General features: G+C 42.7%; 4 protein-coding genes across 4 annotated transcripts in view; 3 read left to right on the top strand and 1 right to left on the bottom strand.

The window, feature by feature from the left end:
- Positions 1-1,391: 1,391 nt before the first annotated feature.
- On the top strand, positions 1,392-3,147 carry sap18 (Sin3A-associated protein). The gene is made up of 4 exons (XM_084574577.1): positions 1,392-1,548; positions 2,433-2,542; positions 2,640-2,762; positions 2,840-3,147. Exons 1-4 carry the CDS (start codon positions 1,477-1,479, stop codon positions 2,994-2,996), a joined length of 462 nt encoding a protein of 153 aa, XP_084430703.1. The 5' UTR covers positions 1,392-1,476; the 3' UTR covers positions 2,997-3,147.
- A 71-nt stretch (positions 3,148-3,218) lies between these two features.
- On the top strand, positions 3,219-6,210 carry rtraf (RNA transcription, translation and transport factor). Its single transcript, XM_084574576.1, has 8 exons — positions 3,219-3,548; positions 4,021-4,145; positions 4,236-4,335; positions 4,671-4,751; positions 4,847-4,935; positions 5,197-5,265; positions 5,379-5,427; positions 5,644-6,210. The coding sequence occupies exons 1-8, from the start codon at positions 3,488-3,490 to the stop codon at positions 5,796-5,798; spliced, it is 729 nt and encodes a 242-aa protein (XP_084430702.1). The 5' UTR covers positions 3,219-3,487; the 3' UTR covers positions 5,799-6,210.
- A 127-nt stretch (positions 6,211-6,337) lies between these two features.
- nid2a (nidogen 2a (osteonidogen)) lies at positions 6,338-47,572 on the bottom strand. Its single transcript, XM_084574574.1, has 62 exons — positions 47,334-47,572; positions 45,800-45,985; positions 45,477-45,593; positions 38,028-38,129; positions 37,793-37,932; positions 37,576-37,708; positions 37,182-37,490; positions 36,620-36,731; positions 34,907-34,946; positions 34,693-34,802; positions 34,477-34,610; positions 34,255-34,366; positions 33,682-33,882; positions 33,359-33,589; positions 25,495-25,638; positions 24,581-24,709; positions 23,502-23,627; positions 23,089-23,225; positions 22,894-22,999; positions 22,671-22,804; positions 22,487-22,592; positions 22,111-22,244; positions 21,897-22,002; positions 21,355-21,488; positions 21,162-21,267; positions 20,910-21,034; positions 20,717-20,822; positions 20,453-20,577; positions 20,258-20,363; positions 19,947-20,071; positions 19,755-19,860; positions 19,488-19,612; positions 19,296-19,401; positions 18,846-18,970; positions 18,649-18,754; positions 18,382-18,515; positions 18,194-18,299; positions 17,570-17,703; positions 17,378-17,483; positions 17,094-17,218; positions 16,897-17,002; positions 16,630-16,754; positions 16,437-16,542; positions 16,161-16,285; positions 15,866-15,971; positions 15,599-15,723; positions 15,407-15,512; positions 15,131-15,255; positions 14,936-15,041; positions 14,715-14,845; positions 14,507-14,612; positions 14,254-14,387; positions 14,064-14,169; positions 12,676-12,805; positions 12,500-12,600; positions 12,251-12,423; positions 11,971-12,100; positions 11,714-11,885; positions 9,905-10,062; positions 9,274-9,397; positions 9,036-9,148; positions 6,338-7,645 (listed from the first exon to the last, which is right to left on the bottom strand). Exons 1-62 carry the CDS (start codon positions 47,538-47,540, stop codon positions 7,638-7,640), a joined length of 7,872 nt encoding a protein of 2,623 aa, XP_084430700.1. The 5' UTR covers positions 47,541-47,572; the 3' UTR covers positions 6,338-7,637.
- Positions 47,573-52,121: 4,549 nt separating this feature from the next.
- ptger2a (prostaglandin E receptor 2a (subtype EP2)) overlaps positions 52,122-60,125 on the top strand; it is a 12,700-nt gene continuing 4,696 nt past the window's right edge. Inside the window, exons 1-3 of the mRNA XM_084574575.1 lie at positions 52,122-52,287; positions 52,831-52,882; positions 53,471-54,398. Of these exons, the coding sequence (XP_084430701.1) occupies positions 53,577-54,398 (822 nt within the window). The 5' untranslated portion in view covers positions 52,122-52,287; positions 52,831-52,882; positions 53,471-53,576. The remainder of the gene's footprint in view (positions 52,288-52,830; positions 52,883-53,470; positions 54,399-60,125) is intronic.

Genomic DNA, 60,125 nt, shown 5'->3' with positions numbered 1-60,125 from the left:
TTGAAGCTACACTGTATAGTCAACGGGTTTGAATAAGTCTGAGCTCTGTGACTGTAACTGGACACAGGTAGACAGTCGGATCCAAACCATCTCTTGGCAGCAGCCGGCCTCCGGGACAGGGCAGCTCTGTGTGCTCCTAACGACTGTGACCGATGAGATTTTCCCACTGTTTGTTGATGTGTGGGAGAAAAAGAAACAACTTCCTCATGTTACACTGAGGACGCTCACGAAACTGACTTCTAAAGCAGCTTTAACGTGTTCTGATTCTGCACCTGTGTTTGGACAGGAAGTAAAGATTTGCATCCAGCACCTTTCAGTGAAACATAATAAAAACCTACAGTTTAGGTTTTATGAATAATGGAGTTGCTTAGTTGCAGACATCATGGTTAGATTCTCCTCTGCACACAACATGATCCTGCAAAATGAGCGGCAGTGGTCTGAGACAGAGGGCGTCAGTGATTCTAATGGAGTCATTAGGAGAATAGCAGCGACACTTATTGCTGATGCATATCAATGAATGGGTATCAGTGTCAGGGCCCCGACTCAAAGAGCCACTGTTTGATCTTTCAGGGCTAAAACCGAGAGGAGAAGGCCCGCAGATTGTGTGTCCACTCTGATGAGAGGTGGCGGCAGGGAGGGGGGTGCGCACACAAAATGAATGAGTGGGGAGAAGAGAGAGAGAGAGAGAGAGGTAAAATAGAGCTGATTGTTACAGTAGCTCCTGGTTCCCGATCGGCCAGCCCTGCCAGCGGGAGAACAGAGGAGGGCACTGTCAGGGCGCACACATCCACACAAACACGTACTGTACAAACACACACACACTGTACGACGCTCACATATATGTTGGCAAGAAAACTGCACACACACACACTCGCCCACACACAGTGTAATGAGTGGGGTGGGGCAGCATGTGACTGGATAGCAGGTTTCAGTTCAGTGGGTGGACTTGGCCGACTGATCCAAGATCAGCCACTCTGGGGAAAGCCAGTGCAGCTCCATAACTATAACTACATGTACTATAACATGATCTGTTGCCACGGTTGCAATATTATTAAAGGGTAGGGCTCAAATATCTTTTAAAAGTGGGTGAATCTCTTCACTCTTAATTAGAGCTGAGAAATTAGTTTGGATCCGCACACAGAAACACAATTTAGATGCCACGTTAGTGAATATATATGAGCAACAGGATAAAATAAAAAATCTAGAATAAAAAGAATAAAGAAAAAATAATAGAAAACACACTAAGTATAGTTGAAAGTGCAGGTTAGTTTGAAAAAACCCCACTTTCCTGAGGGAGATAGTAAAGCTACCGTCAAGTACGCCTACTGTCGTAAAGCCGCAAAAGAAAGAACACCGGAAACGGAAACAGTTGCGCTTTCCGTCTCTTCAGTTGCCGCAGCTACGGTAAAATAACCACCAAGCGAGGAGGCAGAAGCCATCACCTAGCTGTATTTGTATTTTACTGAAAAAATAACAATGGCCCTTGAGTCGCGGGTCACACAGGAGGAAATAAAGAAGGAGCCAGAGAAGCCCATCGATCGGGAAAAGGTAAAAATCGGGATTTTTTTTTAACTCGGAGCGCCCTTTAGCTTGTTTACTTACCAGCTAATCTGGTTCGGCTAGCTCGAAATGCTAATCAGTTTGGAGGAAAAAAAATGCGCACTGACCCGACTTATATTATACTATAACAAAGTGATTTATAACAACATTGGTGCTCTATTTGAAACTTTTGATGCGCGGTTGATTTAGTAATCAACTCTATATAATAGTAGCAAAGTAAAGAGCAGCACATGAAGCGTGCTAGTGCTAGCATGCTAGCTAATAATCACGTCTTGCACGGCATTTTGTAGCTTGTCGTCATTTATAAGACATTATACACTTGAATATAGACTTTAAATTAAAAACTATTTTTTTTATATCCGTTGTAGACCCTAAAATAACTTTCAGATCTAATGTTCTGAACAGCTAGTACGTATGGAAACAAATTCAATCAAGCTATTTGTGTTATTGCCAACTTGCTTACCCGAGGCAGCTTAGTTTTCCTGATAAGCCAGAAGCTGTGTGTGCAAGTTTGTCTTTTGCATCCAACATTTTGGAGAACCTTCACAGACAAGCAGACACTTCAGTGGTGTTTGGTTTGAGATCACTGGTTAATTTCCACAGGTGTCTCTAAAACAATCTTGATTATGCAGAAAGTGAACATAACATTAACAAAGCAAGCTCATTATGTTTACTACTGTGCCGGTATCACACTTATGCATATATATAATTACTATTAATCATCTTAAACACCTTAGAATTTGCAGTAAAGCCCAAGAATTAATGTGTAACTGTAGTTAAACACAAATACGTGGTCTACTTTGTTGTTTGGACTGTCTGTTGTGTTTCGTGTAGACGTTTGACATACTTTTACATTTTAATCTTTGCTGCAGACTTGTCCCCTCCTGCTGCGAGTATTTACCACCAACAGTGGCCGACATCACAGAATAGACGAATTTGCTCGGGGGAACGTTCCCTCCAGCGAACTGCAAATATACACGTGGTAAGATTACAAGCATGTTTTCTGTGCGTCTCCCCACGTACATATTGTTAGAGGTACTGTTTGATACGAAGGTGGTGTTTAATTTCGTGTGTCGCAGGATGGATGCAACCCTGAAGGAGCTAACCAGCTTGGTGAAGGAAGTGTATCCGGAGGCCAGGAAAAAGGGGACACACTTCAGCTTTGCTATAGTCTACCCTGATCCCAGAGGAAAGATGTACAAGTAGGTATCATGCTAAACTACCTGGTGATTCTAGCATACTGCAGCTTAAATGACACTCACCCTCACGTCGTCTCCAGGTTGAAGGACATCGGCAGCACTGTATCCGGCAGGAAGGGCGCGGACGACTCCATGACGTTGCAGTCTCAGCGCTTCCAGATCGGGGACTACCTGGACATAGCCATCACACCACCCAACAGAGCCCCACCCCTTGGCACACGCATGAGGCCTTTCTGAATATGCTCACACACACACACACACACACACACCGACGTGCATCCATGAGCCTCCACGTCTCTCTGTTAAAGTGTTTTCTTTTACATCATTTTGGATGGTTTTGCCTCGTTTTGTAAAACATGATGTGTAATAAAGTTTTTGTTTTTCTCAACCTCAGTCTGTGAAATGATTATTGAATGTTGAATTTGTGGTATACTTCCCAAAAATCTAACTTTTGCAGCCAATACTATTTAAAAGCAAACAATAAATTCAGGTTCGCTTGTAAATGAGCATATTTATCATTTTAAGTATCGTGATCGTCGATTTCAAACACTAAAACATAGTAACCGGAAGTAGAATGCGTTGGCTTTTATTTTGACGGTTATAAGAGGAAGTTGTAGGTTCTCCGGCGGCGCATGCGCACTACCGCACACTGCGCGCTAACAAGAGAAACCAGGCGAGTTACAGCTAACTGTTAGCAAAAGAAAGGTTTCCACAGTAAACACGGCGAAATGTTTCGGAGAAAACTCACCGCTCTTGACTATCACAACCCCAACGAATTTAACTGCACAGGTAAGAAAAATCTAACCCAATGGTTATTTAACTATTTAGTTTGACGTGGAAAAGGCTAACGTGTCAGAAGTCCAGTCACTGTATGGGGACAACGCGCTGCCAGCCTCCATTGATCAAATAGAAGTTTTATGGTTCGTGTTGGCGAAGATAAAATAAAAGTTTGTTGAAACACCGCATTACATCGTTTATAACCTCTTAATATGCTGCTCTTTTATTCGGCATAGCTTTAATTTGTATACACAATTGAGCAATTTAGTAGACTGTGTATGAATTGTGTCGCATTTCGCACAATCACAGCTGTGGTTGAAAATGCCAGCTGCCCCTAATGCAGCTAAATCACCAGTGTCCTGTAATTTTCTTGCTCTTTAAATTGGAGCATTCAGACTTTGTATATCCACTATCATATATATATATATATATATATATATATATATATATATATATATACACACTGAACTGTTTTCCTTCTCAGATGAGACACAGTTCAGAAACTGCATCGTGTGGCTGGAGGACCAGAAGATCCGACATTATAAGATCGAGGACAGGGGCAACCTGAGGAACATCCCCAGCTCGGACTGGCCCAAAGCCTACCAGAAGGTGAGACTGCTGCAGCAGAGACTTCCAGCTGACGACATATTATTAACAGGAGCCTTGTATTGTGAATGAGCTTCCTTTACCTGTGTGCAGTACCTGCAGGATCTGAACTGTCCGTTTGGAGTTCAGGAGAGGCAGGAGGCTGTGGACTGGTTACTGGGCCTGGCTGTACGATATGAATATGGAGACAACGGTAAGGTGGCAGCACATGTACATGTAGTAACTGCAGATAAAAGCATTATTTTGTCTCTATATTATGAAACCACACAGTAAGTTACATACAGACATTTAATTTAGTGGTGTCACAAGATAAAAATGTTGGGAACCACTTCTCAACTATTTTGAGACACCAGCTGTAATACCGTAGATGGCCAACAGATGGAGGCATTGTGAAAGAATAATTATTCCAGTACGTTTTTGTGGCAGAATGATTTGTCGATGCTGATAAATCTCCATAAAATTCATGCAGGCGAGTGTATTTATAGGTTTGCACATGTCTTATGTTGGGTGTATTTTATGTGTCCTCAGTGGAGAAGTATAAGAACTGTCAACCGCTGGCCGCCTCCAGTAACAGCGACAAAGCAGTGGACCCTCTCGTCAACCTTGACAGTAAGTAGGACCTCACCTCCTGGCATTTTGTCTTCTTTCATCTCCTGTTTTTTTCACAAAAAGTTGTGACGTGACTGTTTTGTTTTTTTCCCCAGGTAGTTCTCCAGATTTCAAAGCAGGAGTTACAGCTCTGGCCAACATCCTCAAGATACAGCGGCATGACGACTACATGGTTATGCTCAAGGTGAGAGCGCTGGATGTCGAGATAAATCCTCTCTGCGTCCACATTTGTCATCGGTACACTAGCTCAAAGTAATATTTTGTGTTCCCTGTTTCTGCTTCACAATAAAAAAACCTGACGTCTCAGTATTCAAGTGTTTTAAACATAAACTTGCTGCAGATAAAAATGTTATAAAGATAAAACTGCTGCTAAACTTCATCTCAGGAACTGCTGTCAGTAGAAACGTGCCATGCTAATCTGAGTGTTTTCTTGTGGATCCCCCAGGCCATTCGTATTCTGATCCAGGAGAGACTTTCTCCAGAAGCCATCACTAAAGCCAACCAGAACAGAGAGGTATGCATCAAGAAATATATACTTCTGGATTCGGTTGTTCTCTCCAGCAGGGATGATAACGTCTCTCGGTTGGGCTTCAAACTCACTCGTGTATATTTTTCTTGTCTCTTCAGGGTATTCCAGTAGCTTTAGACAAGCACATCTTGGGTTTCGACACTGGAGGTGAGTACGACTTTTTGAGACATTGTACTTGCTGTACAAAGACAGCACAGGAAGGGCAAACTGATGTGTGTTTGGGTTTTTTGACATGAGAGGGTTCATCCGTGCTCTGCGGTCAGAAATTTCCTCGAGTTCTTGTGGGGCGGCGCGATGTTGACACATGTAACCAATCAAACTTCCATCGTCTGCGGGGGGAAAGTAAAATAAATGTCTCCACAGACGCCACTCTGAACGAGGCGGCTCAGATCCTGCGCCTGCTGCACATCGAGGAGCTGAGGGAGCTGCAGACCAAGATCAACGAGGCCATCGTAGCCGTTCAGGCCATCATCGCCGACCCCAAGACGGACCACAGGCTGGGCAAGGTCGGCAGATGAGAGGAAGAAGAAGAGGAGAGACGCTGGAGGAAATGAAGGACTGAACCACAGGAGTTTAAAATTCTTCAGCTTTTTTTGTTGTTTGAGTGGACTTCCAACATGTTTTCCTTTTTTTCCGTTGTTGCATGAGATTGGATAGATCCACACTTCCAATACTGACGTTCAGTTTTTGTACAGAAGCGTGGATAAGTTGATGAAACTCCATTAGTATGTTGAATCATTACGTTTTCAGAGACTGAGGTTGAACCTTCTGACAATGTTCCAACATCACTCCTCCTGAAATATTCAAACTGAAGATTATTTGTTTGTGTTGTCTCAAGAGAGGATGTTTTCTTTTGGCAAATTAGTTATTTTGAAGTGGTTTACATTGAGGCTGTGTGGGGAAAATATATAAATACAGCTGAGCAGTCCTCATGTGGTGTTTGGTGACAGTTTTTCCTCTTTTTTTTAAAACCTAAAAGAAGACAGTCAAGTACCAAATCACATTTTTATTGTTATAAATATCACATCTTATAAAAAAGATAACGATTTGAAATGTAGTAGCAGTAAAAAATATTTGGCAAACAAGGCAACGGCACTTCATTGTGTGAAATACAGAGTAGCAGTGCAGAGAAAGTTGCTGTGATCTGATTGTCACCCGCGATACCGGTTTACGAGAGTGTAATCCAACATATTATGCTGATTTACCTAATTTCTAGTTAGGTACTGAATTAACCTGATGAGCCATAAAAAAAAAACTTAGAAGTGGACAGGCACTTACTTATACTTGGCAGGTGATCGCTACCAAACAGGCAGAGTAGCTAGCTATGTTGTTAGCATTCCGGCGGAAGGAGGTGGGTGAGAGGACGCTGATTGGTTCACACCTCTGTCGCGTGAATTCCCAAATATCGCGAGAATGCAGCTACTAACGGTTAATGAATAACCTTAAACTGAAAATAAATGTCGCAAAACCTTAACTCTCAACCGTCATATTACTAATACAAGTTTCTCTTAAGTTGTTTTTGTTATACATAGACTTTTTGGGATTTTTCTTATTTTTAATTAAAGATAAGAAGCTTGATACCTCTGCGTGCTAAGTATGCTAACAATTAGCTCATTAGCTCGACTGAAAGCAGGCGGAAACGGCTAGCCTAGCCTAGCTACCTGCTCATAGATAGTGGCAACTCCCCAATAAAACCACACACTCTTTCCACATTTTTTGTTTGGATTAGAGAAAAGAGAAATAGCATGTTATGCCACAATTTAAGAGGTGCTGGACATTACGGAGCTGGTTGAGTTTGCCTCTGCTTACAGCCTTTATGCTACTAAGCTAACTGAAGGATAGGAGAGTGGTAGCCATCTTGTCATCTAACTCAAGAAAGGCAATTTCAGTGAAAGCTACATACTGAAGTACTGAATTATTTTAAAGCCTTGATTTTAAATCAAAGTGAAACCTGATGCATAGTTTTACAACAGAACGATTAAAAGCTTGACTGGCTTCAAAGAACAAGAAAAAGAACCTACACTCACATACTTTTTAAAAATCTTATTTCATTGTTCGGTAGTTTTTTAATTGATAGAAAAACAACTCACAAAATACAAAAATACAATAGAAAACAAAAAAATGAGGTATAAAACAAATTTACAAAACTTTACTTTGGGTTATATCTTTGAGGTGAGATAATGGGGTTGGGGTGGGTGGAGGGGTTGTAAATTTGCTCTGATGATCTTGGCTTCAGGAAGCCGTCTTGCTTCCTTCTGAGCGCCCTTGCTTCTGCAGGTGAGGGTTTGTCCATCCCTCTGCTCAGGAGTCGCCCCAGAACTTTAGCACCAAAGGACCCCGTGGCTGCCGGTCCGTCGTTAGTGGCCTGCGACACAAGACAAAATGATAATACACCTAAATAAATATACCAGTGGAAGTGTTTCCTTTCCTCTCCAGGTTTGAAGAAACAGGTGGAAATAAGAAGGTCTGATTTTCTCTTCCTGTGTGAACAGGATGAAAGCTTTAGCGCTGCGGCGGTCTAATGACAGAACAAACAGACCCTCCATCCAAAGCCCTACACTTAGAAAGAACGACTAAGAATTATCACAGTAAAGAACATGTGTGTGTTCATGTCCAATAACAGCCTTTAAGCCTCTTCCAACAAGCTCCCAAACTCCTAACAAGTGTGTATCAGAGCTGTCATCATGGTCCGAATTACACCGCGCGTCGTCATCTTTGAAGCAAGCGGCTGTTATCTAGTTTAAGTCGTTACAGGACGAGGCTTTTACAGCAGCACACACTAGTGACAGTCATCCCTCCTTCGAACAATCACAAGAATCGGATGCTTGTGTCGTCTATCACGACCTGATTTTGCAGATGTGTGCAGCGTTGACAATGACATCTACCAAGGTGCTTCTTTTAGGATTATCCTGTGTTTAGAGGTCTACTTTGTACTTTCAAGACAGGACTTGAAGCCATCTGCAGACGTCAACACATCAAACATGACGCACGTGAAAGACAGGCAAGAGGGTCGCACACAGGTGTTTAATCATTGTCCTCTGGTCTCAGGTACGCACACATCGGTTACAAGTAGAGGGTCCCAGACAGCTGTGTAATCATTGTTCTCGTCTGTTCCATGGGTGCATGTGAAGTCACCACACACGTATAGCTATAGGTGTGGAGTAGTGGGCCTAAGCCAGCTGTGTGATGACTGTTTTCTGGATGCGAGGTGATGAAACACTCAAGACAACAAAGGTTGAATTTACATCGTCTGTACAAATCGGTTCGGGACGTTGTGTAAAACGTATGAATAAAAACGGAATTCGATACAAGCAACAACTTCCAAACAAGCTGTAGTAGTTTGTAGTTCAAACTTGCACATAAATACAAATCGGTGCCTGTGGATTTTCTCTGTTTTTGCACACTACTACAGTGATTGCGCGTTGTGTCCTGTCCCCGTACGCAACATTACAATTGCAAACCCGCAGTAGAGATTTGACATTCTCTGTTTTTCCAGAAGTCTTGAATGCAGCCTTCTCCTGTGTGCGTTTAACTGTGACTTCTATCTCGGTGTATATGCAGCCTTCGGGGTTAAGGTGACATCTGGTGAGAGTTGATGTGATGACATAACCGCACACAAACCAATGAGCTCACTGTCTGTGACACCTTGAAGTCAGTGTGTGGTTGTTATTATACAGAGCCAAGCTGACATGTCTGAACAGTGATCGTCACTGTGCTGGTGTGTGCGCGTTTTTTAACATAATGCACAAATTTACCTGCTAGACAGTGGGTGGTTGCTATGGCGATGCCATACAGGTGAGAGCGCTGGTCAGGCAGGTATTCATCGGTGAGCTGATTGCTGGCTTTGTTAACTGCGATCACACCGTCCCTGTGAGGCAAAAGACAAGAGAGAGAAACGAGCACTGAGTAATGACAGACTGGAGCGGCTTATTGACCAGATAAAGAAAACAGCGCCACCCAAAGATCCTGATTCCATTAGAAACAAACAGCTACCTCCTCCAGTCGGTGTAATAGAAGTGGTTCCTGTAGTAGACCATGCTGAATGGGTAGTTGAGGCCGGGGTGGATCACTCGCCGCCCCGTACCATCTGGAGATATACACTCTAAACGCTTCGTACCTAACACACACAGAGAGGGAAAAAAGATGGATTGTTGTTATCTGAAGATTATTTGTGGCATTTAAAGTTGAACACTTGACAATAAAAATGCATAACAAAGCTTTAGATGTATGCTAAATGAAAAACTAGAACTTGGGAAATTATATAAAATAGCAAGTTATCAGTTTTTTACGTATTTTCTTTTGTGTAGATTTGAAAAACAAGACAGTTTTAGTTTTGTCATTGCTGGTAAGTGAATTATATTTCATGTTTGGAAAGAGCCAGGTGCACCATTTAATTATTCTTCCAGGCTTTATGCTAAGCTAAGCTAACTGATGTTAAATTCTAGTGTCTTTATTAGGCAAATACAAATAAATAAAAGAGACAAAACCCAGGGCAACAGCTTCAATTTACACGTTTCTTCTAAATCCCGTTGCTAAATCAAACTAAAACTAAAGGCTTGAAAGGATCAGACCGAGAGTGGACAAAAACACATTGATTTTGGTTAACAGTAAAAGTCATGGTTACCTGCATCAGCCCAGCAGACTTGTCCGGCAGAAGAGTCATACGTCAGAGCGTTTGGCAACCCAATCCCATCAGACACCACCACCTTGCGGTTCCGACCGTCCACTGACGAACACTCAATCTTAGGAGCCTCTCGGTTCCAGTCTGTCCAATACAGAGTACTGCATGGAGACAAAGGGGAGAGAAATCACAAAACATTACACTTCTGATCCATTCTGGAAACGATAATCTCTTTCTAATGTCTTTGTTTTTGTAGGTTTTGTTAGCTGGTGCTGAGCGTTGGGATCTGGCTAATGTAACGAGACGAGGAAAACCACACACAGGCGGGTGACATGAGTGTATTAGAGCACAGGGCTCGCGGGGGCCAGCTGTCTCATGCTGATGAGGTCATGGTCAGGTTACCCAGAGCAACATGCAACCTTTGACCTCTGCTCCCCCTGTGCATTTCTGGTCGCGTTTCATCCGTGCGCATGAGAAAATGTGGACCACACTGCCTCGTACAAATAGACAGATTTCTCCTGGTGTTAGAGAAGAATCACATAATTTCAAAACTCCACAAATGTTCTGGATGCAGCTTTTTGACCGCGCGAGTGCTGCTTATGACGTCACGCTGCTTTTCATCTCTAGATGATGGTGTACATGTGAGCAGTCCGCTGGGAACCGCAGGTAATACACACCACATGAGCAATCAGCTTACACACACACACACACACACAGCGTGTTGAATGTGATGTAGGTACGGGGCAGCAGATGTTTGCGTACGAGGCGTTCATGCTTTTCTAAAGTGTGTGTGCGTAATTTTCGGCGTGTCTGCTTTCGCCGTGTGCGGTTATGCGTCTGAGCGAGGGGAACATGTGCAGGCTCCGAAATCACAGAGCACATGCTTAATCACAAGTGAACCCGTCTGAAGCAGTAATTACCTTTAGGACTTGGCTTTCTGTCAGAACGTACACACAAACATATCTGGCCTCGAGTCACATGAACAAACTTTAAACTGTCAAACCAATAACGTGAAGCAAACATTTGAGGTTTTATGATTTGGGTTGTTGCGGCTCGGCTTAATTATTTGCATCAACCGTATTAACACACACGCACACGGATACACACTGTTGATTATGTGATTAGTGGCAAAGATGAAAAGCAGATGTTATTCCTGGAGAGCTGACCGATGACGGCCTCTTGCTTTCACTGCGTGACTATCCAGGATTAATAGCAACACTAAATCCACCGCAATTTTCTGGCTCTGTTTCACAAAGCGCCCGCAGAGAAGGCACAAAAGAAATCATTTATATGACAAAATTATGAAACTTGTTTTGCTAAAGGGACCCTCCACCCTAAAAGCCAATTGCCCACCTTACATTTGCCAATCTCATAGGGATGAAGTCATGTTTAAGTCACAGTCTCAAGCCGAGAAACTAGACTCAACAAGTCTGTAGGCTGCCAAATGGCTTTAAAACATCATTTTGACTGTGCTAATGAGTTTGGTGCAGGCCTTGTTGACTCATAGCCCGTCTGAGAGCTTGTGTATAATTTCATGGTCGTGATAGGGGACTGAAAGCCATCTGTGCTCTCTTCTGACATAGAATCCCTCTGGATGCAGCGAGGGCTCATTCTGACACACCGGTGCACCTCCAGGATGTTACACTTGATCGCGAAGAGAGTGTGTGGGCGACTGTTTGTTTCTTGCTCGAGTAGGGGGGAGGTGGGGATTTGTACGTGTTTGCAAATCCAGACTAAACTGTCCCAAGCGATTTATAAGGGGCATGTTAAAAAAAAAAAACTTCCCTAAAACTTTAAATAAACCGGTTTTACCCTGTGGAAGAAACGGCGATGATGGCTCGGGGGTTGACCAGGTCTGTGTCAAACAGAGTCTTCCTTCCACTGCCGTCCAGGTTGGCGCTTTCGATCAGGTCGGGGGTCGAGTCGACCCAGAACATCAACCTGCGTTCGACGTCGATCGCCAAACCCTCTGGACTAACAAGATCTACGGGGAGAGCAAACAGAAAGTATTGAAGGCATTTAAAACTTTGTAGAACATTTATGATAGTGACAAAGGAGTTTATGCTTACTTGTGTTAATGATGATCTTAGGCTCCGCTCCAGGTGCCATCGATGCTCTGCTGATTGTTCTTGCAGACAAATCTGTCCAATAGATTTGGTTCTCCTTGCAGTCAAAGGCCATACCGACCACTATGGATCCCTGGACGAACATACGTGGATGTAAGCACACGTATAAAGATCAGTATTGATTCACACTTTTATTACTGGCTGTAAAAAAAAGTTGCTAGGCAGTTCTCAGAGTTGGGAACCCAAAATGAGAGTAATGTGTAATTGTTCATTCATCCCTTACATGCAGAGTCAGTAGTGTTTTGGATCGGCTTGCGTCAAATCTGGTCCCGTTCAGAGGCAGTGCTCCTATTTTCTGTCCCTGAGCGTACAGCAGAGTGACGTCGGCGGTCGGTGGAGGGGTCACGGTAGGGCGGGGCAAGGGTCGCACGGTGGGAGGGGTCACCGTGGAAATGCCTGAGGAAAAGATTGGTTAAAAGTTTAGTTTTAGCTCATACAACATGACACGACGCTAGTGGAGGGGGATACTCACAGGCAGGTTTGACAGCGTCGTGTGATCGGGTACCAGGAACCTCCCGTCCGTCCCGGTCCACACACCAACAATAAGTGGTCTCCCCGTAACACTGGACTGGTCTGAGAAGGCACAAGGGTGAGAATAAGTATAATAATGTAAAAATTCATCCTGGTTTCTGTGTGTGCGTTGCGTACCTGAATTCTCCGTCCTCCTCACACTGAGGCACGTACTGCCGTGGTTCTGGCTGGCCACCATAGTGCTCAATCAAACTGGCCCTCCATCGCTCACAAACACTCTCAAGGCGCTGATCCGGAGTCACTGGAACTGACACAAAACGCTTTGAAACCTAAGATGCCGCTCGGATGCTACTCAGCTAGCGTTCATCATTATCTGCTTTCTTGTATTCTCTCTGCATGTCGTCCAGCTTGCTGCGTTTATATCGCAGTGATAGGTGGGAGTGCTTGATTAATGGCGCGGGGTCGCCCTGTGTTTAAAGGAGCACACGTCTTACGCTTGTCCAAACTGTTTTGGCCAAGTTAAAATCCGTTTAATAACTCACTTTATTGGGGAGCGATAAAACTAAACCTGAAACCACTTTAGGCTGCCGCTTATGTTTACACTGGCCTCTCTCTCTCTGTGTAAATTTGTGAATGTGAGACTCTACAGTTTCCAGAGAGATATCCGAGTGTGATTCAGCTTTTTCAGGAGAATTCATCAGATTGGCAGTCGGCATCCTGCATCTGTGTCTTATGAATCACTAGTTTTATTTGCTGCAGTTCAACCACATGACTACTAAATACTAAACCAGCAGCACAGTGATCAGACTCCAGTTCTTCCACTGACTCAGCGTGTTGGCAGTGAGTTGTATCACTTCTGCGGGTACACATAAATACAGACAAACTTCAAATAGCACGCTAATGTAAGAGTCTAATGTGGGTGTTTGATGAGATAAGATAAGTCAGGTTTAAAACTTAGCAAATGCACACATTACAAGCATTTCCTTAACACAACAAAGTGTGCATACATGTGTGTTTGTCTTGGCTGCAGCTGTAGGGAGGGTGTAACACCGCGTTGTTGCCGCTCTGCTGGTCAGGCAGAGTGTTCTTGTTTTGGTTTGGTTGCGGGGCAACAGCGAGCAGGTCCTCTCGCCACAAAATGACCACTTGAAATGTTTGGATGGTCATAAATGGAAATTATAGCAAGGACTGAATTTATGGAGCCGCATCTGTGTATGTTCCAAGTGTTGGAGGGTGATAGACGACTGTTTAAAAAGTCAAGAGATGCCAAATAGACATCACTTGTTAAATGTCTGCGGTTTTCCTATCACATTATTTTTTTGTGAATGTAAAGTTTATAGACGTTGCTCCAAAGAACTTGCGCAAATGTAGTTTAATTTACCATTTATAACGTTGTGCAATAAGTTTATTTGAAGCTAAATCCAAGGGCCCAGATTAACGTGAAAGTCAGAAGGTCAGTGTTCTCATCTAACTCTCAGCAAAAGTGTCACTCTATCCTTCTAACTGACTGGATGCATAAATCCTTTGATAAACAATGTAAATCCAGCTAGAAGCAGCAGTCTCACCTGGTCTATTACAATCTACACGTGCTGCTCCAGGTGGAGTCCTGGTTCCTGGTCTCTCCTGTCCATTACTGTCCACACACCAACAATGCCCAGTGGAACCATGACACTGAAGCACAATAAATGCAATATAATTATTATTAAGTATGCACAAAAGAAGAAGAAACTGCATGCAAGAAAAGCAAAGTTTCACCTGTTGACGTAGGTACTGTCCTGCTGCGTCACACTGTGCTACGAATGCTCCAACTACAGGATAACCCTCTGGACTGGTGGTCCTTACACTGTCTCTCTCATGCTCACAGTGAGTTTTAGGACGCTCTGGTTCATCTACAGAAGAAAAATAAAGATTGAAAGTATTAGTGCTGCTCAATAAACACGCGACCAAGAACCAATGCTGTCTCTCATAGAAGAGACGGCATTAAATCATTAAAAAAAATCAGTCTCACCTGGTCTGTCACAGTCTTTAGGTGTGGTACCAGGTGGAGTCCTGGTTCCTGGTCTCTCCTGTCCACTGCTGTCCACACACCAACAATGTCCAGTGGAGCCATGGCACTAAAAACAATAATAACAGTTAATGTACGCATGTCTATAATTATTTTCAAGTTGCACAAAATGATATGAAACAAAAGGTCTAAGTAGTTATTCAGTATGAACCTGTAGTGATATGTACTGTCCAACAGCATCACACTGGGGAACAAAGGCTCCAGCTAGAGGATATACACCTGACCCGGTCTGAACACGGTCTCTGTGCTGCTCACAATGAGTCTTAGGACGCTCTTGTTCATCTGGAAAACAATAAAAACACGCAAATTGTTTCTAGCAAACATCACTTCACCGAGCTTTACCTGTTAAAATGGACAGCTACCAAGCCTCACCTGGTCTGTCACAGTCTTTAGGCCGTCTTCCAGGTGGAGTCCTGGTTCCTGGTCTCTCTTGTCCTCTATCATCCACACACCAACAGTGACCAGTGGAGCCATGACACTAGAATATGTACAACAACAATATTAACAACCATAACAATTGAATAGGCAACTGCAGAAAATCTAAACGATAACAACATAACATCATACCTGTCTAGATGTGTACTGTCCACTGTCATCACACTGAGGGACATAGGCTCCTCTTATAGGATATCCTTCTGGACTGGTGGTCTGAACACTGTCTCTCTGCTGCTCACAGTGAGTTTTAGGACGATCTGGTTCACATGAGGGTAGCAGAAATATTTAAAGATTATACAGTGATGATCATAGTAAAAGTACCGCGGAATAAACCACTACCTTGACTTCTACTCTAAATGAAACATGACAAAGATTTGAGACAACACTGAGAAAGCGGTTTCTCCTCACCTGGTCTGTCACAGTCTATAGATGGTGTACCAGGTGGAGTCCTGGTTCCTGGTCTCTCTTGTCCTCTATCGTCCACACACCAACAATGTCCAGTGGAGCCATGACACTAAAATATTTACAACAACCATATTAACAACCATAATTTAATTGATATCTACAGAAAATCTACATGATAACAACATAACATCATACCTGTCGAGATGTGTACTGTCCATTGTCATCACACTGAGGGACATAGACTCCTCTTATAGGATATCCTTCTGGACTGGTGGTCTGAACACTGTCTCTCTGCTGCTCACAGTGAGTTTTAGGACGATCTGGTTCACATGAGGACAGCAGAAATATTTAAAGATTATACAGTGAAGATCATAGTTCAGAACAAACCACAACCTTGACATGTATGTTAAAAGAAACATGACAAAGACGAGAGACAACACCAAGAAAGATCTTTCTCCTCACCTGGTCTGTCACAGTCTATAGATGGTGTACCAGGTGGAGTCCTGGTTCCTGGTCTCTCTTGTCCTCTATCGTCCACACACCAACAATGACCAGTGGAGCCATGACACTAAAATATGTACAACAACCATAATGTAATCGATATGTGCAGAAAATCTAAATGATAACACTAGATGATCGCAAGCGATCATAAAGGGGTCCATGCCGTGGCAAAGTCATCTCCGAGTGGGACGCAGAGGCATAAGCGGGTCAGACAGGTGGTGCAGAAAATCTAAATGATAACAACATAACATCGTACCTGTCTAGATGTGTACTGTCCACTGTCATCACACTGAGGTAAATAGGCTCCTGCTATAGGATATCCTTCTGGACTGGTGGTCTGAACACTGTCTCTCTGCTGCTCACAGTGAGTTTTAGGACGATCTGGTTCACATGAGGGTAGCAGAAATATTTAAAAATTATACAGTGATGATCATAGTAAAAGTACCACGGAATAAACCACTACCTTGACTTCTACTCTAAATGAAACATGACAAAGATTTGAGACAACACTGAGAAAGATATTTCTCCTCACCTGGTCTGTCACAGTCTATAGATGGTGTACCAGGTGGAGTCCTGGTTCCTGGTCTCTCTTGTCCTCTATCGTCCACACACCAACAATGTCCAGTGGAGCCATGACACTAGAACATTTACAACAACACCATTAACAACCATAATTTAATTGATATCTGCAGAAAATCTAAACGATAACAAAATAACAGTCATACCTGTTGAGATATGTACTGTCCATTGTCATCACACTGAGGTACATAGGCTCCAGCTATAGGATATCCTTCTGGACTGGTGGTCTGAACACTGTCTCTCTGCTGCTCACAGTGAGTTTTAGGACGATCTGGTTCACATGAGGACAGCAGAAATATTTAAAGATTATACAGTGAAGATCTTAGTTCAGAACAAACCATAACCTTGACATGTATGTTAAAAGAAACATGACAAAGTCGAGGGACAACACCAAGAAAGATCTTTCTCCTCACCTGGTCTGTCACAGTCTATAGATGGTGTACCAGGTGGAGTCCTGGTTCCTGGTCTCTCTTGTCCTCTATTGTCCACACACCAACAATGTCCAGTGGAGCCATGGCACTAGAATATGTACAACAACAATATTAACAACAATAATTTAATTGAATAGGCAACTGCAGAAAATCTGAACGATAACAAAATAACATCATACCTGTTGAGATGTGTACTGTCCAGCTGCATCACACTGAGGGACATAGACTCCTCTTATAGGATATCCTTCTGGACTGGTGGTCTGAACACTGTCTCTCTGCTGCTCACAATGAGTTTTAGGACGATCTGGTTCACATGAGGACAGCAGAAATATTTAAAGGTTATACAGTGAAGATCGTTGTAAAAGTACAAAAGTACCCCGGAATAAACCACAACCTTGACTTCTACTCTCAATGAAACATGACGAAGACGAGAGACAACACTGAGAAAGATCTTTCTCCTCACCTGGTCTGTCACAGTCTATAGACGGTGTACCAGGTGGAGTCCTGGTTCCTGGTCTCTCTTGTCCTCTATTGTCCACACACCAACAATGTCCAGTGGAGCCATGACACTAGAATATTTACAACAACAATATTAACGACCATAATTTAATTGATATCTACAGAAAATCTAAATTATAACAACATAACATCATACCTGTTTAGATGTGTACTGTCCATTGTCATCACACTGAGGAACATAGGGTCCTGCTATAGGATATCCTTCTGGACTGGTGGTCTGAACACTGTCTCTGCGGTGTTCACACTGAGTTTTAGGACGATCTGGTTCCACTAGAGAAACAAGAAAAAACACAATTTACACAGTTTATTAGGAAATGTAGGCATGTTTAAAACAGATTAGAAAACCCCACGTTGAGCTGTTGTTGATGGGATTCATGGTGCTGGAATATTCTTCTTTTCCAGTTTCTCTTATACCTTTTAGAAGCTTCCCAAAATTAAATTAAAAGTTAGAAATTAAAAGTAATGCTCTGTTGGAAATTACTACTTAATACAAAACTATTCTTCTCACAGTTTATATCTCAGCTATTACTGCTGCCACTGGCTCGTGTAAGTTGTATTTGGCATCCCGTCTGGCTGGGCTCTTACAGCTCATTCAGAAAGCTGCTCAGTGTTTGCTTTATGCCAGAGATTATTTATTACCATCCACCCCCTTCACCCCCCCGTCTTTCTTTCTATTTAGCAAAGATCCAGTCGTTTAATGTGTATTCGAGTCCTTACAAGTTTAGGAGCAGCCTTGGACAGTTAGCAACAACATCCTCACCTGGTCTGTCACAGTCTATAGATGGTGTCCCAGGTGGCGTCCTGGTTCCTGGTCTTTCCTGTCCCCTACTGTCCACACACCAACAATGTCCTGTGGAACCGTGGCACTGAAATACACAATAGCAACAGTAATCACTTTGACGTACAAAAGGTATTTTGTCTCTTTCCTTAAAAATAAATCTATTTTACCTGTTTAGATATGTACTGTCCATTGTCATCACACTGAGGTACATAGACTCCTCTTATAGGATATCCTTCTGGACTGGTGGTCTGAACACTATCTCTCTCATGCTCACAGTGAGTTTTAGGACGATCTGGTTCATCTGAGGGTAGCAGAAATATTTAAAGATTATACAGTGAAGATCATAGTTCAGAACAAACCACAACCTTGACATGTGTTTTAAATGAAACATGACGAAGATGTGAGACAACACGGAGAAAGATCTTTCTCCTCACCTGGTCTGTCACAGTCTATGCGTTGTGCTCCAGGTGGAGTCCTGGTTCCTGGTCTCTCTTGTCCTCTATCGTCCACACACCAACAATGTCCAGTGGAGCCATGACACTAGAATATGTACAACAACATTATTAACGACCATAATTTAATTGAATAGGCAACTGCAGAAAATCTACATGATAACAACATAACATCATACCTGTTTAGATATGTACTGTCCATTGTCATCACACTGAGGGACATAGGCTCCTGCTATAGGATATCCTTCTGGACTGGTGGTCTGAACACTGTCTCTCTGCTGCTCACAGTGAGTTTTAAGACGATCTGGTTCACATGAGGGCAGCAGAAATATTTAAAGATTATACAATGAAGATCGTTGTAAAAGTACAAAAGTATACCACATCCTCAGTTGCCGCTGTCATCACCATGACATTTGTTTTTGTTAAATACTTTACAGTTTTTAACTTTCCACAACAAAGAAACAGTTAAACCTAAAAAAAAAAAAAAAACAAACAAACAAAAAAAACACAAGGGGGGCTACCAGACAGTTGTAAATTTACATAAACAGACTTACAGAAAAAATGCATGACATTTTATTTTTAAGGAAACATGACAAATACATGAGACAACATGAGATCTTTCTCCTCACCTGGTCTGTCACAGTCTATAGATGGTGTACCAGGTGGAGTCCTGGTTCCTGGTCTCTCTTGTCCTCTATCGTCCACACACCAACAATGTCCAGTGGAGCCATGACACTAGAGTATTTACAACAACCATATTAACAACCATAATTTAACTGATATCTGCAGAAAATCCAAACGATAACAACATAACATCATACCTGTCTAGATGTGTACTGTCCATTGTCATCACACTGAGGTACATAGACTCCTCTTATAGGATATCCTTCTGGACTGGTGGTCTGAACACTATCTCTCTCATGCTCACAGTGAGTTTTAGGATGATCTGGTTCACATGAGGGCAGCAGAAATATTTAAAGATTATACAGTGCAGATCATAGTTCAGAATAAACCATAACCTTGACATGCATGTTAAAAGAAACATGACGAAGACGAGAGACAACACCAAGAAAGATCTTTCTCCTCACCTGGTCTGTCACAGTCTATAGATGGTGTACCAGGTGGAGTCCTGGTTCCTGGTCTCTCTTGTCCTCTATCGTCCACACACCAACAATGTCCAGTGGAGCCATGACACTAAAATATTTACAACAACAATATTAACGACCATAATTTAATTGATATCTGCAGAAAATCTAAATTATAACAACATAACATCATACCTGTTTAGATGTGTACTGTCCACTGTCATCACACTGAGGGACATAGGCTCCTGCAATAGGATATCCTTCTGGACTGGTGGTCTGAACACTGTCTCTCTGCTGCTCACAGTGAGTTTTAGGACGATCTGGTTCACATGAGGACAGCAGAAATATTTAAAGATTAAACAGTGAAGATCATTTTAAAAGTACAAAAGTACCCCGCCATAGACACTTCCACATTTGATCCTCACGAGCCACTGTCATCACCATGATATTTTATTTTTAAGGAAATATAACAAATACACGCGACAACATGAGATCTTTCTCCTCACCTGGTCTGTCACAGTCTATGCGTTGTGTTCCAGGTGGAGTCCTGCTTCCTGGTCTCTCTTGTCCTCTATCGTCCACACACCAACAATGTCCAGTGGAGCCATGACACTAAAATATTTACAACAACAATATTAACAACATAACAATTGAATTGATATCTACAGAAAATCTAAATTATAACAACATAACAGTCATACCTGTCTAGATGTGTACTGTCCATTGTCATCACACTGAGGGACATAGGCTCCTGCTATAGGATATCCTTCTGGACTGGTGGTCTGAACACTGTCTCTCTGCTGCTCACAATGAGTTTTAGGACGATCTGGTTCACATGAGGGCAGCAGAAATATTTAAAGATTATACAGTGAAGATCATAGTGAATGCAAATGTATCTCAGAATAAACCACGACCTTTACATCTATGTTAAAAGAGACAACACTGACAAAGCTCTTTCTCCTCACCTGGTCTGTCACAGTCTATAGATGGTGTACCAGGTGGAGTCCTGGTTCCTGGTCTCTCTTGTCCTCTATTGTCCACACACCAACAATGTCCAGTGGAGCCATGACACTAGAATATTTACAACAACAATATTAACAACAATAATTTAATCAATATGTGCAGAAAATATAAATTATAACAAAATAAAACTCATACCTGTTTAGATATGTACTGTCCATTGTCATCACACTGAGGTACATAGGCTCCTGCTATAGGATATCCTTCTGGACTGGTGGTCTGAACACTGTCTCTCTGCTGCTCACAGTGAGTTTTAGGACGATCTGGTTCACATGAGGGCAGCAGAAATATTTAAAGATTATAACAGTGAAGATCATAATTCAGAACATTTATTTTAAAAGAAACATGACGAAGACATGAGACAACACTGACAAAGATCTTTCTCCTCACCTGGTCTGTCACAGTCTATAGATGGTGTACCAGGTGGAGTCCTGGTTCCTGGTCTCTCTTGTCCTCTATCGTCCACACACCAACAATGTCCAGTGGAGCCATGACACTAGAATATTTACAACAATATTAACAACCATAACAATTGAATTGATATCTGCAGAAAATCTAATTCATAACAAAATAAAAACCATACCTGTTTATATGTGTACTGTCCAGCTGCATCACACTGAGGAACAAACACTCCTGCTATAGGATATCCTTCTGGACTGGTGGTCTGAACACTGTCTCTCTGCTGCTCACAATGAGTTTTAGGACGATCTGGTTCATCTGGTTGAGAAAGTGTGCTCATTGTTGTCATAGAATGTACAACCTTTGATGGTATAGCATGGCATAGAGACACATTTTCACTCTGTCTCCCTGTCCTTTCAATAACCACTGCACGCGGTCTCTCAGTGGTCTCGCCCTTTTTTTTCCAGGAATTCCAAGGCAATGACCCAAAGACCTTAATAGTGCACCACTTACAAGGTTAGACACACACTCGTGTAAGTGGCCCGTCTGTTTGACTTGTCACTGAGTTGAGGAATTAGGGGGTTCACAGGTCAATGTTTAACAAGAAAACCTTGGAGAGTTGTGACATAATCCACCTGCTCACGTCGGCACATAATAAAAACAGTTTTGAGCACTCAAAGAAAGCTGTAAAAAGGAAGAGGCCTTTCCATTTATGTCTTTACCCACCTGGTTTGTCACAGTCTTTGGGAGGCGCACCGGGCAATGTCCTGGTTCCTGGTCTGTGTTGTCCATTACTGTCCACACACCAACAATGTCCAGTGGAGCCATGGCACTAAAAAAAGATTTCATGCCATCCAGACAGATTTTTTAGTGATTTTTTTTCGAGACAGATATCAGATCATCTCTGTTTCAACTAGTGGATCACTAATCAGATGCTGACCTGCAGTGGTATGTACTGTCCATTAGCGTCGCATTGAGGCACATAGGCGCCAATTATAGGAAGTCCCTCTGGAGTGGTGGTCTGAATACTGTCTCTGTGGTACTCACACTGAGTTTTAGGACGATCTGGTTCGTCTACAGAAGAAAAATAAAGATTGAAGAGAATGCTGGACCCAGCTTTGCCCATAGCTCTGCTGTTTCAAATCTGTTTTTAATCCTTCTCTCAGCAGATTGCACAACTTTATGGAAGAGAAACACTGAATGGCAGAGGTGCCCGTTCTTATATAAGAGACATTTACCTCGTAACCATAGTTTGGACAGAATAACAGAAAAGACGTTCAGAGGAACACTTTGAAAGCAGAACGCGTTTTCCTCACCCAGTCTGCTGCAGTCTGTGGGTGTTACACCAGCGGTTGTCCTCGTTCCATCTTTCTCCTGTCCATTACTGTCCACACACCAACAATGTCCAGTGGAGCTGTGGCACTGCAATTCATTTACGTGTATGGTGAATGAATTGCCCTTTATTTAAGTTAAAAGGTGATAGTCCTTTCAAACATTTACCTGCAAAGGTATATATTGTCCACTGTCATCACACTGCGGCACATAGGCTCCTAATAAAGGATAACCATCTGGACTGGTGGTCTGAACGCTGTCTCTGCGGCGTTCACAGTGAGTTTTAGGACGCTCCAGTTCATCTAAGGAGACGAAGGTGAAACATATAAATACGTTTTAACCCATACACTATACTCATCTGTTTATTGAAGACCTCCTACTAGGAAAATACCTGGTATGTCACAGTCTTTAGATGGTGTACCAGGTGGAGTCCTGGTTCCTGGTCTCTGCTGTCCACTGCTGTCCACACACCAACAATGTCCAGTGGAGCCATGGCACTGCAATGCATTATTAAACTCCATTATCTGTTGCGACATTTAACTGAATTAAACAGTCAGCAGTGCACTAATGTGTCAGTCAGTCAGACCTGCAGTGGTTGGTACCGTCCGTCAGAGTCGCACTGAGGGATGAAGGCCCCGAGGCTCGGGTATCCGCCAAGTTCCCTTCCACCCTGCACGCTGTCTCTGTGCTGCTCACACTGGCTCTTGGGACGAAGTGTCTGACCTGCAGAAAATATCACAAATAGATGTGTAATAGATACACACACCGTCATATTTGGTAAGTTCCTTCGCTTCTACCTCCTTGCATTTGATTCATTAGCTCGTCGTGTACATGTAGCTTACATAGTCACATTCTTCTCCGAAAAAACTTAAACTAAGTGACATGTTTCTATGATTTATCACAGGACAAATTATCAGTACTACCCAGAATATTTAAGAAAAAGTGCAAAGGTGGAATGAGTCATATTGTAACTTGTGTAACTATCACAATTTTACCGACCTTCCTGCTGAGAACAGTAGAAACCGTCCCCGTAAAAGCCAGGCTGGCACTGACACCGGAAGGACCCCATGTCATTGATACATCTGGCGCTGACGTGACACGGAGAGGTGCTGCATTCATCTGTGTCTAAGAAAACACAGGCAGAGAAATGAACGAACAACCTCAAATGTAGAAAGGTGTGTTTCGTCCGTATTATTGGATCATTTCAGGCCCTGATGTATAGTATTACACTGAAGCGTCATTTGTCAATGAGGGAGGTAGGAGGGTTCAAAGGAAGTTCATAAAAAGTTCGCACTAATGGGTGAAGGAAGGGCTCACACACGGTCAGGACTTTGCTCCTCCACACATTCCAAAGCAGAAAACACATTGTGCCATTGCTCCATTTGTCTTTCCCTTCAACCCCCGTCCTGTCTAATCTCACCCTCTCTCTCTCTCTCTCACACATTTGTCATCTATCCTCCCCTCTCCCTGTGTTTCTAGCTTTTGCAGCTGTGCATTACTGCTGAAAAGTTATGCGTGCACTCGAACAAATAAGTACGTCCGCCGTCCAAATGTTCAGCTCGTTTTGGAACGTAGAGCAATGCACGCTCCGAAACACTTAGGGGATCAGTCAACAAAATACAAGATAAGAAGATGTAAATGGGAGACTGGAACAAAGTATAGGTCTGCAGATACATTTCTCACGTTAAATGTTTATATCTTTGTTGAGGTAGATGTTTGTCAGCTGAAAGACAAACCACTACACCAGGCTTGTCATTTTTTGGCATAATCAACAGGTGCTGAAACCATTTCATCAGACGCACGCACATATGGAGGTCAGGGAAACTTTGAGGAGATTCCTTTATTAATAAAGCAACTGTGATTACAACCAGTGTTCACGTCAACGTCTCAAAAATTACTGGAAAGATTTCTTGGTTTCCAGAGAAATGTGTGAACAATAATCGGACGGATTGCCATGAAATTTAGTCTGGGCCTTCTTGTTCCATTCAGGATGAAATGTAAACATCTGCTGATGTTCTACGGACGTGTGTGTCCTCCGATTATCCTTGTTTCCAGAAGGAGCCCCAGTTTCAACTCACCAACACAGGTACGTCCGTCGTAGCCATACTCAAAGCCGCTCTGGCACTGGCAGCGGTGGCTACCAGGCAGGTTGACACACTGAGCATGATCACCACATGTGCTTAAGCCCTCAGCACACTCATTTATGTCTGCGGTGAGAGAGAGAGAGAGAGAGAGGGAGAGGGAGAGAGAGGGGGAGAGACTGAGACAGTTTTCTATAAACTCAAAAGTCTGTAAACCAGGAATCCCCTGTCTAACAACATGTAGCATACCACACATGTGTATGTTAGAATAAAAGCTGTAATTAAGTGTCATTACTGGAGCTTTTAGTGCATACGTTGTGCACACGCTTGTTGGTGTTAGCAAAGCATGTACCCACACACCTGGATTCTTGTCTGCATTCTTAAAAGACGTTGCGGAGGAGACCACACTGAGATTATCTGACCTGAGAGAGACAGTGAGGCTCATGCATGGGAACTGAGGCTGAGCCTAGGGCTTTCCTAACGCTGTTAGCAGGAGAGAAAGACCTGCTGCTGGGTTAATGACAGGTCTTACACCGGCTTAAAATCCTGGAAATCCTTTATAGCTAGAGAGTTAACCTTGAGGAGAGATGAGAGGAAAGAGGAGACAAGAGACGGCTCCATCCATCCAGTCTGTACTTGACCCTTTACACTGGATGGACGGATGTTGATGAAACACAGACACGCCGCCTTGAACTGTCTCAAACTCTGCGTGTGTGTGTGCTCAACAGACAGAGGCACCATTAGACTAAGCAAAGTCGGAGGAGCACCGTTAAAGTACTCTGCAGTGTACATAAACTGTCACGATGCCGCACACTATATCCAGACAGAATACCTGCACAACACACCGTATGTGTGGTGTACATGCATGTCCATATAAAGCACTGAAAGCCGTGACAGGTGGCGAGGAATACCGTAACAGTTGCGTCCATCTCCTCTGTAGCCTGTAGCGCACTGGCACTGGAAGGCCTGGCCCTCGAGGGCGATGCACTGGGCTGTGGTGTCACAGTCGTGGGTCCCGGAGTAGCAAGGGTTGAGCGTGGCGTCTGGACGCTCGGCTGCGAATGAAAAGGAAAGAATGTTTAAGCTTCACCGCGCACGTGCATGATGTGTAGAATAGAAAAACAGACAATCATCCACCTTGATGTTAAGTTATATACTTAAATTATTAATTCTAACCATTGCTCTTTTGTAAAATCAGACTGTAACTAGAATTAAATAAATGTAGCGGCAACACTGGAACAATTTTGTGATGTAAAGCAGCCGTATAACATAGCATATAATATAAATAATGCAGTTAAGTCACAATAAAAGTCTTTACAAGCTTTTTAGTCATGTTTCTTTATTCTGAAATTGTCATGGTGTCTTGAACCGATGTGAAAAAGGAGATTTAATATCTTATTGAGACAGACAGACACACACACACGACTGTGCATACTCCTCAACGCACCAAATGTCCTGAACTGAGATTAATCGAGATCTGGATTGTTGACCAGTAAAAGTCAGATGATTAGAGCAATGATTACAGGACAACCTAATCCAGCACACATGTAAAAATCACTCCAGACAAGTTCCCATAAGACGGTTTCCTCTTAGAAAGCGACTCCCCTTCATGTTCTCAATATTCAACATGTGGATAAAGTTAGACGCACATGTACATGAGAGAGAGAGAGTGCGAGGGAAGGGGGGGGGGGGGGGGCGACAAACAGACGGAGGGATGAGTGAGCGGATGTGAGTGCGGGGTTTCCTCGTACCGCACGAGACAATTTCAAACGCAAACCTCAGACTAATTTCTAGAAAATCCCAAATTAAAACAAAAGAGGGAGAGAAAACAACGGGAACTCATTAGAAAGGAATGTAAAAATTGTACAAATATGGTTGGCATTAAGCGATGCGCCGCAGTGGAATATTCACATGCGTCTGCACCTTTCATGGATAACCTCTTTGTCACTTTGTCTAAATACACCACTGAAATATTATCCCAAATATGGCGTTTGTATTATGTTTAAACCGAGTTTCGGAGTCTGCACACGGTCATCATGTCTACACGTTGTCAGTTATTTAAGAAGAACGTCAAACCACCAACAGGATCATGACGGCTATATCTGTTTTTGATCATGTTTAAGCGCTGGGCTTTTTTTTCCTTTACCGTTACAGGCATCGTTCGCCATAAACAACAGCAGCACACCGACACGTAAATAAAATCACACACATGCAGCTTTGCTTTCATCCCCTGAGGCCGGAGAGCAATTTTGGCTCATTATCAGAAAGAGAGAGAGAGAGAGAGAGAGACTCTTCAAAGTCTGAATGTGGCCGGGAAGGAGGGGGGATGAGAGGGTGAGATACACATGGACTGGAGAGAAGACTGAGGGATAATGAGAGAGGGAGAGAGAGGACGAGTGGGAGAGAGGGGTGAGGAACGCACACACTAGACCCCATCAAAGTGATGACTGCAGTTTCCCACCTGTTCCTTTTTACAACACACACACACACACACACACTCAACATACGTCCACAAACAGACTGGGTTCACAGACGCACATCTGAAGGTGTACTGGATACTTTAAAATCAAATGACCCACCATTGAGCAACATAAAATTATCTTTTCCATCAACGCTGACTTTTACTGACACGTCGAGGAAGCCAGAAATTTAAGTCACCGTGGTGTTTAAAGTAATGAAAGCGGCATTTACGCAGGCGATCGGACTGAAAACTGTAAGGGACCCAGACGCTCCGCTCTGAGTAACATGTCCAGCTGTGTCAACGGGGACTCAAACCAGTTTCAGAAATAAGAGTACTACTCAGACTCGGCTGTGTTAATCTAGAGAGAAATCTGAGAAAATAATCCATGTGAAGACAGTGTGGTGACATCAGGGTTTACTTGAGTGAGGCTTGAAGGAAGGACCCTGGAGTTGTACTTACATTTTGTTAAGAAGTCACATTAAAATTAGTTTTTAATTGCATTTGTGTTCTAAAAACATTATTTATTGGTGTAATAGTAACACATCCACCTCCTGAGTGAAAAATTCAAGGTGAAAGTCCTGGCAAGAATGTTTTCCAGATCACACAAAGTATGAACGCAGGGCCTCAGCGTCAAGAGTATCAATACATGTGGACTGATTGCAGGTTTTAGTCAGCTGCTAGTTAGCTGTGTTGAACTTCTTTGAGTACATCAAACTCCGCCGTTGAACAGTTACTTTCAGTGAAATCACAGCAAAGAGACAAGGAAATGCATTTGGGACCAGATGCCTGGCGAGGTATATGTCAGGCTATGACGGATTAATCTAGCTTTTGTGAGAAACAACTGTTTGACTGATGTTTGATTTGCCTTCTCCTCTACATAGTTTGTGCCGGTGACTCACATTTCAGATCGATAGTGGAGATTGCGCCTGATCTGCAGTCCAGTACTACTTCTATTTCTGGGTTAGAATCTATTTCAAGGACTTTTATTGACGAGCCTTTCCTGGTTTTACCCGAGTTTTAACTGAGACTTTTTTTGTTTTTGTGTTCACTGTTAACTTTGTTTTAAGCGCCTGTCTTTAAACTTGCAGATTGTTTGGTTGCTGTGAACCAGAGCATTAGTAATATTATTATTATTAAGATGATTTAGAAGCCACAGATGAAAGATAATATCCAGCCTACATCAGACTAAGAACACTGTTCTGTCCACTACAAATATTTCTGCTTTGACCACAAGTTAAATTAAATTGAAGTGTTTTGAAACCAAAGAGTGAATTAAAGGCTGTAGTTTGACATCTAGACTATAGATATAATCAGAAATAATCAGTTTTTGTGTCAAAATAATCTGGATATTGAACTGAATCAGGAATTATGATGTGTTATGACTAGATCTCGTGTTTTTATTCAGGTGCCTTTCCTGCCTAAACATTTAAAGGGATTTACATACTCTACCGTACATGTGAATGCATTTGTTATGTACATGATTTGGTCCCTCATCGTCCGGAACACGACCGATGCCTGTGACCAAACAGTCACAGAACAGAATGTGGCCTTAGAACCTCTGAGAGTTCCAACAGAACACACCACTCCTTCGTTCCACAGCAGGTGAAATACACAGACACACGTCTCTCGTCGTCGTTTCCGATCCCACTTTCGACACTTGAGTTTTCCTCAACCTCGCCTATGGCACTCAGTGGCATGTCAGGTAAGTTGATAGTACGTAGGAAATCTCAAATTCTTAACAGCAGGCGAAGAAAACTCTTTAATGGTGGATATGAGTGTTTGTGATTTCTGAGGCTATGAAACAAGGATAAGATAATCCTCGCCTTTCACTCGTTGAAACAAACGTTTTATATTTTCTCATTTAAACAACACGTTTCTCGTCCTGTGCAGGCAACTTCCCGATCAAAGAGGGAACCCTACTGGCCTCCCGCTATGAGGTCCAGGCCTTTCTTGGCGAAGGCAGCTTTGGAAAGGTTGCCAAGTGTGTGGACACTTATACCAACACTACTTTGGCGATAAAAATCACCAAAGACCACCCCATCCTGGCTGAACAAGCACTGGAGGAGGTACAGCACAAAAGTGAAGCTGGAATATTCATGTAAGGTGAAAGCAAACTGTACAAATCGAATCTTTTGTCTCTACCACAGATTGAGATCTTGAAAGAACTGCAATGTCTCGATCCCGATGAGTGCAATATTGTCAGATGGGCAGGCTCATTCTCCCACCAAAGATTCATTTGTCTGAAGTTTGAGCTTCTGGACCTGAGCCTCCGTGATTACATGACAGAGAGACATTTCCAGGCTCTCGCGGTACAAGACACCCGCCCTCTTCTGGATCAGGTATTTTACTTTTTTAACTGTTCTCAGTATTATCAAGTAATTTTTTTTTTTTGCAAAAGTGAATGATTATCTGTGTGCACAGTTGTAACCGAACAAGAATGGTGTGATTTCAGCTGAACACAGCACTGCTGCACCTGGAGGCCCTTCAAATAATGCACGCGGATTTAAAGCCGGACAACATAATGATTGTGGATCGTCGGCAGCAGCCGTTCAGGGTCAAACTCATCGATTTCGGCTTGGCGTGCCGTGCATCCGACTTTGTTTCAGGCACAACCATGCAGACCCTGTGGTACAGGCAAGTACATCAACCGGAGAGACTAAAGCATGTGATAGAGATAGAGAATTTTCTGTGTGCGTAGCAGAAGAAGCTTAAATACTCAAGTGTGATATTGTTTTTTCCCCGTTTGTCCAGAGCACCAGAGGTCCTGCTTGGCGCTGACATTTACGAGCCAATCGACATGTGGTCACTTGGTGTCGTCGCAGCAGAACTGGCTCTGGGCTACCCGCTTTTTTCTGGCCTTCACGAATACGATGTGGTGAGTTATCTACTCTACGGAAGTTAGATTTCGTCTTTTTCGTCTTTGCACTTTTGAAATATATTGTAATGCAACGGTTCATGTGTTTCCAGTTGAGGTACATAATGGAGACCGTGGGTCAGCCACCAGCCTATGAACTGGACAACAGTCAGAACGCCTCCCAGTTCTTTCGCTGCCACGGCACATTAAATGGGAAGGTCTGGAGAATGAAGGTATCCATCTATCCATCTATCCATCTATCCTTCTTTCTATCTATCTAGATACATTATCTAACTTAAAGGCTTTCTCTTTAAAGACTCCAGAAGAGTATGCTGCAGAAACTGGTCACGTGTACAGAGACACCAGATATTACCATTTCCAGTCTCTTGATGCCGTGGCAGAGGTTGGTATTCTTTCTGAATCAGGCAACTTTATTACCAGTATATACTGCATTCCACTGACATTAATTTCCTTTTGTTCCAGATGCTGTGTTTTAAAAACAAATCAGAGAGCAGGGCGGATGTGTTGCACTTCGTGGACCTCTTAAAACGCATGCTGGAGACGGACCAGTATGCTCGTATAATGCCTCTGAAAGTGCTTGAGCATCCGTTCTTCACCGTGGAGCAGCAACCAGACAGTGACCAAGATACAGACCCTAACAACCTGCCTGTCGTCACTGAGCAGCCTTCGCCTCAGGATGACAGCACTGGATGCAAGACCACAGTTACTGTCGAGGAAATATCCTTTACTCATGCAGAAAATGGAAAGCCAGAGGATGAGGATGAGGAGGAGGCAGCACACTCCCGGCTCGGTTAGTTGCATCCGTGTGACACGTCTGACATCTGCTTGCGTTTGCAGTTTTGATCGAGCTCGCATCACGTTTCTTTTTTGGTTTTCAGAAGCAGCGCCACGGGCCAGCAGCAAGACCCTAACACGCCTCAAGAACTTTTTTCTGAGGCTCATATGCGGCCAGGAAATGCCATGAATTGTTTTGCTTTTTTTTCTCCATTTATCATTAAAACTTAACTCACTGCAAAATGCGTTCATGATGTTCGGGGATTTTATAATCTATAATGGTCTGTATGTGATGTTAGACATGGATGAGAAGTATAGAAAACAACAACAGAACAGCATCAAACCACTGATGAGGACCACATGACATTCAAATACCGCTTCGTTTCCAGTGAATATTATTTCTAAGTGGAATCAGATTTTGATCCTGAAGTTTCTTTACGCAGCTGACAATTTACAAATGTACTGTGAGTATAACACAATGTGGGACAAGGTGGACAACAGACAGGGGCAATGGCATGATGGGACGTTTAACTGTACGTGCCTCACACCAATGTAATATATAAAATGTATATAATATTATATTATTATTGAGAAGAGTAAAGGCTATCCACTTTCTATTCGATCAGTTCATTCACTTAAGTTCTTCTACGATATCTAATTCTCATGACATCACTGGGCAGCTATTCTGCCCGACAACCCCCCCACTAGAAAATCTGTCATTGGCTCGGATATTATTTCCCAGAAAGCGCACACACACACACACATATGGGCCTCTATCTCACTGATACACACACACACCACTTAACCCATGTTTACAAAACCCCTGATCCCTGAAAGCTCTTCCAGCTGTGCCCCGGGTATATCATTGTGTGTGAGCATGTGCATGTGTGAGATGTGTCATCATAACCTTCTTAATCAGCGTGTTGACGTTTAAATGACAGAAACTTGGTCTGCGTCCAAAAAACTGGGGTTGAAAATACCGGTCTCCCTGTCTCAAACTCTTTCTTTTCCTCTTCATCTTTCCAGGTCTCCCGTCTGCGTCTGTCCCTATCTGTTTTTCATCAGACGGAGTGGGTAAAGAAAGCATGACCGCTGTGTGTTGAGAGAAAAAGAACATGACATGCGTCCGGTGCTGTATTTCTATGAACACTTAAACCCTCTTTTGCTCCGGTATCCAGACGAGTGTAGACGACGTATATAAAAGGATATAAAAATGAAACCATGAAGGGGAGGGGGACACAGAAATGTGAGAAGCCTTGTATCTAATTAAACTTTAATTAAAAAAGCTTTTTCCCTGAAGCTCAACTAGACATTAACTGGGGTACACGAGAAACCTGATTGTTCTGATGTACCATTCACTTGGGTGCAATAAAGATTTAACAACCTTGAAAACATAAAGAGAAAAGAGAAGATACGTCCAGTATGCCTGTCAACCGCACACACACACACACTCTCTCCAATACAAATACACTCACCTGCCAGTTCATTAGATACGCGAGTGAACATCAGTCTACTAAATGTCAGCTTCAAGAAGGTTCTGGGATTTAGCTTTGGTCTGAAATGACTTTTTCCTCGTGAAACTTTTATATAAGTACGACGTTTAATGCGACCCGACTGCAAATACAGTAGTGTGTAAAAACGAAACCGAACCAAAACGGTCTGGTTGAAACATAAAGTTTTATGGTTTGGCTTTGTGTGTTTGGGAAAAAACACAACTCAGGAGTGAAGTGGACAATTTCTCCTCACACTCTGAGATTTAGTCATTCTTTTTCCTCCTAAAATCTCATTAAACGTCACTGGCTTCTGTTCAGATTTAACAGTACGACCAGCTTACTTTATAAAACAATGTCAACACTTGTCTAGATTCAAGTCATAAATGCCAACTATCCGCATGAACAAACTAGTCAAGTATTTATAAAGTTAGGTGTGACGCAAACTGTGGTTCTAGTTATCCTTAAAGAGCTCTAGTGTGTCTGCGGCCTATCGTAGACAATGAACCACAAATCAGCAGCGGTAATGCAAACATTTTAACATCGCTATGGTTTGACCGTACAATTATCACATCCTCAGACAGCACCGTACAGTATGTGCTCAAACCTGAGCCCTGTCCAACTTGGCTGAGGTTTCTGTGGTTGGCACTGCAACAATTACTAGGTGGTCTGGTAGCTAGATGGATGGAGCTCAGGAGGAGAAAACCCCACGCGCTCGCTTAAAGTGTGACAGGGACGGTCTGGAATAGATTTAGGCAGTCAGTCAGACACACTCTTCTCGATGTAATGGGTCCACGTTTTGTTGAAGGCGAGACATCATCCGATTAACGCGGTCCCCTGGTGGATATTACTCACTGGCTGTCATATTATCAAACCATCCAAAGCCATATATTATGCTTGTTTTACTTCAGATCTGAGGCGAGGTTTTGATCACAGATGTGCCTACAGTAATTCAGCGTTTCTCAATTTTCTTCTGAAGTGTGGTGAAAACTGTTTTGTAGCTCGTGTTCCTGTCTCTCGTAAATGATTTTTATGGCCCTGGATGAAAATCAAATTGCGACTCAGGGGCAATTAAGAATTAGTCTTTTTTTTTCTTTCATCACTGTTTTACCCATTCACTGGACTACTCAGACATTTGCAAGTGACGTATTGACCTAAGCTTCGGTTTGACTCACCTCCAACCTGGCTGATCTTGTTGGTGATGGCGTATCTCAGGATGCGCTCCTCCTTCACGTACATCACGAACACCCTCTCCATGCTTATCTGCAACGTCTCCGGGGCGGCGGCGCGGTTGTCGTGTCGACAGTCGCGGTAGGTGATGTTCTGCTTCAGCTGGAAGGAGTAGGACTCTGACCCTCGCTCGGCGGAAACGACGGAAAACTCCCTCACGGAGGTGGAAGTGGCAACTGCATAAAAAGACAGAAAGACATCTTAGGCGAAAGGGACATTAGGTGTTACACGTTGTCCTCTTGTGTCTTCTAATGGTTGTTATGGTTACCAGAGGGGTAGTACTGATAGATCTCCTTGAAGGGATCCATGGTGACTTCAGCTCCAGGTGGTAGGAAGGGCACGCTGCCGCTGACTACAGTGTCCACTGTGAGGTGGTTGTGGTCGTCAAGGCCGCGGCCCGTCTGGGTGATTGACAAGCGCTCGTTGCCAGGGTAAAACAGCACATCTGCATGGCGAGTGAACTCGGCACCTGGTAAAACAAATGACCAACTAATCAGTCAAGTTTTTATTAGTCTGTTTATATATTATACAATAGCTGCATATCTGAAAAAAAAAAAAAAACTAGGATGTGTGTAATAGTTAGACACACACAAACACACACAGCTGTTTCCTCTTAGAGAGGGGAGGTGGAAGCCTGATATCACATCACGTCCCTGGAGACAACACAGCTGGCTGGGAGACCGAAAAACACACACACACATGGAAAAAGAAGGAGACACAGAATGTCCTTGCCGTAGAGGATTTCCCTCATCTCACTACAGATGTGTTCAAGAGTCGAGATGTCGAAGGAAGAAAAAAAATAAAAAAACACTGAGCGTGCACAGAGAAACAGACAGTTTACCTGTAACTTTGAATCCTGCTTGGCTGTTGGGCAGCTCCAGAGCAAACAGCCATCCAAAAAGCTCTCCTATCGGTGCAACTGGCATCAGAGCCCAGCCAATTGGTTCAGGTACCTGACCAACAAGCACAAAGTTTACAAAGGTCATGTGAACGGTGCAAGAGGTCTACTCTACTAATAAATATACAGTGTATACAATTAACAGATATACTGTCAGGCTTCTACCTCGCTGATGGCGGTGTACGCTCTCCCATCTCCCACCACGATGTAGGCGTGGAGATCAATGTTGTTTAACTCCACTGGAGTTGATCCCACCGTCACTGTTCCTTTCACCTTACCGCTGACACGCTGGGGAGCACCTGGAGAAGCAAAGAAGGGATCAGCAACTCAATTAATGATTAATAACGTCTCTGTCCTGTTGGGTAAGGGTCGAGCTCTAACCGTCAGGTAGGCAGTGGCGTCCATTTCCATAGAAGCCGGGCTGGCAGTGACAGCAGTAGCCTGTGGCGTAGTCAGAGCAGAATGCGTTCTGGGAGCACTGCTGCTGGAATCTAGAAGAAGAAGAAGAGGAAGAGAGAAAATACACGTTTATTACTTTCAAACTTTCATTGAGTCGCCGATCAAAGCAATTCACCACGACAAGAGTTTCACATACCTGGCGCATGTTTCTGTAGTTTCTGTCGTGTATTTAATCACTGAGAGAGAGAGAAAATAAAGAAAATAACACAAACAGTCTGATTAATATAAAACAAATGAGCATGTTCATGCACATATTTTCTTTCTGCCAGTTTTTTTTTTGCTAGAACAATTTGGAAGAAATATTTCTGAGAGAATATCAGATTAAATGGGGGAGGGGCAGTTAAAACTACTGCACAAACAGAAGGACGCACAGGAAAAAAAGTGGACAACACACAGGGACATATGTAGACACACATGTCAAAGCACCACTTGGAAAGAAACCAGCTGCTGCAGTTTTTGCCTGTAGCAGTTAACACAGACACAAACACATATCTCCATTTATGTGAGGACACCCACTGACACAATGCACTCTCGACTAAATGGCGAACCCAAAACCTAACTTCAACCAAATTATATGCCTAACTAACTATAAAACCAAGTCTTAACCCTCAAATCGTTGTTTGAGGATGTGAAGTGTACAGTCTCCCAAACACTGAGTGATTTATTATTCCTCGACACACAGGAAGTGATGCACTTAGCTCCTAATTTATGTGGAGTAAACAGGAAAAGAACTGCCGGCCAGACTAAATTTAAGATTCACACTGCGATGTATTTCCTTGAAAACATGTAAACTCCAAAGAGCTACGGCTTGAAGTTTGCTGTGAAAGCAAAGTTTTACCAAACGTCACATGTGATTAAGCTTTTTTGACAAAAAACATCACATGCAACTTGCGCAACTACCATGTCAGTGATTCACGACTATTCTGTTCCCGGCTTTGTATGTGTCACGTTTGCTAGTACTTAAAATGCAGCATTCTATCGTCCTACAGAGGCATTACACACACACACTCTTTCCCACACACACACACACACATACACACACGTTCAGGATGCTTTCACAAGAGACAAATCACTGTCAATGCCGTGGAGAACACATAGCGATAGCACAATGTTTTCTGTTCGACGCTGTAAAAATGTGCGGCCCAAAAGCAGGGAAAGGAAAATGATTCATTAAACACAAACCAACTTGTTGACAGATCTCTGAATCGGCTAGGAAAAATGTTCCAAACTGCGCTAAATTACTTAATAGGATGATTTTATTTATTTATTTTACACATGCAGACATTGTGATCCTTATGTAACTGGGCGGGCTGACTGAGAACACTTTCTTATTTATGGCAAAATCCTGTGGGAATAGTTGCAGGGAAGGGAGTGCTGAACTCACACACACACCTGGGAGCTGTCCGGCACAACGGCAGTATTGTACTGCCAGCTGCTGAGCAGCTCTGACGCAGAGGGTGAGGTAGGGTTACCCTCCTGTTTTCAGTGACCATCTTTTAATTAGTTTATTTTATTAATATTTATATATATATTCTGTAAAATAGCACTAGAATGAGTCATAAAAACCTATTTTCAGCCACAGAAGGAACATAAAAATGTCATGCAGCAGATGTATGACCCCCACAGAGCCCTGATCTCCACATCACGAAGTCAGTCTGGGAATGTAAAAAGAGACACAAAACACTGACAGACAGACAAAAATCCACAGAAGGATGTTGTGTAAGTGCATCTTGGAGAACTGGTGTTATTTCAAATGCAAAGCGTGATTTAATTTCCCCGTTTCCCTCTTTGTATGACGTTAGCTCATAAATAGAAACACACACACACACACATATTGTTTGTCTCTTACCTCCGGTGTCAAAATCAACATCATCTTCATCCACACTGACCACATGACCTCCGGGGGAATTTGGGGGTGGGTTTCTTTGAGGGGGGTAAACATCCACCACCTCCAGAGGAAGCTGCAGAGGGGAAACGCGCAACTTTGAATACTGTGTCTTTTTCCAGCATGCCATTCAGAGCCAAGCCCGTACCTTGCAACCTTCTCCAGATGCTACGAGCGCAGACATCTATCATCTGTGTCATAGCTGCTGCAGTTGCATTTTGTTGACTGCACGACTCCAAATCATTATTACAAAACTCTGTACTGACAGCACTGCCCTGTTTCTCATACTCCGTGTGATAAGTAATTCTTCCAGAAATTTTGAACGTATTGCCACAGAGTGTCGCTGCTCATACCATCAACCCCTGACACATTACACAACACTGGTCTCAGAGCTTGTGCAATATCTGTAGCATAGCTGTTTTCATTTGCTTTAAAAAGCATTATTGTTAAAAAGCATGATTCTCTCCTGCGGTAAAAAGGCATTAACGGTTGTCTTTGTCCAACTGAACTGCTTAAATCGTGTTACCTGTGGCTGCTCTTGCTCTGGGACCGGAGCGTACTGCCTCTCTGGCTCTGAACCATACCTAGGTTCAGAGGTCAGCGGCACGTCGTCGCTGCCGTACCCCACCTGAGGATCAGAGTCCTCCGACGGAGACGAACGAGGGTCGGGACTTCCAGGTTGAAGGGAATGCGAGTGGTCGCCACCAGAAGGGGCCGGCTGGAATTCAGGGTCCCCGCCCGTCAGAGGGTAATCATCTTCTTCCTCCTGGGTCTCGGGGTCAAAGGTGTTGTCTGGGTATTCTTCAAATTCTGCGTACTCAGGAGTGGTAGTGTCCTGGGAGCAAGCAGGGAACAGTCAGGGGGAAAAATGCGCTTGGTTTGTTGAGCTATTTCATGTAACTGCAAATAAAAATAATTACCAGGGAGTGGCCATATTCTCCATGGGGAGGAGTTGCAAGGACACCGCCAGTGGATGCAGGAACGATGTTTTCAAAGGAGTAACGGTTCCCAGTGTGGAAAAGCCAAACACCTGGAATTCCAGTATTACCGACCCTAGAAACATACAGTATATATTTGTTTCACATGGAAATCAACTACTTAGACTGCTGCCAACACAAGTTTTCTAGTTCAGCTTACTGGTAGAGGTTTTTAACACTTTGTTCATCACTGGTAACGCTGTAGTACGGTCCCTCAGTTCGAGAAAAGATCATATATGAAACTTCTCCTCTGCTGAAGCCGACTCTAGCAGGAAGCTCGATCTCAACGTTGTACGACTCCTAGAAGAAGACAAAAAGTACAAAAATATGAATGGGAATTTTCTTTAAACCAACAGGCTGTAACAGTAATAACCAAGTTCATATAACCAGCTTACCTTGGGCCGTGTCCCAAAGAAGTTCAGACCACCACGAGGGTAGAGGAAGAGAACGTACGAGTCGGTCTCATCGTAGCCAATCACTGCCTGGAAAGTATTGACCTGAAGACACAGAGGATTCCCAAATAAAATGCTGTAGCAGTTAGCAGATAAAACTGTGCAGTCATGGGACGCTGGAATAACAAAAGGCAGCCCTCATGTTGTAACAAAATCCTAGAGAGTTGGGGAAAAAAGTCTCGGTACTAGACTTGGACAAATGAGGCAAATGTTGCAGCTTCGTCACACAAACACGACACCACACCTTTGAGCGAAAACAGACTTTCTTATGAGATTAATCACATGTCACGGCCCTGATCGGTTTCCTTTGCTCTTTATGTCGTTTGGAGCAAATACGTGTTTGGAGCGTCCGTGTCATTTCCGAAGTGGGAACTTGAAAAATGAGACGAGTTCGTGAGAGTGTAGAAAGCGTGTGGCAGTAATAAGAAAAAGCTGACTTGGCTGTGATGGACTGCACATGGGTTTAGAAAAGAAGTAACAGCAGTACCCATTCATCAAACCGTGCTCTATTCTAATGCATCTGATCGGTCCAAATACCCAGATGTGGAAATGCTCCACCCGTTTTATCGAGGATGCATCAGGAAGTAACTTGCGTGGATTCGATATAGCCAGCTATCCCAGAATGCAAATATATTTAAATAAGTAAACATTAATGTAAGGTTCTCTTGCCTCTAGCATAATGTCTAATAATAATTTTAAGCCCTTGTGTCAAATAGAGATGAGGTCACCCACCTCCTGTGTACAGAGTCAGCTCAACCTGCGCCCTCAAATTATTCTAACACTCACTCCTCATGTTTAAACTTCACACCTCTCCTCACACCTCCCTCCCCTCTCCTCCTCCCTGTGTCTCTTCCCCTTCCTCTCTCATCTCTTGCACCGCTGGATTCCATGTTTAGACTTCTCACCTTTCACCCCCCACCCCCTGCCCGCCAACCGCGCCCCCTTTATACAACCACCATGACCGTTCCTTAATCTGGCTTTCCAAACATCTACTTTACGCAAATTAGGGTAAAATGAAATGAATTGAATCCGTGTGGAGGGATGAATGAGGAATCTTTGTCGACCAGAACGTCTCCTCTAACCGCTGCACCGTGAGGAACTTATCTCCTATGCGTATGGAGGCGGTCCAGCCCACTCTGCCTCCCAAAACCACAGTTAAAAAAGCAGATTTAGAGAATGAAGGGGAGACTGTGAGTGATCCCATGTTGTTTTCCTTTGGGACACAATCTGATTATCTGTGCGCACACACGCACACAAACCAAGACGTATACACACACCTCGTCTCCTCAACCCCCAGCCCAGATGTTGATTTCCACAGCTGTCTTCCTGTGAGTCTCAGCGTCTTTCATGATGATGTTACAGCGTCCAAACCAGACATTGTTACAGTGTGAGCCACGGGGTGCACACACAAACACAGATGTCCCTCCACCTATATTCATCTCATGTGAATGTATGTATATGTGTGTGTGTGTGTGTGTTCCTAATTGTTTACATCAACATCTTTAAACTATCTTGTTGTTTGTGGGCGGGGGGGACTTTGTAGCCTCTGGGTTCTTTGTAATTACTGAGGAGGGGGCCTTGTTTTTTTTTTTTTTTCTTTCTATGTCTTCAGGGAAGGAGGAGAAGACGCTGGAGAAACAGGAGGAGCTCTGCTTTTTCTTTGTCCTAATACCCCAACTAAAATGTCTGTACTCTTCCTTCTTCCTGGGAAGAGGAGGAGGAGGAGGAGCAGAGGGGTATGGGAGAGATAGAGGGATGAAAGGATGTGGGGGGTTGGCCAGAGTTGGGAGAGGGGCCATAGGTCTGGTTTACAATTAGGGAAAGATGGGGAGACAGAAAAGAGACATGTTTACGCTTCAACTGTAATGAAAAGTCAACAAAAGAAAATGTAAGTCGAGAAAAGAGTTGCATTAAAAATCACTCACTTGCCAGCTCTAATTCAAATTGGAATGCATTCATTTTCACTAGTGTACCTAATGAATTGGCCATTTAAGCTGCTTTAGGGAATCTATTTTTTACCAGCCTTAACATTACACGCAGAACTTTTGTATTTTAGTAATGTTGGTCTGTAAGTTTAATTTACACTGGACGGACTGGAACATTTACGTTCTGGGTCGATCCTATTATCAGTGTTTTAGGTTTGTATCGAAAGAAATCACAAGTAACGGGACGGGATGGCACGGTTTACGTTTGAACAGTACACACATCAACCTCACCTGTACCTACTAAGTAAGAATGGTTAATGTGTAGTAGAAACACTGAACATAGTCTCACATTCAGCAGATGCTAGCATTGCTCTAAACTCCTTGTAGGGTTGGATGACACTAATAATGCAACAGTGCTTTAATTGTTTGATCAATGAAAGGCAAAAAAAAAACAGGCCGGTATTCAAAATGTGCATTAAAAACTGCAATTAAGTGCAACTAACTTAACTTATTGACTTTCAGAGGTCCTGTGGGCAACTTTCAAGTTGTAAAAGCTAAGCTAAGCTAATTCAATACTGATTCCAGCTTCATATTTTACAACATATATTGTATATAAACGTTGAACTCTTCTCATCTAAGGTTCCGTGTCCTCCTCCCTGTCCCTCCTCTTTCTGTGTGGTCATTTGCTGCGTGTGTTTGTGTCTGTCTCGCTGGGTGTGTAAAAAGGTCCTGGTGTTCTTAAAGACTCACAGCTGGAAGACAACAAATTGCAGCCAACACACATCAAAGATCCCCCCCCTACCCCCCCACCCCTCGCCACACACACATACAACACCAAGCCTCCCTACAGGCATTCTGTCACACTTTTTTTTTTTTTTTTTTTAAACCGGTGTCCTCACACTCGTTACGCTGACCAGACACAGGCTCAGACGTTAATTGCCTCTGGGACCAACAAATGTTTGTTTTCAGGGTCATCCTGACTGTTCATCACTGGTCTGCTAAGACGGTCTGCTGCACAGCGAGGGGCTGGAGAGTCTGGAAATACCTAACAGCTTAAAAGAAAAGACTGAAGTATATTTAGATAACCGAGCAGAACGAGCCTGGTGCAGCCAGACTCAATTCCTTTCAGAGTCTGGTAGAACTCCATTTGGATTTCATTACGAGGCGTATTTCAACTGATACAGACAAATAAATACCTCTGCACGCAATAAGATCTTCCGACGTCTTGAAGTCCTCCAATGAATCAGACGCCATCTTATTGTAAACAAACACAACTCAACAGGCTCAGACGATGTGTGTGACTATGTTGTTGTTACGTTTCTGTCCATCACTGCGTAAAGCAGGCACAAACGCAAAAAAGCCTGCAAAGAATTTGTGGTAGAGGGACGTCGGGTTGGCTTCTAGGCTACAGACCAGCTCCTAAACACAGTTCATTTTATTTATTGGATATTACTGGATATTAAGTGTTATTTATTAAACTCATTTGTTTGAGCTGCTCTCTCCTTTTCCAGTGTATGCTAAGCTAAGGTTCTGGTTCGTATGCTTTGTATTTAGCACACAAAAGGCATCTTCCAATCCAAAAACACACATGCGCAATAAAAGCTAAGATTCTATTTACGTATTTATCCGAGTTTGGTCTTGTTTACTGTGTGTTTATTGATTAAGAGTCAGAAATGTAGCTCAGTCTACTCCACTCACACACTTGTTTTTGCGAGGCTTTCCATGGGATTTCAATAAATGACTCAACAAACGAGCTGTAAATGATGCTGTTCTGAATCATGCTACAGTCTAGTCTAGAACTGGAACCTAGTCTGGCGAGAGTGGACGATCCCCCGGGATGCGGGGTCAGGAAGAATGTACTACACTTGTTTGTTGGTAACTAGTGTTTTAGCCTGTCGCCGCTGCAACACAGCTGCAAACAGGCAGAGAGAGAGAGACAGACAGCAGCTGCAGTCCAGTTGCCAGCCTCACCAGAGCGCTACGAACGGAACTGCCTGCAGCGTGGGAACTGGCACACACACACACACACATACACACACCCACACACACAGCCTAGGCCCGTGGCCAGGAGCAGTCCAGTCATTGCTCCCCTGTTTCACTATTGTCATATGAAAACCCCTAGATATTTAGTTTTTCGTGTCTTTCCTGTATAACTTCAGTCGTGCTCCTTTGCTCCTCTAAAGCTGGAGGAAATTGTACAACTCGAGGGCTTATGAAAACCTTTTTGATCAAGTCGCGAGCACATGGCGGGTAAAACCATAACTGCTTTTCTTAGATCCTGAAAGGTTTATGAACGTGAACGTCTTTACCGCAGCTCCAAACTACAAGGCTATGACTGTACACTTGTAATTAGTAAAGTCCCCTTTTAAAGTCATTTATATTTGACGTTACTGAGGAGGACGTTCAACCGAAAGAACTCATTTGTGTCTTTTTGTCCGCTGATGAACAGAATCTGTCCCATGCAATAAGGACAGAATAACATGTTATGAAAGCTGAGGTTCAGTCAGTCTGCTTTGAACCGACCGGGACGAACATATTTCAGGGATACCCCCTGTGTCACTGCGAGGGGGCCCAGAAACAACAAACAGCACTAATGCTAACAACACTTCCTATTGTGCTACAGAGAGAAGACGTGCGCTGTTCAACCCAAGAGCCGCTCTTATTCCACATATAGATCTCAAGGGTGTGTGAAGGGTGAGGAAAGTTGAAACAAAGGGTTTACGATTCTGAGGCCAAATCTAATTCATACATCCAATAATCTGCAGTGACTGTGTCCAGAGGGACGTTGAGGAAGGACACAAGTCACCACAGACCAGAGGCTTTGTACAAATATATGGGAGAATTCATATTTGACCTCTACAATTCACTGCAGCTATGTCTAAATATGAAAGTAAAGCAGCTGATCTTCTTAGCGTAGCCATAATGACATCATCCGCTGGTTTGTGGACGACCGCTTTGAAAGCTTTGAGTTTTGGACGTGTCCCTCTTAGCTTTTCGGAGCCAACAGTGATCACATGTGGATGAGTTAGCTGGTGGAGCTGGAGAGGAGCACGCGGCAGCCATGCCCTAAACCACACCCTGCTTTGTAATCACCTTTCTTCTAAATGTCACAGTGTCTAGCAATCGCTGCAATAAGGTTACAAGGAAAAAGTTTACTGATGTAATAAATAACATTTTCTTTTCATTATTAGACTTAATTTTGCTCCTTGTTGGTCAACAGAACAAATGCAGGTTTGAGGAACTTGTGCATCTGCTTTACTTTTCCAACTCCACCCACGTCTTTTGTAAAGTCTCCTGTCATAGCCTGTTCCCTTAATGTCATGATGACTTTAGTGCTCATCTATCTTCTGGAGGAAATTGAGTCCCTGAACACTATTTTGACTTTTACAATTAAGTGCGTTCAGTGTTAATGATATTCAGGATATTGGAAGATAAAGAGCATCCGCCAACATGACAGGTGTCCTCATGTGAAGCAGGATTATCAGCGAGCTCAAAGTCTGGTCAACACTTTAAAACACTGAGGCCCAGTCTCTACTTAAATGACTCTGGTCATTAGCAAATTGAGCTACATGGTAGCTGATGTAACAGGGCGTGTGTGTTTTAGGTTTAAGGTGATGTAATTACTTCCCAATTATGATAATAGCATCTTTAAGTCTAATTTCATAGAAAACACTCGTCTGCTTACAGGAATTTGAACCTTCACTCTAATTTTCTCTCCTGTTATTTCTTCTCTTTTGCTCTTCTCATGTCCACATCTGACGCCCCCCCTAACACCACACAGTCTGCCCCCTCCCCCCAAAAAACGCCCCCACATCACCCCTAATACACACACCTCAGGTTAATCAGTTCACACACACATACCACTCTGCCCCCAACCCACCCCACCCCACCCAGCACCTCTGGCTAATCGCTTCAAAGGAAGATGCTATCAGTCCGCAGAAAGACCCGCTGGAGCAAATCACAGACGAGATCCAGACTGCTCCAATCTGACGAGCCACAGAGAGCTGCTTAAATAACAAAAGCAAGTCACCTTTTAGCATATGTAAACACAGTCTGCACTAAGACGTGACCACCAGCTGCGAGTCAGCATCTGGTCAATTTTCTTCAGCATCAGTTTTGACTCTCAGAGAAGATGCAATCAATGATTTGTCGATTTAAAAACATAATATAATAAAAACAGGGCTACAGTACGCAAGAGGCTTAATGCGGCATATCTCCGCCAGATTATTTTAAGACTTTTAATCAATCAGGAAGAGAGAAATACGCCTAAAAGAAACCAGACGTACGAGAGGAAAGAAAAGGAACAAACACAGATGAGAGGGAGGAGAAAGAGACTCAAAGAGAAAAGATCCCCTGGGGTTTTCTCTTAAATCTACCACTCCCTTCATCCCTCCATCCCTCACGCTACAAACCAGGAACAACAAAGCACTGTTTGTTTGATCGATAAGTTCAGTAGGTCCGGCTTTACTTGGAGTCTTTCCCAAAGTCTTCCTTAAACAAAGATTATAATGCCCCTCTGAGCAACTTTTTCAAATACAGTACACGTCTCTAATTTATGTAGTATATTCTTTGAAGTGTCTTTATTGATAGTGGCTCTAATAATACAGAAATCAAGATAAAACTAATACAACAGCGGTAATTACCTTCTGTGTTTCAAAAGGGCCTTTCCAGAAGTTTAAAAATAACCCCGTGCATGACGTCTAATGCAAGACGCTGTTGAGTTGTATTATGGGAAATGAAAGCTTCAGTGCTCAGGCTGCGATGCCTTCATATCTGGAAGTGACATGCTAAATTGCTGGAGTGACCCTTTAATTACTCAACTGATGGGTCCGTGCGAACGTGTGACATTTTATAGTCAATATATAACAAATGCTGAGACTTTTTTCCCCTGTAATTAGAGTCAAATTACAGATGTCCACGGAAGACAATTCCTAGAAACTCAACGCCTGAGTAAGGGAAAGTTTAACTGAGCTGTGGACGGAGAGATGTGAGGCCAGTGGACAGGTGCATGTTCAAAAAAAAATAAAAAATGCACAGTTATTCATCAGTAGAGGAACAACTGGAGGAGAGGAACAACTGGACGCACTTTCTGAAGGTACATCTTCCTGTTTAAGTCCCCTAAAACTGAACTCCAGTTCAAGCATGGTTATCCTCCAAGAAACTCCGAATGATCAGGATGAGGACATGTTTGTGTCTGCCTGTGTGTGAACTGGAGGAGAGGATAACGAGCTGGTACGGTGGGGGGGGGGGGGGGGGGGGCACTTTGATGACCCTTAAAGATGACCTTTGAACCTTTAAAAGGTTAAGAGGCAGATTAGGAGGGGACGGGGATAAATAACAACTACACCCACGCCCAGGTTGATTACAAGTGATACACAACCTCCAGGAATTTGGGATTGGGCGTCCCATAAAAACACATGAGAACTGTTTTACATGATGGTAAAATGACCCCCCCCAGCGATCTTACCTTGTTTGAAGGTCCAGTGGTTCGAGTTTGTTCTTCATAAGATGCAACGTTCTCCCATGTTGCCACTACAGCATGCGTCGGCGTGAACTTTGCATCTGGAAAGCCCCGATGTACTTCCTGGGTGAGCAGATGAATGAATGGGTGGATGTGGGGAAAGAAGCAGAGACAAAAAAAAAAGAAAAAGAAGGGCAACGGACTGAACTAATGGATGGGAAACTGAAAAGAGGAAAAATGCAGATTTCTAGTAAAGTAAGGTTCAAGAAGAATATCTGAGACTGTCACGGGTTTACAGTCACACAAGATTAGATGTAGACGTAACAGACCTGTGCCACTCTGTTGAGTACACTTGGTGTTTCGGTCACGCGGTAGTAAATCTGTCCTCGTCCTCCGCTGGTGTCAATGTCGGCGAGGAACGGGGCCACCACGGGGAAATCGGTGGGGAAGCCGTCGTCGACATATTGCTTTTCCATCGGCAAATCCTGGGCCGATATGATACCATTGGTGGCCACCTACGAGCAAGAAGATGGAGAAAGCTTTGGTACGAAATACCTGGAAGACCACTGCGAACCCAAGCAACCTCCTAATGAACCCATACCCCCTTATAAACCACTGGAACCCCCTCATGAATCCCAGGAACCACATAATGAACCCCTGCATTCCCCTATAAACCACCGGGACCCCTTTAAGGGTCCCATGCCCGGCCCCTGATTATGCTTTAGAAACACTCAAACCACACACAAACTCACTGACATTCCTCTTGATATATTATGATGGATGATAGAACATGACACCCTCTGACGGCCGGATATGTTGACTTGAACACAGTGGCTGCTTTATATCTGCATTTAGAACATATGTAATAATCACTTTTACCTTAAAGTTTCAGTCAGTTTTAGTATTGATGTGTAGAAATGATGATGGCGATGTGAGAATTACAAGTATTCAGGATGCAGAATGGCCAAGTTAAGAGTCACACATATTATATGTATTAGTTCTCTTTAATATTGCAGGTGGTAATGGTGGGTCTACTACAGGATAATTTTTGGGTCCTACTCTTATTTTAAACCTATAATAATAATAATAAAACACCTTCATTGATTTGTTGTATTTTGTGTTATTTATTTAAAAGAGTTTGTGACATAAATTAAGTGGTTTAAATTGGAGGAAAATGTACTTGTGAGTACTATTAGAGTAAAAGTTACTTAACACCACTTTGCAGCACTGCTACTTTTACACAAGGGACAATTCCGCGCAATGAATACTTTTACATTTAATACTTTCAAAACAGTTTATTTGAAACATTTCTGCAATAATACTTGGGTTCTGAGATTGAGTATCTTTCCAAAGCAGTACCGTTAATAATAATCTGGATACTTCTAACAGTTGTTATAATATTATTTATTTCCAGTAATTCCTTACTAATGAACCATGGCCTCTGGTGACATTTGCTGAGTGTCTGAAAATGGATCTTTGTTGCACATGTTTGTATTCACACATAGGAGAAATGTATTTTGGAAGAGCTATCTGTTGAAATCTTATGCAAACGCCACGGGAATCATATGGTGGTGCCTTCACTGAACTCGGCAAAAACAGGGAGAAAAGAAAAGCAAAATCTGCTAATGAACTGAATGCCCTCTCCAGTGTGTGTGTCCCGGTTTCGCCCATTCAAACGCGTTAACACATCGCTCCGTTCAGCGCAGGAGAGGAACAGCTCTGATCACACTGAACAGCTGCACACATCACCTGTTCAATGTGAAATGAAAACTTGACTGAAACACTTGAGGCACCCACAGTGAAGGATGGAGTACTGCGATCAATTAGGAGCGTGCAAAGTCATAGTAAAGATGTTGTACTTACATATAGCTGGGAGAAGTAGGAGCGGTAGAAGTAAAGGGGTTTGGGCAGAGACAGCACTTTGGACGTTTCATCGTCGCCCTCTGCCAGAATTAAATCCCCACTTAAAGTGCCGTAAGGAAACATATCATCCCTCTGGATGGCCGTAACCACGCACACGCTGCAGCTCCAGCACAGCAGACACGCAGCCAACATCGCGCCTCTCTCCATTGTAGAGCTGCGTGGACGAGCTCTGCGCTAAGAGAGGGAGCAGAGGGGGAGAGAGGTACAGCTGGACTCAGAGAGGAGAGCAGAAAGAAGGACGACTTATTCCTCCTCTCCGCCGAGCCCCTGATAGTCTGCAGGGAGGGAGGGAGGCAAGGAGGGAGGAGTCTGGGTCCGCTCTGATTGGTCAGGGGTCGTTTGAGTGACAGCAGGCCGGTGCTGGAGGTAACATCTGGCTCGAATTAAGAGAAAAGACAAATAGAGCATTTTTAATCCGGATGTAACTGTATCTGTTTCACAACACTGCAGGGGAAAAAAAAAAAAAAAAAGGGGGTGTCATTTTAACACGCTCACACAAAAATGCAAATAGCTGCAGCAAAATAAATAAATGTTAAGACAAAAGGTTCATTGTAGAGAACATAAAAAAAAACTGAATATCAAATTTAGGATCCAGATTAAAAAGAAACAAATAAAACATATCAGTTGTTAACAGTCTGAATTAAATATATATTTTAAGATCTTTTATTTGTTTATTTTTACTTTTAGTACTCATTTTATTCTCTTGATTAAAGTTTCACTATTTATACAACTGTAGGATTTAGTTTTAGCTTTATTTTTACTCGTGTAACTAAAGAGGGAACATGTTAACCAAGTGCGCCACCTGGTGTTTGAAGCAGCGTACTGCAGCGTGTAACGTGTCCTCCCACAGCTGATTCAGGATTTATCACATAATAGACTTAGATAAACTTTATTCATCCACAAGGGAAATTGCTTGGTCACAGTAGCTTAGTTGTACATAAAAAAACACTCTTAATAACACACAAGAACAGCTTAAAAAGTAAGAATCACGGAGCTGCTGTGACCTGCTGCCACTCTTCCAATAAAAGTAATTGCTCTTCCAAGGGTTCACACAGATTTAGTAAGAGTTGTGGACATAACAACTGAGCACTAGAACTAAACAGAAATTGCACTTCTTTTTATTAAGAAATGTCCAGTTGTAAAAACAAAGGGAAACATTTGGAGTTGTTGTTATTTATAGGTAAATACGCTATCGTGTTATTGGTCCGGCCCCCTTGACATCAAACTGGGCTGTATGTGGCCCCTGAACTAAAATGAGTTTGACACCCCTGATGTAGAGGAAGACCTGGAAAGAGATCAAATGAAATATAGACACAAGAGGCATGGCATCATTTATACAGAAGGGAGAAGACAGACAGGAGAGGATCGAGTCCCAAGTTGAGGCTTGCACTTACTCAAATGAACCAACAGGTGGAGGCAGAAGAAAAGGCTGAGATTATAAACCACACAGCATGAAAACAGACACTTTCAAACCTATTGTTCAATATCCCACAACAACACACCCTGGTGTTATCTGATCATGATGTTCACATTTACATGGTTAAAAAAAAAAACAATCTGCAATCTGATGTTTTCATCTCCAGTGGTGTGTTTTTCCACTATTCCAGTCTGTAATTACAGGATGCTGCATGTTTAGCTTCAGTACTGACATCTGATATATTCACCAAAATCAATGAGCCCATCAATAATTTAGACGAGGACCATTAGTGGACTGGAGCGCACACGTTTTCTGTCGACGGCAGCGGTAGACGCAGTATGTGCGTTTGAGAGACGGCAAGAGAATGAGCGAGACTAACAATACATAGATCATTTGTAAGCACTTTTACTGGTGCCAAGACCTGAACAAAGGCTATTTACCAGCACAGCTTACCATGGAATATGTGAATCAATAATTGAACTACATCTAAATAAAGAGCCCAGACAGACAGTAAGGATCCCTACTTAATAATCCATCAACTGGATTCATAGCAGTTCAAGCGGTCAAAAGCAGCAAAGCAAAAATATGAATTTTAGATCGTTCAGATTTTGTATTTGATAAGCTATTTCAAACATTTTGGGACGTTTATAATTAGTGCCCGAGAAACTAAAACGAAAGAAAACAGCGAGAGGTGAAGAAAGGAAAGAAAGGGGAAGTGGCAGAGAGAAAGGATTTGTTTTCAGTGCAGCCTCAGGACAAGATAAAAGAGACCCTCACCACGAGAGGAAACAAATCTAGAGCAAGGGTAGAGAAACTGACCTACAGAGGAAACGAGAGATAGAGAGAGAAGGAAATACAAAGTTAAAAACAGGTAAAGAGGCCTCAGAGGGCTGTGTAGGATTCCAGTGTCTGTTGATGCCGTCGAAACAATAAATTACCCTCATAACGTGGTCGTAGAATAAAAGCCTGCTCTGTATACAACGCTGTGTGATTTACATTACAAAAAAACAGAACTCGAAGAGCGAGGGATGACATTAAGGCGTAATGGAAAAAAGGTCACGATTCAGAACTCATTAATGGGCCTGAATAAGTGCACTTCACTTGCTCTCGTCATTTCAGGGCTTTCAGCATACATCACAGCTCATTTTAGGATCCTGTTTTCCATTTATCCTGTCCTTAAAGAAAGGGTGAAATAATGTCACACGAATCTCAGTTGAATACATTACAGAGCTCTTAAAAACAGATGACGCAGTTATGCCTTTATGATCGAACTTCCTGCAAAAACAATGAATGTAATTACTTGTTGATATATCCTCTATGTGCTTAGGGTCATGGAGGACGATGGGTTATATATATATAGGTTATATGCGATGCTACAAACGAAAAGACAAACATATTTACTCCGATGGGAAATTAAAGCATCAAATCCATGAGATTGCGAAAGCAAAACCCAAGAGAACATACAATTTCCCTGCATAAGGCACATGAAGGAAACCATATGCATATCAGTCACGCCGCAACCAAATACTTTGAATGTTTCAGAGTCACATACATGCCAGTAGAAAGCAGGGCGCAGAGGGCTGCACGATATTCCTAAAATATCACATTTCACAGTGGAAGCAGTCTTTTTTTCTGTTGTTATTTTAGGAGACATAATTCTTTATCTCAACTGATTATGCAGAGAAATATTTATTCAGTGGGTTCACCAGGGGTCTAAAGTTTTCATTTATTTTAATTTCTCAAGACACTGAGGTATGAATTTCCCTCAGGATAAATAAACTATATATCCATCTATCTATCCATCCAAGATTTGTATTTATGTAAAAATCTATGTGAAAATGTCACCCACCCCCACAAAAAAATCCTCAAACCTCTGAGTAGTCTGTAGTTAAACCTTCGTCTGAACTATTGTGTAAAATGAAGACAAAAACAAGCAAATAAAAAATTAAAGGAACAGTATGTAGGATTGTGGCCAAAACTGGTACTGCAATCACTTTCAAAATACTGTAGAACGGTGTATCCCCTCAGCCTCCCCCCTGACTCGAGGTTGCCAGCTGAGCTGCAGGATCCAGCAGGAACGTAGGCTGCTACAAGGAGCTTCCAATGGCAAGTGACGAGTCCTACACAGTAAGTTTTTTTTTTCTGTTAATAAAGTTTATGCCTCATGAGAGATGTTTTGCGAAGTAATTATGTATCGCAAAAATTTACTAATGGCGATTAGCTTAATATTTCGTAAAGATGTACTGTAATACCACATTTCAGTCGGAACATAGATTGTTTTCATACCCTGCTAGTGGTGCGATATAAAGCTTTTTATGAACGCATTTAGCACGGGCGACCATGGAAAATCCACTGTCTATATGTACGGAAGCACGGGGCTTTTAGCCTATACCAACAAACATGGTAGAATATAGCATCCAAAAGGTCGAGGGTCAATTCCATGCCATTCCGGACTTTGTCACGACGTATTTCGGATTCATAACGAGGTCTTTTAGGTTTAGTAACGTTATACATGTTTTAACGCGGTAACTAGAGCAGAGCTGGCAACCCGGATGACGAAACTCTACTGACTTCGTGATTAGTAGATAGGTGGAGGGTGGCGCCTCAGGCCAAAACACAACATGACAACATCAACATCAGTTGATGGCTGCAGCTTTCACTTTTAAATGACAATATCCTGGCCGGACCACTGTTGTCAGTGATATAAGTATTCGAAATGAACATGATTTCTTCATGTCGAGTGACATATCAGGGCCATTTTATGATTAACTGAAATACATTTCTTACATACTGTTCCTTTAAACAAAACAAACGTGAATAACAATCACAATTAATAATTTATGCAATTTGTTAAGCACGAATGCCACAAAAATGTTTTCTTAAGCTGCTAAATAATATTTAATAACACATCATAGGCATCTGTCACTGTTTTATGACACTTCATGAAGAATAATTTACACATTAATTGCAGATAACCTGAAAATTATTAGTTGCAGCACTTTCTATTGCAATCACACATTTTAATTTTCTAAAATAAATTAATTTTGAAGCACACACAGCCAAAAGGATATGGGTTTTGTTTTCCAAATTAAACATTTACTAAGTGATATTAATATCTTCATCCTGGTTCTTATATTTGTCTTCAAACACTAAGCTGGTTGTCGCCACGGGGTGTTCACCAGCTTTCCTGAGCGCTGGTTCTTAGAAGTGAAGGCGAGGCTTGTGGCTAACTAGCTGCTGCTTGTACAGTGGGCGTGGCCATACCAGTGGCGTCACCGCATCGTTCCCTGTACCCCGGCTCCATTCATGTCAGTCTCATCAGTGCCGCGCGCCTCGCCCTCACAACGCGTTCACCTTCAGACGGGAGCGACGCTTTCAGTGAAACAAAACCATAAACTGGGATTTAATTTTTATTTTTTTTCTATCTGAAAAGAAAAATACGGACATAAACAGTACGAGGAGCAACTTGTAAAGCAGGTGAGAACTTTATTATTTGGATGCGTTTCAGCCGCTCTGAGCCCCACGCGCAGGATACGGTTTTGTTGACTCGCGCTGTTTTCCCTGGTGAAAGGCAAAACTGCGTTGAGAAACTTTACCATATTTTAATTTCTACTGATAAACTGAAAACGGTCCTTTTGTCAGAGAATAATTGAAGATCGTTTGGAAGTCTGGACTCGGGAGTTTAATTCGGCAAAAAAAGAAACATCTTTTCTTAATTAAATTCCAACTTTAAAACGTGTTGCATGGCTTGTCTCTCATAAATCAGCGCTATTGAACACACTGTGGAATCGCACTGTGTAAATGAATCAAAAAACAATATGTATCAACCTTTATTTACTAAATTAGATTAAAGAAATAATTAATTTAAGATTTTAAAATGCTGTCTTGGCCATCCAACTTCCATCACACTTACCAGACGTCCGCAGACCAACAGCTGGACACATCTGCTAGAGCTGTAAACTGTGCTTTGGGGGACACAGCTGACTAATTCATCGGCTTTGTCTTTTCTCACGGTTTCAGGGACATCTGAAGCGCTGAAATTCAGCAGGCATCGCTGGAGTGGACAGAGAAAGTGAGTCAGTTATTATGTGGTCGTTACACATGCAGCGAATGCGGGGGCACACGCACTAACACAAAGCCATGCAAGAGGAACAGATGCGTAACATTAGGCTTAGGTTTGACAGAATACATGCACAGTGGGATTTGTTTCTCTGAGTAAGGCAACAGCTGCACAGAGTTGGACAGACTAACCAGCATTTTTTTTTAGATTCAGCCTTTCACCTGATATCTGTCAACCGCTGAGACAGAAGAGGAACCACTTTGGGTTTCACAACTCCAAAATTTGCACTAAGCAAAAGTTCAAGCACTGGAATTTTTTTCTGAATAGGCTAAAATGTTCCTGTCTGGGAGGAGGAAAAAAGCTCTCCCCCTTTATGATGAATAAACATCAAATTAGAGCGGTGTGGGTTGACAGCATTGTTGACATTGAATCAAAACAGTCTGAAACAACCGAGACTTGTAAACATCCTTCACCAGATGACACTGCTTCTTGAGCCTGTGAGGGAATCATTTTGTCCATGAAATGTGGAGAACAGTAAAAAAGTTTTAACAGACGAATCCTTGCAGCTCTAAATCTCACAGGTATTTTTTCTCCTTTCAGGTTCAATGCAATGGCTGCAGACAACTATTTAAAGATGCACTTTTGACCCTTTTTTTGAAATCGGAGATTTTTACATTTTGCGACTAAAGAAAGACAATTTTCAGCCATGACGAATACAGAAAACGACACGTGTCACTTCAAGGAATACATCGACCCCTCTCAGAGCCCACTGATCAGCGCCATCATGTTTGCTGCCGGCATCTTAGGCAACGTGGCTGCTCTGGTGATCCTAGAAATCCGCAGACGCAGGAACAATAGGGCCGGGGGCCCTCGGCGGCAAGGCCTGTTTCACGTCCTCATCATATCACTGGTGATCACGGACCTGGCTGGGACCTGCCTGGTCAGCCCGCTAGTGCAGGTGTCTTACGCGTGGAACAGCACCATGATTGGGATGTCTCAAAATAAAAGCGTGTGTCATTACTTTGGTATCAGCATGACCTTCTTCAGTCTGGCCACCATGTTGCTCCTCTTCATGACAGCTTTAGAGAGATGCTTGGCCATCGGGTACCCTTACCTGTACAGCCGACACGTCACCAAGAAATGCGCTTACATCACTATCCCTCTGATGTTTTTCTCATGTGCATTATTCTGTCTGCTCCCTTTTGCGGGGTTTGGCAAATATGTACAGTACTGTCCCGGCACATGGTGCTTCATTGACATGAACCCACTTCATCTAGAGGACCGGATCTATGCCAACTTGTACGCCACCGTTATGCTGGTGCTGGTGCTGTCTATAGTGACGTGCAACTGTTTCGTGGTGTACCATTTGCTCAAGATGTACCAGCGCCGGAAGAGGAACGGCTCCGTGATGATGAACTCGAGGTCCAGCAGCGAGCGCAGGGCGGTGTCTATGGCCGAGGAGGTGGAGCACCTGATCCTGCTCGTCTTCATGACCATCATCTTCATCATCTGCACAATGCCTCTGGTGGTAAGACGACAGCAGATAATACACGCGTGCATACTTTATTGTTCTGCAGTTTGGCACTTGGAAAATTAGCCTTTTGTGCCTGTTTTCTACTTTTTTTATTCTACAGGTGTCAGTAAAAACAAGCAATGACATACTACTGGATGTCTTTTGGTTTATTTAAGCATATTTTATGTGTTAAACAATTAACTGACAGATTAAAAACAGTCTAAAACTGAAGGATGTTCTGTTTGCAGAAACAGAGGCAGGCTGCACACTGGAAATGTCATGAGTTCCACCTTGTTTGACAGTTTTAGCTCAAACAAGTCGCTGATTCATTTTCACTTGACTAATCACACAACCAACACATTATTTTCCTCTAACATCTGTATCAACACCACATTGGTCCGCTATTTTGCTCTAAAAATATCTTTGAACAACAGCAGAAAAAGATCTAGATGCAGACTATGCATATCTTTTTACAGTACATGAAAACAAACTGATATAAAAAACCGTGAGCTACAGCGCGTCTGGTTTGTGAGTTTATCTGATGATGGAAAGATAAAACTGCGGTGCGGCTTTAAACCTAATCCATGGCAGTCTCACCAGACATTTGTCAAAACGTCACCCTGTTTTAAAGAGATTGTGTTCGAGCAGAGTTGTGGCAAAAAGAATAAAAAAAAAAAAAAGCAACTATTCATAAATAATACAATAGACTATGGGCTGGTCTGATGCCAAGGTGTAGACAGGAAACAGTTTCTCGGCGCTACTCTGATTCAGCGGCCTATTTTGATGCCACAGGTAGAAAGAGTAGATGTTTAAATATAGTTTAATGGCTGTCTGGTTGCGTGATTTGTAAAAGTATTCAGGACTTGACTTTTAAAGCTGTGTTATTTATTTAAGTGTAATCACTTTGTGACCTTGAGGTGAGCTGAATTAGGATTAATGATCAGAGTGAGTGGCAATTCAGAATACGAGAGATATGTCAAAGGAAAACCATGCAGCAGCTACATACAGTGTACAACGCAACTGTAATACCTTTGGAGAATCCAGGATTTTATCAGTAATGCCATCAGGAAACAATCTGTGGAGTCTGTAATTAGAAGATGAGGATATCTGGCTCGTAGAGTGAAGTCATGAATAACAACACACACACACACACAAAAAAAAAAACATCTGTGACGGATGACGACTTGGAGGAGGCCTGTTAGTTGTACAAATGATGGACTGCGATGACATTTAACAACAGAGCTGAGCACTGATGAGTTATTCACTGGAGATGCATGAGGTGACAGCGACCAGAAACAGTAACTTGGAGAGACGTTGTGGCTGCTTATGGCCTGATGGCTTTGCTTGCTAGATACACACTAAACGCTGAATGTGATAAATATCCACTACAAGAGGGAAAGTTTTTGGAAGCAGTGACTGCGGGTGCATGAATGGATGAAAGTGTAAATTCCAATCCGCAGATGACTCAGCCCCCCCAGCGTTTAGACATTATCCTGTCTCAGTAAGGCTCCTGGGCAATCTGTTGGTAACCACATCGGTTCTTTTAGTGTCACTTTGGATTTCAGATGGGAAATCAATAAGTTTCCCAGCAGAATATGACGCTGTGCACTTTACTGCAGACGGCAGTAATGGGCCAAAGTGCCATCTTGTGCACTGCTGCCTCTCAGCTGTGGCTTCAAATGCATAACCTTCATCTCTGCAGCGGTGGCCAAATCCCTGCATCATGCTTGCGTCCGCGGCAACGCGCGCGCACAGCGTGAAGACAGAAACAGTTTTATGAGCCGTGTTCTCACAGACAGAGATTTCAACACAGTCTCACAGCTTTACGACCGTTTAAATCAAGTCGCTTAACAGTTGAGAACATTTCTCCATCATGTGTACGCCTTTTATTGGTTTAACAACACTGATTAGAATCACAGCAACATTTCGAGAGATTAACGTTAAGGGCATAGTTGTTACCAGATTCCTCCATTTGACGTGGACTGTAATTGTTTACAGGTAACTAAGCCCCGCATAATCCTTCATGTCTAAGAAGTTGGATCCGATCTTTTTGAATGTCGGGGTTAGAAGACAAACATTTACTCACATGATTTCATATTGTCCACTTTATATTCAACTTGCATCCCGTCTATTTCATAGTGACGCTGTATTGAACTGTCCTCTATGCTGCCTCTACACTGGTACACTGTGTACCAGGTGTTGACGACTGTGGGTGGGTAAAGGACACTGGGGTCAGCTTTCTTCACTGCCTCATCAGGAGGCTGAGTAAAACAGATGACTTGTGTACAGTGGGGTGAGACGAGGACAGACAGAAAGGAGGCAGCAGGAGAGAGGAAGCGAAACTAACGAGACTAATGTGCGCTTAAGGACTTGTGTATGTGCAGAATCACCCTGGATTTTTGACTTTCATTTATTATTTTCTCCGTTTTCAAGTCAGTGCATTTGTATTTTTTGTATTTTTTTTGTCTCTTCCATCATCAGACGTCCAGAAAGAGTCACCAGACCTTTCACCAGAGCAGCCGTACATCATGAAGTCTTCGAATACTGAAAGCCACGCGTCATACGTACTTGTCTATCACTTACCGGTCGGTGCTTGTGGCTGTCACAGTCCTCTCCTGTCCTCATATCTCCAAAGAATGGCCACATTAACTTATCTGGAAGACATTTCCCTCCTTCTGCCCTGCAGGAAGATGTAGAAAACCTTTTACCATATTTCACTTCAAGCACACAAAAAGTAATTATGCAGAGAGGGATCTGGTCCGTTATTTTTAAGACACACCTAACTCAAGTAGGACACAATCTCCGCTGATAGATGTTTCACTTCGTCAATTTTCAGCTGGGCCCCGTTTCAACGATACTTGACTTTGCTCCTTTATTTACGTGACTATTAGCAGATAGTTCTGGTTTCCCACACAAAGGTTCCCAGAATGTACAGATGAGAAGTTTCCTGTTGGTTTTCATCGCTAACTGCAGCGGTGGAGTGGTTAGCTTGAGAGGCGTAGCGGCATTAGTTGTGGAGTGTGGGGTTTAATTAAAGACATAAGCGTGTTTTTTTTTTAATATTTAGATTACGAAGGCTGATACGTGATACCACAGTCTGAGGTCAGAGTATAGCACACACACACACACACCCACAGACACACACACACACACACAGAGCAGACTCATATTACATTCATCTGCCAATATGGGGGCTGGATGCATTTATGTGTGACGCGCCTCCGGTTATCTCTGATTGCATTAAAAATTGAAAAGGCCAGACAGTAACCTCCTGCACCGGGAGGAAAAGTGAGAACCCTTTAATAGAGACAGAGGAAGACTGGAAAATATACAGTAATGGAATTTGAAATGTATTTTCAGCCTCAGTCTTCCTATATAGAAATAAAGGTCACAGCGTTTGAACCCAGGACAGCACAATAACAGAAGAGAGAGAGAAATTAAACCTCAAACAGTTTGCTCAGCGCACACTGTGTCGGTTTTGCACGTCGCTCCTGAAAATGAAACTCAAACAGACGACAGTGTTTGTCTCCGAGCAGCAAGCCCTCACAGACTGTTCGCATTAACACTTTTATTACGCTTCCTGTCGGTGCCCGGAGAGGAAAGTGGACTCCCGGTGTGAGTCGGATATCACGGCTCACCCTCGCTAAACAAAAAAAAAAATCTGCCTCCACACGCACACACACACGAGCGCTGTTTTTGCGTCTCGCACGTAGAGACGCCTGTCAGTGATCAGCGTAATTATCTCATGCTGTTTAAACGGACGCTGGGATGAGGGAAGAGCTATTCTGCAGTTAAAGCTGCTTGATTTGAGTTTTTACGACATTAATATTCTGAAATACGCAGATTTTGTTGTCGCATCGTTTCCTGAAAGTGTCATTATCCAGCTGTGGTTGAGAAAATCTGAGAAAGTGAGCATTTACCAGCTTTCTCACGCTGCTGATGTGCCCTTAAGCAGTGCTCTTAACTGCGATACGCAGTTGTGAAGAAAACAAAACAGCCGTCACCGAAAAAAAAAATTCAGCTACTGGGTTGTGTGCAACAGGAAATTGGCCTAATGATGCTGAGGCGTCAACTTTGCAGAAGCCGTTACCATCTCAGTAAAGTCTCATGATTGAGTTCAGAAGAAAGGGGGTTACAGTGAAAGGCAGAAGAGATGATGACAGTGGGAAATTCAGAGAAAAGGGGAAGGCGCGGGAAGCGAATAACAGAAGTAGTGTCAGGGAATACACTGACTCTACGAGTTACTTGAGGGCTCATTTTTCCTTCACAGTTAATTGTTTAACTGTATATTGTTCCTCTCTGATCCCCCAGAGACAACAGCAGAAGCCTTTTCTAAACCTGCGAACGAGTCATAGCTTCCCTGGATTGTATTAAAGCGCTGGTTCCCAACCTTGTGTCCATCAGCCAGGAGGAATTTATAGCTTCTCATTGCAGCCGGGAACTGCAGAAGCCGATTTCACTGCTTCCACGGCGGAGGAACTAATCAGGGAAATCTGCTGTTCATTCTTGGCCCGAGGAGCACTAATAAAAATAGCAGTATTAAAAAGCTGTTTTGTTTTACTAAGGTCAAAGACTTTGCAATTATTGATCAAAGTGAGCTTTTCCTTCCTTCTATTTTATTACATTTAAAGGACGCTACAAGTTGGAAACAAATGTGCTCGACTCTATTTGTGTGGATACCAGAATGCATTAGGGTCAACGAGCAGCGCTGGTGTTTATTTTAAGCCACACTCAGCGCTGAGACGTTTTGGTGTTTTCAGGAGGCAAAGTAATGACGGCCAATGTGGTCTTTACGGTTGGTATATGCACGTACAACACATAAAAACAGATGTAGACTCACGTATTAGGTACGCTAGTGAAAAGTCCTTCGCTGAATCTTAGCCTCAGGAAGGTTACGGTGTTCAGCATTAGTTTATAATAACTGCGAGAGACTTCTATTTTGGAGGCCGACACATTTTTGCAGCTTGTTTGAGCTAGCGTCCCTTAGTAAAAAGTAGTATACTTGAAGTTCATTTTATTAAGTATACTTGAGTATAAGTAGAGTACAGCCTATGAACTTGTAGTGTACTAGAAAGTATACTAATTTAATACTTCTTCCGGCTAAATTGGAACATTTTAAGTATATAAAAGTATACTTTAAGTTTACTTATAAAAGTATACTTTAAGTATACTTTTATAAACCAAAATGTGGACTAGAAGTATATACCTAGTACACTAGTAATATAGATGAGAGTAGTTGTAGTATACTTGAAAGTATACTTTTATAAACTTAAAAATGTTCCAATTTAGTCTGAAGAAGTATTAAATTAGTATACTTTCTAGTACACTACAAATACATGGTTTGTAGTATACTTCCTATACGTATACTTATACTCAAGCATACTTAATAAAATGAACTTCAAGTATACTACCTCAATTTTAGTATAAAGTAAGTATACTTGTAGTACACTTGAATAAACTTCTTTTTGCTAAGGGGTGCTCGGCTAAACAACATAAACACTTATATGTTTAATTCAGTTCAGTTTAACAGTGCCAGAAACTACATCACACAGCTGCGCCACCACCTTTCTTACACCGCTTCGACGTAAGTTAAACACCGAAGGGGACTCTGAGTTCAGGACTGTTAGCGTGCATTTCATTTTTCAATAGTCTACCTTATGTTTTGACAAGCGAGCGTAAAAAGAGAGAGCAACAGAAAATAAATTCCTAAACCGATCTTGCCAGGTTTACACTGTTTATACT

Source organism: Chelon labrosus (assembly GCF_963514085.1).
Source record: "Chelon labrosus genome assembly, chromosome: 24".
Taxonomy (NCBI): Eukaryota; Metazoa; Chordata; class Actinopteri; order Mugiliformes; family Mugilidae; genus Chelon; species Chelon labrosus.
This window is presented reverse-complemented; position numbering and strand designations above follow the sequence as displayed.

Excerpts from the sequence above, each read along its gene's own strand:
- rtraf (XM_084574576.1), top strand. The coding sequence starts at position 3,488 with ATGTTTCGGAGAAAACTCACCGCTCTTGACTATCACAACCCCAACGAA. Across the intron at positions 3,549-4,020 it reads CAACGAATTTAACTGCACAG|ATGAGACACAGTTCAGAAAC; the intron begins GTAAGAAAAATC and ends TTTCCTTCTCAG. Across the intron at positions 4,936-5,196 it reads ACTACATGGTTATGCTCAAG|GCCATTCGTATTCTGATCCA; the intron begins GTGAGAGCGCTG and ends TGGATCCCCCAG.
- nid2a (XM_084574574.1), bottom strand. The coding sequence starts at position 47,540 with ATGGAGAGAGGCGCGATGTTGGCTGCGTGTCTGCTGTGCTGGAGCTGC. Across the intron at positions 34,947-36,619 it reads TGTTGATTTTGACACCGGAG|TGATTAAATACACGACAGAA; the intron begins GTAAGAGACAAA and ends TCTCTCTCTCAG. Across the intron at positions 18,300-18,381 it reads GACAGTACATATCTAAACAG|TGCCACGGTTCCACAGGACA; the intron begins GTAAAATAGATT and ends TGTGTATTTCAG.
- sap18 (XM_084574577.1), top strand. The coding sequence starts at position 1,477 with ATGGCCCTTGAGTCGCGGGTCACACAGGAGGAAATAAAGAAGGAGCCA. Across the intron at positions 2,543-2,639 it reads GAACTGCAAATATACACGTG|GATGGATGCAACCCTGAAGG; the intron begins GTAAGATTACAA and ends CGTGTGTCGCAG. Across the intron at positions 2,763-2,839 it reads CCCAGAGGAAAGATGTACAA|GTTGAAGGACATCGGCAGCA; the intron begins GTAGGTATCATG and ends CGTCGTCTCCAG.